The sequence below is a fragment of the Xenopus laevis genome, chromosome 1L, assembly GCF_017654675.1.
Source record: "Xenopus laevis strain J_2021 chromosome 1L, Xenopus_laevis_v10.1, whole genome shotgun sequence".
Lineage (NCBI taxonomy): Eukaryota > Metazoa > Chordata > Amphibia > Anura > Pipidae > Xenopus > Xenopus laevis.
Genome location: NC_054371.1, coordinates 106,472,065 through 106,544,153, shown reverse-complemented (window position 1 = coordinate 106,544,153; position 72,089 = coordinate 106,472,065). Strand labels below are relative to the sequence as shown.

At 40.7% G+C, this 72,089-nt stretch overlaps 2 protein-coding genes across 2 annotated transcripts in view; one reads left to right on the top strand and one right to left on the bottom strand.

The window, feature by feature from the left end:
• LOC121393326 overlaps nucleotides 1-17,696 on the bottom strand; it is a 77,083-nt gene extending 59,387 nt beyond the window's left edge. The window contains exon 1 of the mRNA XM_041561520.1: nucleotides 14,277-17,696. Within this exon, the coding sequence (XP_041417454.1) occupies nucleotides 15,807-17,687 (1,881 nt within the window). The 5' untranslated portion in view covers nucleotides 17,688-17,696 and the 3' untranslated portion in view covers nucleotides 14,277-15,806. The remainder of the gene's footprint in view (nucleotides 1-14,276) is intronic.
• Nucleotides 17,697-34,719: 17,023 nt separating this feature from the next.
• eri1.L (exoribonuclease 1 L homeolog) lies at nucleotides 34,720-43,385 on the top strand. Its single transcript, NM_001096085.1, has 7 exons — nucleotides 34,720-35,476; nucleotides 36,611-36,789; nucleotides 37,511-37,727; nucleotides 38,441-38,524; nucleotides 39,670-39,779; nucleotides 40,947-41,061; nucleotides 42,910-43,385. The coding sequence occupies exons 1-7, from the start codon at nucleotides 35,378-35,380 to the stop codon at nucleotides 43,150-43,152; spliced, it is 1,047 nt and encodes a 348-aa protein (NP_001089554.1). The 5' UTR covers nucleotides 34,720-35,377; the 3' UTR covers nucleotides 43,153-43,385.
• Nucleotides 43,386-72,089: the final 28,704 nt, after the last annotated feature.

Genomic DNA, 72,089 nt, shown 5'->3' with positions numbered 1-72,089 from the left:
GGAACCTTTCGCTAAAAAAGGAGATGCTCTGCTAGGCTTCAAACCTACAAGACTTTTACAATACTTTGCCCAGTACATCTCCATATTCATTAATAGACAAACAATAAGAACCATAACAAAAACAAACTCACCCCCAGCAGCCAAAACTATAATTTTGTATTAAATATTTCAACTTAATCATTGACAACCTTGGTTCCAATCACGTCCGTTCGCAGTGCACCTAAACCTACAAACTATGGCCATTTCTGTCTATGAATGCTGATAGCATCCTTAGATTGTAAGCCTCCCCGTGGGGCAGGGACTTGATGTGAAAATGATGTACCAGTATAATCTGTGCAATGCAATGAGTGTTTTAATAGAGTATGTACTTCGTGACTTCCATTTGGGAAGTGTAAAAACCCTTCCACACTTCACAAAGCCAGAGCCTAAGCTCTCTCGCTACTGTACCCGTCTGATAGTGCCTCGCTCGACTGTAATGTGGAGAGAACGGAAAAGAAGGCATACCTCATTACGGAAGACAGACAGTAGTGCTTTTTAGTTCCATGGAGCATGAGGATGAGGTGGTATTTACTGCTTATTGAGGGTTTTAAAGCCAGAGGCTTTTATCAATCAGGCGGTGTCCCTCCCCAATGCAAACGATGAGTTAGAACACCGGTAGCAGTCTGTGCTTCTTCACTAGTATGCAATTTCCTGCCCCAGTGTAAACATATCCAGCCAGAGACATTGGATCTCACTAAATCAATGCACACTTGGTCAATCACTTCGTGTACTCGCAAACTATGTTATAACTCATAACCAACTTTTTTTGGCGTCTCCGTTCATGTGAGTATGCTCTAGCTCCGTAGAGAATCTCTCTAGACTAGGTTCCTTGCGCCTTCAGCACTGGTTAATATGCTAATCCTAGACCCACGATGACTATCAGATAGAGAAGGTCGCCATTCTTGCCATGTCGCCATGATGGGAATAGAATCCTGTGTTTTGCCAATATGCCAGACGGATGTTGTTTTTGTTTTTTAACGATTATTGTACCTTGTAAGGTAAAAAAAAACCTTTCACACTCACAGCCAGAACTAAGCTCTTTCGCATGTCCGTCTGGTAGTGCAACCGCTCGACTTAATTGTGGGAAGAGAGGCATACCCATTACGGAGCAGACAGTAGATGCTGTTATCACTCGGAGCATGAAGAGAATGAGGAGGGGGTTGGTATCACTGCTCTATGAGGGTAAAAGCCAGGCTTTATCATCAGGGTTGTCCCTTCCCAACATGCAATCGAGTTTAAACACCTTAGCTTCTGTGCTTCATTCGACTAGCATGCAATTCAGTGTTCAAACACCAGATTCATTAAATCTGCACCTGGTTTCCAATCACTTCCGTTATGCAAGCCAATAAACTACGACTGGCCATTCTGTCTAGTATGAATGTGATGGTAGGGATCTTAGATTGTAAGACTCCCCCCGTTGGGGCAGGGACCTGATTGAATGATGTATAATCTGTGCAATTGCAATTGATTGTTTCTAATGATTATGGTACCTTGTAAGGTAAAACCCTTTCACACTCCACAAGCCAGAAGCTAAGGCTCTTCGCTACATACGTCCCGGTCTTGGTAGTGCACCGCTCGACTGTAATGTGGGGAAGAAGGCATAATCATTCGGTAAGAAGACAGTAGTGCCTGTTCACTCGGGCATGAAGGTAATGAGGTGGTTATCACTGCTCTAATTGAGGCCGGAGGGTGGGGTTTTCTTTTTTTTTATGCGAAGTGGGTTGGGTGGTTCTGGGGCTGCTGGGGGCGGAAGGTATGTTGGAATATTGGATGGTAATGTGTAGGTTGGAGTTGGATGGGGTGGTGGTTATAAATACGCCACGGTCGTTTTTTATCATATCCAGTCAGTGGGTGTCTTTGTGTCCACCTCCCACATGCATGTGAGTTAACTTAGCATTGTGCTCCTTCACTAGTATTGCATTCAGTAGCTTATAGTTTCTAAATACTCACATCACTAAATCATTCGCACCTTAATTGGGGTTTTGGTTTCTATCACTCGTATGCACCTAACCTACAACTGACCCTTCTGTACTATGAATGTGATAGGTCCTTAGATTGTAGCTCCCGATTATGGTGGGGGAGCAGAGGTGGGAGTGGATGTCTTCTGTTGATTGATGTATAATCTGTTCAATGCAATGAAGGTGTTTTTTAAATTGATTATTGTACCTTGTACTAGGATAAAACCCTTCCACACTCACCAGCCAGAAGCTAAGCTTTCGCTACTGTAACCGTCTGGTATGCACGCCGATGTAATGGGGAGAAGGTCATACCTCATTACGGAAGACAGACAGTAGTGCTTTCACTCGAGGATGAAGTATGAGGGGGTATCCTGCCATCTATTGAGGGGTTAAAGCCAGGTTTATCAATCAGGTGTCCCTCCCAACATTGCAATGAGTTAAACACCTTCAGCATTCGGTCGCTTTTTCCCACTAGTATTGCAATTCAGTTAGTTCAAACACGACTTCACTAATCATGCACACTTTGGTTCCATCACTCCGATTATGAACCTAAACCTAAACTGGCCCTTCTGTCTCATGAATTGATAGGATCCTTAGATTGTAAGCTGCCCTACGTGGGGGCAGGGACTGATGTGAATGATGTAGAATCTGTGCCATGCAATGGACGTTCGTTTTTTAACGATTATTGTACCTTGTAAGGTAAAATACCCTTTCACTACTCACAAGCAGAAAGCTACAGCTCTTCGCTACTGTCCCGTCATTGGTAGGCACGCTCGACTGTACATGTGGGGAAGAAGGCATACCTCATTAACGGAAGACAGACAGTGTGCCTGTTCACTCGGAGCATGAAGGATGAGGGGATATTCACTGCTCTATTGAGGGGTAAAGCCAGGCTTTATCAATCAGGGTGTCCCTCCAACATGCAATGAGTTAAACACCTTAGCATTCTGTGCTTCTTCACTAGCATGCATTCAGTAGTTCAACACCAGATTCACTAAATCATGCACCTTGGTTCCAATCACTCCGTTATGCAACCTAAACCTACAACTGGCCATTCTGTCTATGAATGTGATAGGATCCTAGATTGTAAGCTCCCCGTGGGCAGGGACTGATGTGAATGATGTATAATTCTGTGCAATGCAATGAGTTGTTTTAATGATTATGTACCTTGTAAGGTAAAAACCCTTTCCACACTCAACAAGCCAGAAGCTAAGCTCTTCGCTACTGTCCCCGTCTGGTAGTGCACGCTCGACTGTAATGTGGGGAAGAAGGCATAACTCATTACGGAAGACAGACAGTAGTGCCTGTTCACTCGGAGCATGAAGGATGAGGGGTATCACTGCTCTATTGAGGGGTAAAGCCAGGCTTTATCATCAGGGTGTCCTCCAACATGCAATGAGTTAAACACCTTAGCATTCTGTGCTTCTTTCACTAGTATGCAATTCAGTAGTTCAAACACCACATTCACTAAATCATGCACCTTGGTTCCAATCACTCCGTTATGCAACCTAAACCTACAACTGACCCTTCTGTCTATGAATGTGATAGGTATCCTTAGATTGTAGCTCCCCCGTGGGGCAGGGACTGATGTGAATGATGTATAAATCTGTGCAATGCAATGAGTTGTTTTAATGATTATGTACCTTTGTAAGGTAAAAACCCTTCCACACTCACAAGCCAGAAGCTAAGCTCTTCGCTACTTCCGTCGTCTGGTAGTGCACGCTCGACTGTAATGTGGGAAGAAGGCATACCTCATTACGGAAGACAGACAGTAGTGCCTGTTCACTCGGAGGATGAAGGATGAGGGTATCACTGCTCTATTGAGGGGTAAAGCCAGGCTTTATCAATCAGGGTGTCCCTCCCAACATGCAATGAGTTAAACACCTTAGCATTCTGTGCTTCTTCACTAGTATTGCAATTCAGTAGTTCAAACACCAGATTCACTAAATCATGCACCTTGGTTCAATCACTCCGTTATGCAACCTTAAACCTACAACTGACCCTTCTGGCTATGAATGTGATAGGATCCTTAGATTGTAAGCTCCTCCTGTGGGGCAGGGACAGACGTGAATGATGTAAACTTCTCAGGAAACCACTGCATGAAGTGTGTTGTGTGAGCGATATGATGACAAATAACTGACCTTACTGTGATATGAACGTAATAGAATCCTTAGATTGTAAGCTCTCCTAGTGGGGCAGGGACTGATGTGAATGATGATATAATCTGTAAAAAGCACTGCAGAAAATGTTACGGCGCTATAGAATAAGAGAGGAAGAATAAGAAGAGGAAGCCAGATGACAAGAACAAATGACGATGGGCACAGTTGAAGAACAGAAGGTAGGACTTTTTTAATGATTATATATCTTGTAAGGTAAAAACCCTTCCACACTCACAAGCCAGAAGCTAAGCTCTTCGCTACTGTCCCGTCTGGTAGTGCACGCTCGACTGTAATGTGGGGAAGAAGGCATACCTCATTACGGAAGACAGACAGTAGTGCCTGTTCACTCGGAGCATGAAGGATGAGGGGTATCACTGCTCTATTGAGGGGTAAAGTCAGGCTTATCAATCAGGGTGTCCCTCCCAACATGCAATGAGTTAAACACCTTAGCATTCTGTGCTTCTTCACTAGTATGCAATTCAGTAGTTCAAACACCAGATTCACGAAATCATGCACCTTGGTTCCAATCACTCCGTTATGCAACCTAAACCTACAACTGCCCCTTCTGTCTATGAATGTGATAGGATCCTTAGATTGTAAGCTCCCCCCGTGGGGCAAGGACTGATGTGAATGATGTATAATCTGTGCAATGCAATGAGTTGTTTTAATGATTATGTACCTTGTAAGGTAAAAACCCTTCCACACTCACAAGCCAGAATCTAAGCTCTTCGCTACTGTCCCGTCTGATAGCGCACGCTCGACTGTAATGTGGGGAAGAAGGCATACGCACATACGGGAAGACAGACAGTAGTGCCTGTTTCACTCGGAGGATGAAGGTATGAGGGGTATCACTGCTCTATTGAGGGGTAAAGCCAGGCTTTATCAATCAGGGTGTCCCTCCCAACATGCAATGAGTTAAACACCTTAGCATTCTGTGCTTCTTCACTAGTATGCAATTCAGTAGTTCAAACACCAGATTCACTAATTCATGCACCTTGGTTCCAATCACTCCTTTATACCATCCACACACTACAACTGACCCTTCTGTATATGAATGTGATAGGATCTTTAGATTGTAAGCTCCCCCTGTGGGGCAGGGACTGACATGAATGATGTAAACTCTCTGGAAACCACTGCATGAAGTGTGTGTGTGAGCCATATGATTGACAAATAACTGACCTTACTGTGAATGAACGTAATAGAATCCTTAGATTGTAAGCTCTCCTAGTGGGGCAGGGACTGATGTGAATGATGTATAATCTGTAAAAAGCACTGCATAAAATGTGACGGCGCTATAGAAATAAGAAGAGGAAGCCAGATGACATGGAACAAATGACGATGGCACATTTGAAGAACAGAAGGTAGGACTTTTTTAGTGATTATATATCTTGTAAGGTAAAAACCCTTTGACACTCACAAGCCAGAAGCTAAGCTCTTCGCTTCTGTCCCGTCTGATAGCGCACGCTCGACTGTAATGTGGGGAAGAAGGCATACCTCATTACGGAAGACAGACAGTAGTGCCCTGTTCACTCGGAGCATGAAGGATGAGGGTATCACTGCTCTATTGAGGGGTAAAGCCAGGCTTTATCAATCAGGGTGTCCCTCCCAACATGCAATGAGTTAAACACCTTAGCATTCTGTGGCATCTTCACTAGTTTTGCAATTCAGTAGTTCAAACACCAGATTCACAAAATCAATCAAAATTGATTGCACTCACTCAGTGTACACAACCTAAATGCTATAATTGGACCCTTCTGTCTATGAATGTGATAGGATCTTTAGATTGTAAACTCCCCCCGTGGGGCAGGGACTGATGTGAATGATGTATAATCTGTGAAATGCAATGAGTTGTTTTAATGATTATGTACCTTGTAAGGTAAAAAACCCTTCCACACTCACAAGCCAGAAGCTAAGCTCTTCGCTACTGTCCCGTCTGATAGCGCACGCTCGACTGTAATGTGGGGAAGAAGGAGTACCTCATTACGGAAGACAGACAGTAGTTCCTGTTCACTCGGAGCATGAAGGATGAGGGGTATCACTGCTCTATTGAGGGGTAAAGCCAGGCTTTATCAATCAGGGTGTCCCTCCCAACATGCAATGAGTTAACAACTAGCATTCTGTGCTTTTCACTAGTATGCAATTCAGTAGTTCAAACACCAGATTCACTAATTCATGCACCTTGGTTCCAATCACTCCTTTATACCATCCACACACTACAACTGACCCTTCTGTATATGAATGTGATAGGATCTTTAGATTGTAAGCTCCCCCTGTGGGGCAGGGACTGACATGAATGATGTAAACTCTCTGGAAACCACTGCATGAAGTGTGTGTGTGAGCCATATGATTGACAAATAACTGACCTTACTGTGAATGAACGTAATAGAATCCTTAGATTGTAAGCTCTCCTAGTGGGGCAGGGACTGATGTGAATGATGTATAATCTGTAAAATGCACTGCATAAAATGTGACGGCGCTATAGAAATAAGAAGAGGAAGCCAGATGACATGGAACAAATGACGATGGCACATTTGAAGAACAGAAGGTAGGATTTTTTAGTGATTATATATCTTGTAAGGTAAAAACCCTTTCACACTCACAAGCCAGAAGCTAAGCTCTTCGCTACTGTCCCGTCTGATAGCGCACGCTCGACTGTAATGTGGGGAAGAAGGCATACCTCATTACGGAAGACAGACAGTAGTGCCTGTTCACTCGGAGCATGAAGGATGAGGGGTATCACTGCTCTATTGAGGGGTAAAGCCAGGCTTTATCAATCAGGGTGTCCCTCCCAACATGCAATGAGTTAAACACCTTAGCATTCTGTGCTTCTTCACTAGTATGCAATTCAGTAGTTCAAACACCAGATTCACTAATTCATGCACCTTGGTTCCAATCACTCCTTTATACCATCCACACACTACAACTGACCCTTCTGTATATGAATGTGATAGGATCTTTAGATTGTAAGCTCCCCCTGTGGGGCAGGGACTGACATGAATGATGTAAACTCTCTGGAAACCACTGCATGAAGTGTGTGTGTGAGCCATATGATTGACAAATAACTGACCTTACTGTGAATGAACGTAATAGAATCCTTAGATTGTAAGCTCTCCTAGTGGGGCAGGGACTGATGTGAATGATGTATAATCTGTAAAAAGCACTGCATAAAATGTGACGGCGCTATAGAAATAAGAAGAGGAAGCCAGATGACATGGAACAAATGACGATGGCACATTTGAAGAACAGAAGGTAGGACTTTTTTAGTGATTATATATCTTGTAAGGTAAAAACCCTTTGACACTCACAAGCCAGAAGCTAAGCTCTTCGCTACTGTCCGTCTGATAGCGCAGCACGCTCGACTGTAATGTGGGGAAGAAGGCATACCTCATTACGGAAGACAGACAGTAGTGCCTGTTCACTCGGAGCATGAAGGATGAGGGGTATCACTGCTCTATTGAGGGGTAAGCCAGGCTTTATCAATCAGGGTGTCCCTCCCAACATGCAATGAGTTAAACACCTTAGCATTCTGTGCATCTTCACTAGTTGCAATTCAGTAGTTCAAACACCAGATTCACAAAATCATCAAAATTGATTGCACTCACTCAGTTACACAACCTAAATGCTATAATTGACCCTTCTGTCTATGAATGTGATAGGATCTTTAGATTGTAAACTCCCCCCGTGGGGCAGGGACTGATGTGAATGATGTATAATCTGTGAAATGCAATGAGTTGTTTTAATGATTATGTACCTTGTAAGGTAAAAACCCTTCCACACTCACAAGCCAGAAGCTAAGCTCTTCGCTACTGTCCCGTCTGATAGCGCACGCTCGACTGTAATGTGGGGAAGAAGGCATACCTCATTACGGAAGACAGACAGTAGTGCCTGTTCACTCGGAGCATGAAGGATGAGGGGTATCACTGCTCTATTGAGGGGTAAAGCCAGGCTTTATCAATCAGGGTGTCCCTCCCAACATGCAATGAGTTAAACACCTTAGAATTCTGTGCTTCTTCATTAGTTTGCAATTCAGTAGTTCAAACACCAGATTCACTAATTCATGCACCTTGGTTCCAATCACTCCTTTATACCATCCACACACTACAACTGACCCTTCTGTATATGAATGTGATAGGATCTTTAGATTGTAAGCTCCCCCTGTGGGGCAGGGACTGACATGAATGATGTAAACTCTCTGGAAACCACTGCATGAAGTGTGTGTGTGAGCCATATGATTGACAAATAACTGACCTTACTGTGAATGAACGTAATAGAATCCTTAGATTGTAAGCTCTCCTAGTGGGGCAGGGACTGATGTGAATGATGTATTATCTGTAATATGCACTGCATAAAATGTGACGGCGCTATGGAAATAAGAAGAGGAAGCCAGATGACATGGAACAAATGACGATGGCACATTTGAAGAACAGAAGGTAGGATTTTTTAGTGATTATATATCTTGTAAGGTAAAAACCCTTTCACAAATTTACAAGCCAGAAGCTAAGCTCTTCGCTACTGCCCCGTCTGATAGCGCACGCTCGACTGTAATGTGGGGAAGAAGGCATACCTCATTACGGAAGACAGACAGTAGTGCCTGTTCACTCGGAGCATGAAGGATGAGGGGTATCACTGCTCTATTGAGGGGTAAAGCCAGGCTTTATCAATCAGGGTGTCCCTCCCAACATGCAATGAGTTAAACACCTTAGCATTCTGTGCATCTTCACTAGTTTGCAATTCAGTAGTTCAAACACCAGATTCACAAAATCATCAAAATTGATTGCACTCACTCAGTTACACAACCTAAATGCTATAATTGACCCTTCTGTCTATGAATGTGATAGGATCTTTAGATTGTAAACTCCCCCCGTGGGGCAGGGACTGATGTGAATGATGTATAATCTGTGAAATGCAATGAGTTGTTTTAATGATTATGTACCTTGTAAGGTAAAAACCCTTCCACACTCACAAGCCAGAAGCTAAGCTCTTCGCTACTGTCCCGTCTGATAGCGCACGCTCGACTGTAATGTGGGGAAGAAGGCATACCTCATTACGGAAGACAGACAGTAGTGCCTGTTCACTCGGAGCATGAAGGATGAGGGGTATCACTGCTCTATTGAGGGGTAAAGCCAGGCTTTATCAATCAGGGTGTCCCTCCCAACATGCAATGAGTTAAACACCTTAGAATTCTGTGCTTCTTCATTAGTTTGCAATTCAGTAGTTCAAACACCAGATTCACTAATTCATGCACCTTGGTTCCAATCACTCCTTTATACCATCCACACACTACAACTGACCCTTCTGTATATGAATGTGATAGGATCTTTAGATTGTAAGCTCCCCCTGTGGGGCAGGGACTGACATGAATGATGTAAACTCTCTGGAAACCACTGCATGAAGTGTGTGTGTGAGCCATATGATTGACAAATAACTGACCTTACTGTGAATGAACGTAATAGAATCCTTAGATTGTAAGCTCTCCTAGTGGGGCAGGGACTGATGTGAATGATGTATTATCTGTAATATGCACTGCATAAAATGTGACGGCGCTATGGAAATAAGAAGAGGAAGCCAGATGACATGGAACAAATGACGATGGCACATTTGAAGAACAGAAGGTAGGATTTTTTAGTGATTATATATCTTGTAAGGTAAAAACCCTTCCACACTCACAAGCCAGAAGCTAAGCTCTTCGCTACTGTCCCGTCTGATAGCGCACGCTCGACTGTAATGTGGGGAAGAAGGCATACCTCATTACGGAAGACAGACAGTAGTGCCTGTTCACTCGGAGCATGAAGGATGAGGGGTATCACTGCTCTATTGAGGGGTAAAGCCAGGCTTTATCAATCAGGGTGTCCCTCCCAACATGCAATGAGTTAAACACCTAAGCATTCTGTGCTTCTTCACTAGTATGCAATTCAGTAGTTCAAACACCAGATTCACTACATCATGCACCTTGGTTCCAATCACTCCTTTATACAACCCACACACTACAACTGACCCATCTGTGTATGAATGTGATAGGATCTTTAGATTGTAAGCTCCCCCTGTGGGGCAGGGACTGACGTGAATGTTGTAAACTCTCTGGAAACCACTGCATGAAGTGTGTGTGTGTGTGAGCCATATGATTGACAAATAACTGACCTTACTGTGAATGAATGTAATAGAATCCTTAGATTGTAAACTCTCCTAGTGGGGCAGGGACTGATGTGAATGATGTAAACTCTCGGGAACATCTGCATGAAGTGTGTGTTTGTAAGCCATATGAATGACAAATAACTGGACTTACTGTGAATGAACGTAATAGGATACTTAGATTGTAAGCTCTCCTCGTGGGGCAGGGACATTAGTGAATGATGTATAATCTGTAAAATGCACTGCATAAAATATGACGGCGCTATAGAAATAAGAAGAAGATGCCAGATGACTTGAAACAAATGATGATGGCACATTTGAAGAACAGAAGGTAGGACCTTTTTAATGATTATATATCTTGTAAGGTAAAAAACCCTTTCACACTCACAAGCCAGAAGCTAAGCTCTTCGCTACTGTCCCGTCTGATAGCGCACGCTCGACTGTAATGTGGGGAAGAAGGCATACCTCATTACGGAAGACAGACAGTAGTGCCTGTTCACTCGGAGCATGACGGATGAGGGGTATCACTGCTCTATTGAGGGGTAAAAGCCAGGCTTTATCAATCAGGGTGTCCCTCCCAACATGCAATGAGTTAAACACCTTAGCATTCTGTGCTTCTTCACTAGTATGCAATTCAGTAGTTCAAACACCAGATTCACTAATTCATGCACCTTGGTTCCAATCACTCCTTTATACCATCCACACACTACAACTGACCCTTCTGTATATGAATGTGATAGGATCTTTAGATTGTAAGCTCCCCCTGTGGGGCAGGGACTGACATGAATGATGTAAACTCTCTGGAAACCACTGCATGAAGTGTGTGTGTGAGCCATATGATTGACAAATAACTGACCTTACTGTGAATGAACGTAATAGAATCCTTAGATTGTAAGCTCGCCTAGTGGGGCAGGGACTGATGTGAATGATGTATAATCTGTAAAATGCACTGCATAAAATGTGACGGCGCTATAGAAATAAGAAGAGGAAGCCAGATGACATGGAACAAATGACGATGGCACATTTGAAGAACAGAAGGTAGGATTTTTTAGTGATTATATATCTTGTAAGGTAAAAACCCTTTCACACTCACAAGCCAGAAGCTAAGCTCTTCGCTACTGTCCCGTCTGATGTGGGGAAGAAGGCATATCTCATTACGGAAGACAGACAGTAGTGCCTGTTCACTCGGAGCATGAAGGATGAGGGGTATCACTGCTCTATTGAGGGGTAAAGCCAGGCTTTATCAATCAGGGTGTCCCTCCCAACATGCAATGAGTTAAACACCTTAGCATTCTGTGCATCTTCACTAGTTTGCAATTCAGTAGTTCAAACACCAGATTCACAAAATCATCAAAATTGATTGCACTCACTCAGTTACACAACCTAAATGCTATAATTGACCCTTCTGTCTATGAATGTGATAGGATCTTTAGATTGTAAGCTCCCCCCGTGGGGCAGGGAGTGATGTGAATGATGTATAATCTGTGAAATGCAATGAGTTGTTTTAATGATTATGTACCTTGTAAGGTAAAAACCCTTCCACACTCACAAGCCAGAAGCTTAGCTCTTCGCTACTGTCCCGTCTTATAGCGCACGCTCGACTGTAATGTGGGGAAGAAGGCATACCTCATTACGGAAGACAGACAGTAGTGCCTGTTCACTCGGAGCATGAAGGATGAGGGGTATCACTGCTCTATTAAGGGGGAAAACCAGGCTTTATCAATCAGGGTGTCCCTCCCAACATGCAATGAGTTAAACACCTTAGCATTCTGTGCTTCTTCACTAGTATGCAATTCAGTAGTTCAAACACCAGATTCACTAATTCATGCACCTTGGTTCCAATCACTCCTTTATACCATCCACACACTACAACTGACCCTTCTGTATATGAATGTGATAGGATCTTTAGATTGTAAGATCCCCCTGTGGGGCAGGGACTGACATGAATGATGTAAACTCTCTGGAAACCACTGCATGAAGTGTGTGTGTGAGCCATATGATTGACAAATAACTGACCTTACTGTGAATGAACGTAATAGAATCCTTAGATTGTAAGCTCTCCTAGTGGGGCAGGGACTGATGTGAATGATGTATAATCTGTAAAATGCACTGCATAAAATGTGACGGCGCTATAGAAATAAGAAGAGGAAGCCAGATGACATGGAACAAATGACGATGGCACATTTGAAGAACCGAAGGTAGGACCTTTTTAATGATTATATATCTTGTAAGGTAAAAACCCTTTCACACTCACAAGCCAGAAGCTAAGCTCTTCGCTACTGTCCCGTCTGATAGCGCACGCTCGACTGTAATGTGGGGAAGAAGGCATACCTCATTACGGAAGACAGACAGTAGTGCCTGTTCACTCGGAGCATGAAGGATGAGGGGTATCACTGCTCTATTGAGGGGTAAAGCCAGGCTTTATCAATCAGGGTGTCCCTCCCAACATGCAATGAGTTAAACACCTTAGCATTCTGTGCTTCTTCATTAGTTTGCAATTCAGTAGTTCAAACACCAGATTCACAAAATCGATTGCACTCACTCAGTTACACAACCTAAATGCTATAATTGACCATTCTGTCTATGAATGTGATAGGATCCTTAGATTGTAAGCTCCCCCCGTGGGGCAGGGACTGATGTGAATGATGTATAATCTGTGAAATGCAATGAGTTGTTTTAATGATTATGTACCTTGTAAGGTAAAAACCCTTCCACACTCACAAGCCAGAAGCTACGCTCTTCGCTACTGTCCCGTCTGATAGCACATTTGAAGAACAGAAGGTAGGACTTTTTTAATGATTATATATCTTGTAAGCCAAAAACCCTTTCACGCTCACAAGCCAGAAGCTAAGCTCTTCGCTACTGTCCCGTCTGATAGCGCACGCTCGACTGTAATGTGGGGAAGAAGGCATACCTCATTACGGAAGACAGACAGTAGTGCCTGTTCACTCGGAGCATGAAGGATAATGGGTTTCACTTCTTTATTAAAGGGTAAAGCAAGGCTTTCTCAATCAAGGTGTGCCTCCCAACATGCAATGAGTTAAACACTTCAGCATTCTGTGCTTCTTCACAAGTATGCAATTCAGTAGTTCAAACACCAGATTCACTACATCATGCACCTTGATTACAATCACTCCTTTATACAACCCACACGCTACAACTGACCCTTCTGTGTATGAATGTGATAGGATCATAAGATTGGAAGCTCCCACCATGGGGCAGGGACTGATGTGAATGATGTATAATCTGTAAAATGCACTGCATAAAATGTGACGGCGCTATAGAAATAAGAAGAGGAAGCCAGATGACATGGAACAAATGACAATGGCACATTTGAAGAACAGAAGGTAGGACCTTTTTAATGATTATATATCTTGTAAGGTAAAAACCCTTTCACACTCACAAGCCAGAAGCTAAGCTGTTCGCTACTATCCCGTCTGATAAAGGGTTTCACTGCTCTATTGAGGGGTAAAGTCAGGCTTTATCGATCACGGTGTCCCAACATGCAATGAGTTAAACACTTTAGCATTCTGTGCTTCTTCACTAGTATGTAATTCAGTAGTTCAAACACCAGATTCACTAAACCCACATTGTTTCCAATCACTCCTTTATACAACCCACACGCTACAACTGACCCTACTATGTATGAAATGTTAGGATCTTTAGATTGTAAGCTCTGTGTATGTCTGTGTGTGTGTGTGTGATATGATTAACATATAACTGACTTAACTGTGAATGAACGTGATAGGAAGCTTATATTGTAAGTTCCTGTGGGGCAGGGACAGATGTGAATGGGGTATAATCTGTGTAAAGAACTGCATAAAATATGAAACACCAACAGACAACATGCAATTATAAGTCTCTCCCACATGTCATGTCATGCAAAAACAGTTGAATTATAGCTAGACAGCTGACATGACTATTGAGAATTATGTATAATAAGCAAGAGATAGGTTACAGAGTTATATAAATAATCAACTGCCCTACCTACCTCCAAAATGACTATTTTAGAGATGGAAGACAGCATTCCTTTCATAGAAGATAACTCTTCCTCCATAAAAAATAAATTGTTGTATCTAGGAAAAAAAGTTTAAACAGTTAGCAAGAAAAGATGGATTTTCGACTTACCGGAAAATCTTTTTCTAGACGGCCTGGACTGTCAGTGCAGCAACCATGGGGTTAAGTATCCACCTCCGGAGGCAGGACAGAAGAAAAAATTAGAATCTCGACTCCGCCCCCTTCATATAAGCTCGTGCTCCTCCCGAATCCCCTCAGTTTGGTCTGACAGCTCAGTTAGGAGAAAAGAAAGGATAGCAGAGAAGAGCGAGAAGAGATTCATATTAACAACAGTATTAACTCGCCAACTGGCAACAATATTGAACTATAACGAAAGGGTGGGGCTTACTGCACTGACAGTCCAGGCCGTCTAGAAAAAGATTTTCCGGTAAGTCGAAAATCCATCTTTCTCTAGAACGGCCCTTCCTGTCAGTGCAGCAACCATGGGGACGTCCGAAAGCTGTCCCATCTTTTTTAGGGCCGGGTTCAATTTACTGTTTCCTCACAACTGCTTGAAGTACTTTTCTACCAAAAGCAGCAGGAGTTGAATGAAACACATGAAGTCTATAAAATTTTGCGAATGTAGACAAAGAAGCCCAAGTGGCTGCCTTACAGATTTGTTCTGGAGTGGCCAGATTATACAAGGCCCAGGATGCACTTAGTGCTCTGGTAGAATGAGCTCGGACCTTGAAGGGCCTAGGTTTGTGACTAAGGTCATAAGCACAATTGATCGTCTCAACCAGCCATCTAGCAACTGTACGTTTAGAAGCAGGTGACCCTTTGTTCTGACCATGCGTAACCAAAAAGGAATCTGATTTCCTATAATCCTTGGACCTGTCTAGGTAATAGCGAACCGCTCTCACTACGTCTAGTTTATGAAGCGCCTTTTCCTTGGGATTAGCTGGCCTAGGGCAGAAGGAAGGAAGATTAATTTCCTCATTTATGTGGAAAGCAGAAACCACCTTGGGCTGGAAAACTGGAATAGTCCTGAAAACTGCCCTGTCCTGATGCAAAATAAGCCAGGGTTCCTTACAAGATAGGGCTGCCATGTCAAAGACTCGTTTTGCTGAGGTAATGGCTAAGAGAAATGTCATCTTCCAGGTAAGAAATTTAAGCGAGCAGGAAGCCAAAGGCTCAAACGGGGGACCCTGTAATACATTGAGGACAAGTGTAAGATCCCAGGGTGGTGTTGGGTCCCTGTATGGAGGCCTAACTTTACCCACTCCCTGCATGAACTGCAAGATATCCGGTTCCCCTGCCCACTGACGTCGTAGTAGAATAGAAAGGGCTGAGATCTGGCCTTTGAGGGTTGCTAAGGAGAGACCTAAATGGAACCCCTGAGTAAGGAATTCAACAATTGTTGGAACTGACGCTTACTGCCACTGAAACTGCCTGGGCTCATACCAGTCTATGAAAGCTTTCCAAGTTCTATGATAGACTCTAGATGTGGACCGTTTTCTGGCTTTCAACAGAATGTCAGTGGCTTCTTTGGAAAACCCTTTGGAACGCCACAACTCGGTTTCAACAGCCAAGCCATCAAATGCAACCGCTGCAGGTTGTCGTGCTTTATTGGTCCTTGAGTGAGCAATTCTGGTGTGAGAGGCAGCCACCATGGTGGAGCTGCTGACATGTTGATGAGTTCGGAGTACCAAGGTCTCCGCGGCCAATCCGGGGCAATGAGAATGGTTTCTGTCCGTTCCTGCCGTATCTTGCGTATCACTCTTGGAAGAAGTGCTAGTGGAGGGAAGGCATAGACTCTCTTGAAAATCCACGGTATCACTAATGCGTCTACGTAAGCCGCCTTCGGGTCCTGTGACCTGGCGCAGTAGGTAGGAACTTTGAAATTGTGTCTTGACGCAAACATGTCTATGTCTGGTCTTCCCCATCTGGTCACTAACTGCGTGAAGACGTCCAAGCGGAGAGACCACTCTCCTTGGTCTATCCGCTGGCGGCTGAGGTATCCGCCTCCCAGTTTAGTACGCCCGGAATGAAGACTGCGGAGATGGCTGGGACATGAAGTTCTGCCCAGGTGAGTATTTGTGCTACCTCCCTCATCGCTCTGTTGCTGCGGGTTCCTCCCTGCTTGTTGAGGTAGGCAACCGCGGTGGCATTGTCGGACTGAATGCGTAGTGGTATGTTTTGTAAGTCTCGAGACCAATGAGCTATGGCATTTCGTATTGCTCTGATTTCTAACACATTTATAGGGAGTTTTGATTCTGCCTGTGACCATGTCCCTTGGCAAGTCCGAGGTGGCCAAGTTGCCCCCCAGCCGGTGAGGCTGGCGTCCGTGGTCAGTACGGTCCACTGGGGTAAGGCCCATGTCTTGCCTTGAGAAAGATTTTGTGGTGTTGTCCACCAAGTCAGTGAACGTTTGACTTGCATGGTAAGTGGAATTTGTTGCGACAAGTTGGAGTGGTTCTTGTTCCAAAGGTGTAGAAAGTGATTCTGAAAGTCTCTCATGTGGAATCTGCCGAAAGGCAGTGCTTCCAACGCTGCTACCATGTAGCCTAATAACTGGAGGCAGCGTTCCGCTGAAATGGTGGTCTGAGTGCAGACTTGTTGAGCAGTGTGTACGATTGTTTGAATCTTCTCCAAGGGCAGAGACGTAGTCTGACGGGATGAGTCGAACAACATTCCTAGGAATTGAATTTGTTGTGTGGGCGTGAGGTGACTCTTTCTGTAATTTATTATCCAACCGTGTTGTTGGAGTATTGTGACACAAATTTGGGTGTCTTTGTGACTCTGGTCGTAGGACGGAGCTCTGATTAGGAGGTCGTCCAGATAAGGTGTGACTGAGATTCCTAGACTCCTGAGGTGTGCAATCAATGGGCTGAGTATTTTCGTGAACACTCGGGGTGCCGTGGAAAGGCCGAAAGGAAGTGCCTTGAATTGGTAATGTTCTCCGAGCACCGTAAACCGTAGATATTGTTGGGATGCCCTCCTGATGGGTACATGCAAGTAGGCATCCTGAAGGTCTACCTTGGTCATGAAACAATTGTGGGTCATTGACATTACCACCGACCGGATGGACTCCATGCGGAATCTCTGTTTGGACACCTGCTTGTTTAAGGTTTTTAGGTTTAATACTGGTCTGAAGGTACCCTCCTTCTTTAAGACCAAAAAGAGATTCGAGTAGAAACCTCTGTAACGTTCTTCGGCAGGTACTGGTACAATGACATCGTTTTGTTTCAGTTCGTTTACTATTGTCGTCAGGGCGAGTCTTTTGGATGAGTTTTTTGGTGTAGATGAGCGTTTGAAAGTGCGAGGAGGTAGGCTGTCGAATGGAATTCGGTACCCTTCTGCTATGATTGTGAGCACCCAATTGTCCTGTATGTGGTCTCGCCATACTGGAAAAAATTGCTGAAGACGACCTCCTACCCCCGCTTGCCCTAGCCTGGAGTCAGGCTGAATTGGGCTTTGATGGGACAGGTTTCCTGCTCTGTCTCTGTTGGTTGGGCCAGGTTTGTCTGCCTTTTCTCGTCTCGCCGCTCGATTGTGAAGGACGAAAGGTGGAATTACGAAAGGAACGAAATGGTCGGCCCTGGGAGCTCCAGGGTCTATTAAAAGATCTAGAGGGCTGTTCTGATCTGGGTTTCTTGCCTGAAGGCAAAAAGGTGCTCTTACCACCTGTAACTTCAGTGATGATCTGCTTGAGGTCTGGACCGAAGAGTGTGTCCCCAGTAAATCTCAGGTTCATTAACTTGGTCTTGGATGCTGTATCTCCAGACCAATGACGTAACCAAAGTGCTCGTCTAGCAACTACTGTATCGACACTGGTTTTGGCTGCCAACCTAACTGTGTCCATGGCTGCATCTGCCAAAAAGGCGAACGCTGAGCTAAGACGTTGTAGTTCTTCATGTAAGACCTCTAGTGAAGGAGGATTCTTTTGCAATTCCTGGCACCAAAATCTGGCAGTGCGAGCCAATCCCGCCGATGCAACAGCAGGTCTTAGAATCGAGGTGGCATGTGTATACCCTCTCCTCAAGGACCCTTCCATCTTTTTATCCATCGGCTCCTTGAAAGCCGCTTCCTCTGTTGGTAGAGTTGTGTTCTTGGATAAGCGAGCTACCGCTGAGTCAACTTTAGGGGCCTTGTCCCACAATTTATGTTGTTCCTCTGGAACGGGGTAAGTGTTTTGGAACCTTTGAGTTTGAGTGAGGCAGTGGTCTGGTTTTGACCACTCAGTTTCTATCACTTGAGATATTGAACGAAAAACCGGAAAGGTTCTACACTTTTTGGGTTGAATCCCTAATACCCTGTCAGCTTTTGATGTGGCTGTTGTCTCATCCTTAATCTCTAGTGTAGCTAGCATTTCGCGAAGTAAACGCTTTGCGGTTTCTGGGCCTGCAATGGAGCGGTAATGACGTTGTGTGTCTGAGTCATCTGAAGAATCTTCTGTATCAGAAACTTCGCCTGGCTCAACATCACTATCTAGATCACTAGTTGACTTAGAATCCGAAGAATCAGAATCTGGGATAGTATGTGCCCGTCGTTTTTTACTAGGCTTAGCTGGAGGAGCAATGGAAGATTGAATGGTTGATTTAATCCAATCAAACAATTCCTCTAGTTGAGGAGGTTTTGAGGTAGAAGGATCCTGAGCTTCTAATTGAGGTGAATTAGCCTCAGGTTGTTGCAATGGAATAGGTTGTGGTGATAAAGTTGGTGGAAGATCTGCGGGTTCTGCACAGTCTAGGCAGACACCTTGTTCCCCTTTACGTAATGAATGTTTACAGAATTTGCATTTCTTTGTGTTTTGTGATCTTTTATCTGCCCTTTTTGTCTTGGGCATAGCTGAGGACATCTCTTTCCTAAGCTCTTCCAGACCCAAATCAGCATCCATGGTGTATCGTCTGGAATAAAACATACAGATATGTCTTAGAACTAAAGGTCCCTTAAGGGAAAACCTAGCCGTGAATACATAGCTCTGACTGCCTATAGGCATGTAAGTGCTAATTCAGTGTGCATTAAAAGTATGCAGGGAAAATCATGTTGCGCAGTGTGCAGACAATATGCTGTGATCTACTTGGTATGCGTTGAAAACTGTCATAAGTAAGGTCGCTGGTTAATAAGCGCATGTAGCGGTTCATTGCTACTGAACTTGTACCTGTCTGGTGGCAAGGCTCAGCTTGTAGTGCTTCTGTGAGCTCCGGCGCGTGTGGATTGAAATCCAAGATGGCGCCCAGTAAGCACGTTCCCTGCGTGTACGCGTGTACGCGCATACGCGCGCGCCTCGTTGTGGCGCGAAAAAACTCACGCGCGCGTCCTTAACAGGAACTGCGCGTAATAGAGAATGCGGTGCCCTATAAGCCCGTGGCGCTGTTGCCACGGCTGTAGGGAAAACCTAAAAGTGCGCCAAGTAGCAGTACCTTCCCAGTACCTTCCCTGAAGGATGGTTGTGCTGTAGTAATCCCCTTTTTGTAACCATTCGCCAGTCCTGAGGAGTGGAGGTAGGTTAGGGATTAGTCACATAATGGTGAGATAAGAGCTAGGATGCCTCCTGCTCTGGTAAATTTCCATCTTCAGAATGGAAAGAAAAAAACCTGTAAAAAATAAATAATAAAATATAACACAGAGTGTGCTGTCCAAACCTCCTAGTAGGACAGAAGAAAAAAAAACTGAGGGGAATCGGGAGGAGCACGAGCTTATATGAAGGGGGTGGAGTCGAGATTCTAATTTTTTCTTCTGTCCTGCCTCCGGAGGTGGATACTTAACCCCATGGTTGCTGCACTGACAGGAAGGGCCGTTCTAGAGAAAGCTAAGTATTGGGAAAACAGGTCCAGAAGATAAAATGTATGTTTCAATGGCATTCTTGAACTTTATAAAGACTTGCTTGCTTTACTACTATCAGACTCTCTCTCTGGTAACTGATGACTCCCTACCAAAGCTAAAAGATGATTATGCGATATTCAGGGAGCAGAGTTCTCAGCCCTATCAAATAAAAGGACAATGAAAAATATCTATAGCCAATTATCCAGATCCTCTCTAACTAAGAGCATATCCCTTTCACATCAATTAGCAATGGACACTTGAACGATTGACACTACGGGGAATATTTACTGTTGTGTAAAAATACAGCAAACAAACAACATTCAAATTCACCACACATCAAAAGGAAAAAAAGGTGCACTTATCATGCATTCTACTTTTCTAATGCCGCCAAATGTGGAATTTGGAAGGCGCACAAATGTTGAGGAATTTGCTGCTTACTTTACACAACGTTTAGGGTGAAAACACACAGGGCCACTAGTAGCAGCTACAAAAAGCCAAAATTATCCTGCCATAGACAATACTAAGACTTGCCTCTGCTAAAACACATGTAGTGTCTTAGCTAAGCCAATAATCACTATTGTCTATTTTGTAGATGTGACAAGTAGCTGCTACTAGTAGCTCTGTGTGTCTTCGCCCTTATCACCTTTTTGACAAGACTCCATTTACACAGCATAAAAGATAGGCCCCTTAATGTGACATCAGAGCTCACCACAAAAAAACTCATCCCCTTTCTAGTCATTCCTATAAGTGTATTTATCAAATGGTGAACTGTAACTTTCATCCATTGATAAATATGCTTCTTAAAAATCACAGGAATGAATACAAAGTGTTTTTTTTTGTGGTGAGCTCTGATCTCACATTTTGATAAATCTACCCCTAAATCTTCTGCCACACTGGTTCATTAGAGAATGCAGAACATGTTTCTTAATGTTTATTTTTGGTTTCTTTTGTGCTGACATTTATATATATAATTTTTTCTATGGATAGATTAACTGAATATGATCTCTTTTGTGGCATAGTACATTTCAATTGTTTATAATGTTAAAATCAAAGTCATATTCTGGAACATAAATTAAATTAATTCTCTTATGTAAAATCTTGCCAGCCAGTTGGGTCGAAGACATGCAAATGAAGCAGGAGAGGAAAGGAATGTGCAGTAGCTCTTCAGTCCAGAACTTCCTCCTTGGGCTTTCATCACATCACACAGGCAAAGATGTGAGAGATCCCCTCCCTAAGTGGAGAACAGAAAGAAACAAAGTGATACTGACACTAAAAACTACTTTTTAAAATATAAATATATATTAAAAGTTACCTATAGGTCATGTTGATCGTTTTTTGTGGAGAGGATTGTTTTTGTAAGTAAGTTGAAGTTTCTAAACCTGACTGTTTTGCCAACCTGACTGTCCCATCTCAGCCTGTCAGTTAAAGTTTCTAATGCTAATGGGCTACTGCTGCACAAATATGGAAGCCCCCACATATAGGAACATGGGGCATCAGACAGGTACTGTAAAAGCATTGTGCAAATACTTTATGGTAAAGTTATAAGTAGCTTTCAAAGGCAATATTATGACAGATGTAAAAAATAGTTTAAATTCTGGTGTCAGTATCTCTTTAAGAGCTTCTGACCTGCAGCTAAAGTGATCTGTAATTTAAAAAAAAAAGTTTTTTAAATAATAAAGATGATTAAGTAAAATGCTTTAATGACCCAGACTGTTTATGTTTGGACAGGTGTTAAAAGGTGAACAACCCCTTTAACAAATAGTTAATCAATTGAATTTCTCTTTTTTTGACACATTTGCTTAATACCGTTGTTTCTCAAAACAACCTTTGACATCAAGCCTAATTTCTCTTACTAAGGTGATAACAGATCCCAAAATGGTTTATTAAAACTCATCTGAAGCATATCACCCCTGGAAAGAAGAGCCTTGAAAAAGGAAGATCTGGGAAGAAGTACTAGAATAAAGATTATCTACATTGCAAAACATGTTCAAAAAAATGCACTGGTTGTAATTGGCACTTAAAATAGGATTTATGTACCTACCGTAGTGATGTGCGGGTCGGGTTTTACCTGCACCCGACCCTAACCCGCCCAACTCCCTGCTTCCATTTTAAGGCCCTGCGCCGACCCGCCCTGCTGATGACGTCACAAAAGGGAAGGCACAGGAGGCGCACATCTTTAAAAAATCAAGCAGGAAGTCAGAAGCTGCCACCCACAAATGGAGGAGCGGGGCCGAACCCGCCAGACCCATGTGTAAACTCGCAGGTATTGGGCCTACCCGCACATCACTAACCTACTAGTAAATCCGTTTCTCTGTAGTCGACAGGGGGACACATGAGACCAGTGGGGTTTTAAGCTCCATCCTCCTGGAGGCAGGACACTTGATTGGATAAGAAAAAGAGGGCATGCCTGTTCCAGCTTTACCCCTTTACCCCTAGTACTTTCCTATTCAACTCAGTTGGTAGAGAGAGAGAGGCAGAGAGAACAGTAACACTATTTCAACAATCACAATTTACAGAGGGTGGGAAATCCTGTGTCCCCCTTAGACGACAGAGAAAGGGATTTACCGGTAGGTTCATAAATCCTATTTTCCGGTCTGAATGTGTTGTCCTTCTTTGGAACTATGAAGAGATTGGAGTAGTAGTCGTAAAATCTCGTTTGTGATGGGACTGGTTCGATAACACCTAGGTCCCAAAGACATCTGACACATTCCTGGAAGGCCTGAGCTCTGCTTGGAGTGGACAGGACTTTTGACATCAAGAATCTCCTGTGGGCACTCTGCTTGTTCATTGTGTAATTTGCTTATGATGGTACTCGATGCCTGTGTCATATGCGTTATTGACCTGTCTATACTTTCTCAGTATGTACATTTTGACTCTTGCTGTTTCACAATAAACTTGCAAGTTACAAAAAGAATCTCCTGTGGGGAAGAGAAGTGAAGTCCAGGTGATAGCCGTCTGTGACTATTTCCTTCACCCAGGAATCTGAAGAGTGGCGTAGCCACGCCTCCCAGAAATGGAGAAGCTGTCCCCCTATGTGCTTGTGTGACCCCGGAGGGGGTGCCCAGTCATGCCGATGAGGGCTTGTCATGGGTGACCTTGCCTTGGGGCTTGTTCGGTTTCCATCCTGAACGAGGTTTGTCTGATGGTTTGGAGCGAAAGGATGACCTGAATGGAGAGTTTGATTTTTTTGTCGACCTGCTGCTTTGGCCACGAAAAAAATCATCCCCTACAGGGGGCTGAGGCAGAACGTTATTTGGACTGTGGTAGAAAAGTGATCTTACCCCCTGTCGCCTGATAATTTTTTCCCCAAATAGTCGAAGACCCTTCAAGGGTAAAATTGTAAAGAATTTCTTGGAACTGATGTCGGATGACCAGTTCTTTAGCCATAAGGTCCGCGGTGCTGCTCCGAGGTACGTTCTATGAGCTGTGGGTTTCTGCTATGCAACGAGCAGTGTGAATGAGTTCTACCTGGGGTGTGCCCAGTATGAGCGAGGTTGCCCATGCTTCTATGGCCCTGTTCACCCATGCTGAGGCTAGGGATGGCCGAAGAGCTGATCCTGCAACTGAGAAGATCGCTTTTAGGGATCCTTCCAACCTCTTCTCTGTAGTATCCTTGAAGGTGGCTGTGTCCATGACTGGTAGAGTAGTTGTTTTGGAAAGGTGTGAGGCTGGCGCATCTACTAGTGGTGGAACGGACCACTTCTTCACAAACTCCTTTGAAAGGGGTAGGACTTGGAGAACCTGCGTGATGCCTGAAAAGCCCTTTTTGGCAAATTCCACTCATCCTGGATTACCACTGTCAGATGTTCATGCGAGGGAAAGCAGGTTGCAGATTTTTTTTCTTTCTTTTTCTTTCTTTTAAAAAGACCTTTATGATATGAGTAATTTGCGTTGGAGTCGAGCTTTAGCACCTCAATGACGCCATGATAATGCAGGCAATGTCGTTAGGGGTATCCTTCTCTCTGGGATTTTCTTCCTCGTCGTTGTCGTCATCTTCTGATTGGGCAGGGGACGAAAATACCTCCCTGTTGGATCCCTAGCTTTCAGATACATCCGGAGAGTGAGAAGTGCGAGAGGGTATATTGTCACGCTCAGATAGTGTGCGCTTGTGTTTTTCCACTGGAATCTCCTGAACCTTTGACATGGCTTTCGCAATAGAAGTAACAATAGTGCCCGCTATGGCATCTGCTAGTGATGGAATATTTTTCAGCTGCTATACACTTCTTTGAAGACACATAAAATCGCAGCTGATGAAATGTGAGGAGTAATCCACCTAAAAAGAGGGACTGGACAGGGTTGGCCTATCTCACTCCTACTGTTCAACATAACATTGGAATCCCTCATCAGATATCTCAAGATGTCCTCCTGATTACCTGCTCTGAAGAAGAAGTGGAAAAAGAGAATCACTCTGTGGTGATCTCTGGAAGAACCCTGGGCCGGTGCAGTTTTCTGTTGACAGGAGCAGCAGCCTGGGTTATCAGTTAAAGGACCAGTAACATCAAATTTTTTTTCTTCAAAATTCGTTAGTATAGAACGAAAAATAAACACCAAAGCAAATAAAACTTTTAAATTGCAAAGCCTTTATTAGAGATAACTTACCAAAACTCCTCTTCTAAAATGGCGAAAGGGCGACCATCCATGCAGCGGTATTTGATTTCTTCCCCCTGGCTATTCTAGTGAAAGTATGTCAAGGAGGCTGAGGTCCGCTCTGCAGCACTTCCCCTATTCGGAGAGCCGAACCACAGGCATCCAAGGGGTGGATACGGCTGTCTAATGCTGATCAATGCGCCCAGTTCGCTACACAGAATGAAATGGAACTTTAATTATTATTTAGCAAGTCGGCCCGATCATTGTGCGAGACCTGCGTGTTCTGGGGCACAGACTCGGGAGTTGCACTTGGGGGCTGCCTGATAGGCCATGTTACCTCCGGCATTAGAAAGCTGCTTTTCAATGAGTAAAGGCAGGAGGTGAGCAACGGGTGGGCTGTAGACTGACTAAAATTAACCCCTTGTGTTGGGGCCTGTAATGCACGCATGTCTGGAGATCTGATATACAGGTTGCAGAGACTGTGCCCTGACGTAAGGCATGGACAGGCTGACAGCCGCGATCTGAGCTAATACGGTGATAACTCGTAGTAAATGCTCGTAAAAAAGTCAGTGCCAGGTTTCCGCCCCAAGCACACGTGATGAGCAGATCGAACTGCAGGCAGCTTCCACATCTTCTGCAGTCTCTCCGCTCTCTCTCAGGCCAGCTTCACTCGACTCCCTCCCTCTGCTCTCCTCCTCTCTCACAGCTTTCCTCACTATCGAGCGCGTCACTCCTTTATCTCCCAGCCTCAATACGCTCTCCCTGACGGCCTTCCCCCAACTGTCACTAGAATAGCCAGGGGGAAGAAATCAAATACCGCTGCATGGATGGTCGCCCTTTCGCCGTTTTAGAAGAGGAGCGGTTTTGGTAAGTTATCTCTTAATAAAGGCTTTGCAATTTAAAAGTTTTATTTGCTTTGGTGTTTATTTTTCGTTCTATACTAACGAATTTTGAAGAAAAAAAATTTGATGTTACTGGTCCTTTAAGTAAATAAAATCACTTGGGATGCCTAAATTGTGGCACCCCCAAGTTAAAAAGACTTTCCTTCCCCTTTAACAAGGAGCGTGAGTCTCCTCTGCTCGGCTTAGCCTCCAGTCTCCTAAATGGAAAAGAAAAAATATTAATTGGTTACAACATCTCAATTCCCCTACAAATATTCTTTGTTGGGGTGATTGTATAAGCAAATGTCATATCTCTGACAAAGAGAAATTGTTTTATTTTCAACTACCCCTCTGGTTTAACAAGCCTAGTTTAAAGGATTCTCTCATTTACACTTTCCCCATTTCATTCTTTAACAAATATATCTCCAAATTAGGCTTTAGGCACAAACAGTGATTTGTAACATTCTATCAGAGGAAATCGATAACCCAAACGATTGCTTATTTTGATTTGTCACAATACAACCTTTCATATTCCTTAATTCCAAAATGTTTAAACCTTCACTATTGGATAAGGATTTTGAGAGGGGCATAGAGAATTTCCAGACCTTATATGAAAAAAAAAATCCTTACAATTTAAATACATATCAGTTTTTAATTTAAAAGTAATTTTCATGTTACATTTCTGAATGTATTGCACATTTTTGTCCCAAGTTATGGAAACAAGTGGAATGATCTGAAACTGATGCCTGCCCAAAGTGCCAGGCTCCAAAGGCAGATATTTACCACTGTCTATGGTCTTGTCCATCGATCAAACAATTCTGGGAGACCTCCTATTGTAAATTCACGCTACATTTTCAGATACATCTCACATCTTTGTGGGCAATCTTGGGAGACACAGTATTCCTGGATATCAACCCTCCCCCCATCACTTGATATGACGATTACTAAGCTTGATTTTGCCTATCACATGGATTGGCTGGAAGCCACCTTGAACATAGAGCACTAAGTAACTACCTTCTTTGCTACCTGGACAAAATATGTACAGACATTACCCCACAATCGACAACAGGAAACTTCCTATGTATTTTGGTTTACTACCTGGTATACAGTATGTCCGAGGACTTGGTAGGGAGAAATCCCTTATCAATAACAACTCAAACACAAAATAATACTTATAAATGTCCTGAGTGAAAATAGGTATAGCCCCTAAGGTTGCCACACAGCTGATAGTTGACTGGGCTAGCCAGAAAAACACCAGCTAGAACCGGGGCTGGTATTACTAATTTACCGGCAATAAAATGGGTTGTTCATCTGCCAAATCATTTCTTCAATTCAGTTGTTTTTAGATTGTTCCCCAGAAATAAGGAGAATCTTCTCCTTCCCTCCCTAAAGTGGTTCGCTAAAAAAACTCCTTTTTAAACATTCCCTCTCATCTCCCACAGCTTACAATTGCCCAATACACCTATTTCTGCACCCCGATGTCCCATACCTGCCCAATCCCGGCTCCGTGACATCACCAGTTTGCCCATTTCCCTTGATTTTACCAAGCAGGGACTTCTCATTCAGGCCAGAAAAATCTATACGAAAGGAGGCAACTCTAACAGCCCAAGGGAAAAGAAACTGTAACTATTTTACTGTTTAGGACAATCAGATGTGTAGTGTATGTTTCTGGTTATTGGGTGTAGGACGAGTAATGTGTGTAGGCCTACTCCAATTTAAATCAGATAACATTTGGTTGAGAGAAAAATTTAACTAAGGGTAAGTGCACTGTTGGTCTTACTACCCAGTCACACTGTTTACTGGGAGACTTGATTTTAAATGCACTACATACTCAGAATGCTAAGGGATAGTGTAGGAATGAGGGGCCTTGACGTAGCACATGAGCTTACATATGTTGGCCAAAGTGTGGTACTAACACCTCATTTTTGGTAATAATTGTTTTTAAAGGCAAACCGTGTGCCGGCAGTTTTTCTCTTTCTCATTGTGTACAATTATTGGCTTCAAATCGTTTATAGCAGCTGGTCAACTCCAGATTGTGGGTTAGACCGAGCACTGGCACAAAGGTGCTTCTAGTAGCTGGTCAACGCCACAGCATGGGTTAGACCGAGCGCTGGTGATTTTTTCCTGTGTTTTGTGCACAAATTACAGCCATAAATTGCCTATAGCTGACATTGAGCCATTGAAACAAGGTATGATTTACAGGTGTATGTTAATGGGCTGGGGCTTAAGGGCTCTTACAGACGAGCGTTTTTACCTGCGCTCCCCTGCGTTCTGGTTTCATGTGTTCAGCCGCAGGGGAGCGCAAGGAGTAGATGCAATGAATTCTTTTCAATTGGGCTGTACTCACACAGATGCATGTAAGCACCGATTGCAGGTAAAATGCAACATGCTGCATCCCAAACTGTGTTCGGCGCTTACATGCGTCTGTGTGAGTACAGCCCCATTGAAAAGAAATCAGTGCGTCTACTCCTGCGCTCCCCTGCGGCTGAACAAATGAAACCGGAAAGTAACTCTAACTCGTCTGTAAGAGCCCTAAAAGCTCCTTGCTTTCTCACTAGAGCTTCTGCGTAAAGGGTAAGTGCACTGTTGGTCTTACTTCTCAGTCACACTGTTTGCTGGGGCACTTGATTTTAAATGGCTAGTGTAGAACTTGCGTACAATGAGGGGCCTTGACGTGGCACATGAGCTTACATATTTTGGAACAAAAGCTGGCTCTCGCACACCCAATGTAAGATGCAAAGTCTGGTGCTCAGTGGTAGAGGTTCGGCCACCTCACAATTGAATCAATAAAGAAGAAATCCACGGCACACAGGCTGCTGCAAGCAAGGAACCCCTTGCACGTTTAATGCGGAAGTGAGCAACGTTTCAGGGTCACGCCCCTTTGTCAAGCCTACGGTAATTAGTGCATACAAGCATAAATAGCCATACAAAAGCAATGATTGGTGCAACAATAAAATCATGTGATAGCAAAGCTGAGTGCATTTTGACAAAAATGTTCCAATAAAGATACAAACATTCTCATACATAGTAGAAAAACATTTTTTAAAATTTTTTTAAAAAACTTTTTTTGCAAAAATTGAAAAAATTGAAAAAATAAAAGTCCTTTAGTGATACCAACCTAACTAAAGTCCATAAAGTTTCTAAAAATATAGAATAGGCAAAATTAGCGCAAAAAATACAAAAAGTGTACAAAGATATAAAATACGTTTATTTTCAATCAGAAAATCTTACCCTACCAGATGATGCGCAACGGGGTACAGTACCTGTCCCTGTCATATATTATGGGATATTATCTGTAAAAAAAGAACAACAGTTTACTTATAAAAACATGCCAAGTTGTACTCCTCATTTAAACCCTTAGGTTGCTTAGATTGTAGGTGCCTTTAGTTAGGTTGGTATCACTAAAGGACTTTGATTTTTTCAATTTTTGCAAAAAAAGTTTTTTAAAAAAATGTTTTAAAAAAATGTTTTTCTACTATGTATGAGAATGTTTGTATCTTTATTGGAATATTTTTGTCAAAATCCACTCAGCACTGCTATCACATGATTTTATTGTTGCACCAATCATTGCTTTTGTATGGCTATTTATGCTTGTATGCACTAATTACCGTAGGCTTGACAAAGGGGCGTGACCCCGAAACGTTGCTCACTTCCGCATTAAATGTGCAAGGGGTTCCTTGCTTGCAGCAGCCTGTGTGCCGTGGATTTCTTACATATTTTGGCCAATGTGTGGTACTAACTCCTCATTTTTTTGTAATACACACAATTAATATTAAAGGCAAACTGTGTTCTGGTAATTTTTCTCTCTGTACAAATATTGGCTTTTTATTGTTTATTGCAGCTGGTCAATTCCTGAGTGTGAGTTAGACTGAGCGCTGGCACAAGGGTGCTTCTAGCAGCTGCTCAACTCCATAGTGTGGGTTAGACCAAGCTCCGGCGATTTCTTTCTGTGTTTCGTATCAAAATTAGGTTCATTCAATCCCATCTATGGAAAAATATTCTCATCCCACAGAATCCACAGCAAAAAATGCATCATGACGTCTCTGCAGAATCCTTAGTAAATTCTACTTTTAAAAAACTACTTTCTGGAGTACTGAGAGAACAAAATTACAAATTGATCCCTTTGACATACAAAGGATTTAACTTTCATTCAAATAATGGCAAATACCTTAACAGCTCTTCCAAATGTGTTTTTTCTTTACCTCATTATTTACATCTACCGTGGGAATGTCCTCTAATTCAACATTTTGGAAAGATATTAAAGATCATGTTCTCAGTTTTCATTATCCTCTCGATTTAATCTCATGGGTATTGATAATAAAAACTGGTTTATTCTCTGTAATGCGTCATTCTTGACAACATACTAAAATACCTCAAATTAACTCTAGCTGCAGCAAGAGTGGTTGTTCACCTTTAAGGTAACTTTTTTGTATGTTACAGAATGGCTAATTCTAAGCAACTTTTCAATTGGTCTTCATTATTTATTTTTTATAGTTTTTGAATTATTTGCCTTCTTTTTCTGACTCTTTCGAATTTTCAAATTGTGGTCACTGACTCCCATCTACAAAACAAATGCTCTGTAAGGCTATAAATGTATTGTTATTGCTACTTTTTATTACTTATCTTTATGTTCAGGCTCTATACTATTCATATTCCAGTCTATTATTCAAATTAGTGCATGGTTGCTAGGGTTATTTGCATCCTAGCAACCAGATTGGTAAAATTGCAAACTGGGGAGCTGCTGAATAAAAAGCAAAATAACTCAAAAACCACAGATAATACAAAATGAAAATCAATGAGGGTTCAAACGACAAAATAAGTTGAATTAGGGAACATCTGAGAAATATAGAGAAAGGCTTAGAAACCCATAGTGTATCTAAACATTTTAAGGCGGTACATAGATGTAACCCCAAGGGTCTAACATATTGGGGGGTGGAGGCATTAACCAGAAAGTGGAGGGGGGGAAACATTGTAGAAGATACTCTAAGATGCGAAAGCAGAAGGATATATAAAATGGGAACACTGGAACCTAAGGGCCTCAACAAAGACTTCAATCTAAGGTCCTTTTTAGGAGAAGTCTTTATCTAAACTTATGTACAATATATCTTCTTGATATATACAAATTGCATAAAAAAACCCTCCCTATATATATTTAACAAATATGCAAATTTTAACTAATAATGTGGAGAATTGATGGATTGAGTATACGGTAATAGATTAGGTAATTTTTAAAGGCTAATTAATCAAGTAACCCTATAAGCTAAAAAAAAGTTAATATAAATAATCATAATTAGTGAAAAGCCAGGTTAAAGAAATTTAAAAATCTCCTGAATTTCTAATTGTAAATTAATTGGATAATACCATGAAAGAAATATTGAAGCAAGAGACGGAAGTGTATATAAAATATTTTGGTTCATACTCTTTCCATCATTTTAAACCACTTGATGCTGTGGGATCCAATGCTGGAGACATTCAAAATATGTTTGTGCTAGTGGGAAAGTATTAATAATTTGCAATGTGGTAAGTGGAGCGGACATTAGGGTTTAGTTGCCATGGTAACGCACCGCGACTATGGAAAGGAAGTGCAGGGACGCGTGACCTAGGCAACCAGGATCCGTAAAAGGAGAGAACCGCATACTTTAGAATTTGAGCCTCTGAGGAAGTCGCATATCGATAAAACGCGTCAGGTGAAGGCTGTAGACATCATCTCCAAGTGCCAGAGAATCCATACACAGACGTGGCAACACCGCTGGTCAGGGTTAAACCGAGAACACTGGGGTCCTTGATATACTATGGCGAGGAAATTTTGATGACTCGATATGCCTGTATTAACTACAAATTTGTGAGTGCACAATTTTAAGTATTTTTATCAGTAATAAAACATTTTTACACTATTACTGCTCCACATCTTTTTACAGCAAGGAATTCTATTTGGAAGCTACACCTTGTGATTTTGAGTTATATGCTGATTATATTTTTAAACATTCGTGAGTACCCACCTATTACTGAACACGTGGTGTGTAAAGACTAAAATAGGCACACATTTAAGATTAGTGTCTTTGAGGTAGAGGTTTTGAACTAACTACAACACTCACAACGAAATACTACACTATAAGATCTCTCTATGCCATATTCTCTTCTCTCCTAGCTATTTTTAGCGCTGACCCACAGCAACTTACTATGTCAATAAAACCTGGGTCCTTCTCAGGGATGCTTGCGCTTGCCCCGCCCACTCGCCCAGCTTCGGGCAGGCACCCCTGCACACAGACTCAGTGCACCTTCAGACTGAACAATGGAGCTCAGGAGCTGGTCGGACACCAGCGACTCATCTCCCCTCCCTCTCTTCCCCCTCGACAATGTGTTTTCCACACTACACAATAGTGATGTGCGGGCCGACCCGATACCCGCGGGATGGGCGGGTTTGGGTCGACCTCGCACTGCTCCTCGCGGGTGGCGGGCGGGTGCGGGTTGAGCTCTTCTCCTGCCCGCCACTTTCAAATGCCAGCATCCAACTTCCGGTTTTATAGTCTCGCGTCTGCTCGCCCCGCCCCTTTTGTGACATCATTGTGATGTCTTCTGCTGGGCGGGTCTATAAAAGGACCCCGGAAGCGCGGGTGGGGGCGGGCTGCAGCAGGGCGGGTTAGGGTCGGGTGCGGGTCACACAAGCACAGGGCATCGAACAATTAGGTTGAGGGGAGCAGAATGGAGCACTGACAGGCAGGCAAGTGAGGAGCTAGGAGAAGAAGTGATCCACTGATTTAAAGTGATACTGAAACCTAAAAACTACTTTTTAAACTATTAATATACACAAAATATTACCTATGGGTCATGTTAATCGTTTTTGCTGAGAGGTTTGTTTTTGTAAGTAATTGTTGCTTGAATTTTCTAAACCTGACTGTTTTGCCAACCTGACTGTCCCATCTCAGCCTGTCAGTTGAAGTTTCTAATGCTAACAGACTCCTGCTGCACAAATATGGCAGCCCCCTCATACAGGAATATGGGGCATCAGGCAGGTAATATAAAAGCATTGTGCAAATACTTTATGGCAAATTTATAAGTAGCTTTCAAAGGCAATATTATGATAGATGTAAAAATAGTTTAATTTCTGGTGTTAGTGTCTCTTTAAAGCAGCTGTATCCCAGCAGTGACACATTTAGCCTGCTTAATGCTGAAACTGTTTAGATATAACTCCACTCGTCACCCACCCCGCTCCTTCCCCCTCCCCCAATGAATTTTCCTGCACTACGCAACGAGGAGGGGGTGGGTCGAGCTTGCTTTACAAACGGCTTCAGCATAAATCTGTGCACGTAAGGGGAGGGTAGCTGGAAGACTTCCAAGCTGCATATAACTAGCATAAAGCGGCCTTGGACTTAGTAAAATGGGAAAAATCCATCTATTATGTTTCTAGAAAGTGGTAGAAAGGGGTTAACCCCCCCCCCACATACCAGGTGTCCAAAATGTGCAACCTTAAGTTCCTAATCTACAGCTCCCAGGTGGCAGGGATATGGCAGAGAGATGGACATAGGACAGTTATGTGCAGACTAGGAACAGACACACAGGCAGGGAGATGGGAGGAGTTTTCCAATCTACAGTAGAGCTCAGCCTGTCAGTCAGTGCTGTGACCATTTCCTGTGAGAGAATGAACAGACACTCCCACCTCTCATTGCAGCTCTGATATAATGACACATTTAGCAAGTAAAATGCTTTTTTTTTCCTGCATCACTACATTGTTTGAGGAAACATTAATCATATATCTGAATATGAAGGTTATGCAAAATGTCCCCTTTAATCTTATTAGAATCTAGCCAGTTAATATGTAATATATCCTGCACAAGAAATTTTTATTTGGATGTTTAAATTCAGTCATATTCCAGTTATATTCTTCTATACCATGGCACATATACTGTTTATTTAAAGGGGTGGTTCAACTTTAAATGAACTTGTAGTATATTATAGAATGACTAATTCTAAGCAACTTTTGACATGGTCTTCATTATTTATAATCTTTGAATTATTTGCCTTCTTCTCCTGATGCTTTCCAGCTTTTAAATGGGGGTCACTGACCCCCCATTCAAAAACCACAAAAAATGAAAACCGATTGCAAATTGTCTCAGAATATCACCCTTACATCATACTATGGGGCAAATTTACTAAAGGGCGAAGTGACTAATGTGGGCAAAAATTCGCTAGCGTGACGTCATTTTGGTACTTCGCCAATTTACTAACTTCGTAACTGGCGGAACTTCGCTAGCGAAGCAGATAGACTCTAGCGGTACTTTGCTCCCTAATGCCTGGCGAATTTGCGCTCTGGCAAATGGACGTAACTACGCAAATTCACTAATATGTGGATTTAACTGAAAGTTCTCTCTTGCGCCAGACTTGCCTTCGCCACCTCAGACCAGGCGAAGTGCAATAGAGTAGAGTTCTTCAAAAAATAGTTGAACATTTTTTCATTTAATTTAAGTCCCAAAAAACGCTGGCGACTTTTACTTTTTCAGGGTGATAGGCTGAAAAAGAGCATAAATTTTTTTGGGGGTAACCAGCTTCCCCCCTACATTTCCTAGCATATGGCACATAAACTATACAGTGGGCTCATGTGTAGGACAATATAAAAACTCTATTTTATTAAGGTTTTCCGGGATTGTGTAGTGTAATTATTTGCTGCAACATATACGTCCATTCAACTTTAACTTCCTGTCGTATGCAAATTAGGCAACGCTAGCGCAACTTCGCTTCACTTGGCGCAATTGCACTAGCGCAACTTCCCCGGCATCCTGAATGCAACTTTGGATTTTAGCAAATTAGCATTGTCCTGGCAAATCTACGCCTGGCAAAGTGTGAGCGAAGCCGTCGCTGGCGAATTTTCGGAGGTTTGTGAATTTAAAGGTGAACAACCCCTTTAAGTGCCACTACACTTTACATTGGGATATTTATGTCTTCACTTCTTGATCATTGTACAGTTAATTCACATGTAGGTATGTATTAGGGTATAGGTTGCTATAAAGCGCAATACCCAGGTTTATTCTCGTCCAACAAGTCTAATAAAACTCTTTTGTCATTAGGAGCACGTGTTACCTGATACAGCAGGGCCAATGGCCGCTATAAATCAGACTAATGGAACTGCGTGACGTGTGGGTGGCTTCTGCTTAGTCTTGGGCCCTCCGAGTTACCACACAACAGTATTATGTGTAAACAGCCTCCAATAACCCCCTAATATTAAGGACACACACCTTACAGAGACCAGCAAGTATGTAACAGGTTCGCAGCCGCAAGGGAAGACTGAATAAAATCCTGCCCCAAAGAGAAATCCTAAGGCTAGTCAGCGTAAACAACTACTAAGTTGAGCACTGTAGTAGCGTACGACTCCAGCCAATCCCCGCGTGACCACCATTTGACGAAGGCGCCGAATACGCGCCGAAGGTCACGTGACGGAGACGTTCGTGACGTCACCCACGGCGTCTTATCTACTGGGAAGTAGCAGCTACCAGCGGGACTGCTGTTGAGAATTAGCGAAGAATGCGCGTTTTGGAATAGTGTTTGGATCCGGGTTTGCGAGTGCATAGTGTCCGGTGTCGCAAATTGCATCAGTCTAGAAGTATAGCCCACGTTATTAGAAGTGTATCGTGTATGGTATAGTTACTGGGAAGGGAACTGAGCGTTCCGTATTTGCAGGTGCAATGGTTGTGTAATGACAAGTGTAGTGTTGTGCGCTAAACCGAGCAAAGCTCATCAGGTCCATAAGAAGTGGAATAGCGGAGTCTCACTGGGAAAAGAACCGGAGGAGATATTCTTACAGGAGATGGAGGAGCAGAAAGAAAATCGGCCGCTCGATACAGAGGATTCGGTGGTTGAGGAGGATTTGTGCAAAAAGCTTTCAAGAAACTTGGATCTCGTTGGTGTAAGTGTATATGTGCGCCTGCAATCCCTTCTCTACACTTACTGGCCAAGGATGCAGGAATTCAGATGTTTGCAAATCCCAAAATTACAAGCACTGAATTGAACTAAATCGTATCAACATAGAAGCACAATTGTCACACTCTCTGAATTCTATGGGCATGTTAAAGGGGTGCTTCACTTTGTGTGTTCTAGAATGGCCAATTTCAATTGAGCTTAATTATTTATTTTCTATAGATTATAAATTATTTGCCTTCTGCCCTGTCCAGCTTCCATGTGGGGGACAATCTAAAAAAAAAAAAAAAAAAAGCAATGTAAGGCTAAAAATGTATCATTGCTACTTTTTGTTACTATTTTTTTTAAAATTCAGTCCCTCGCTATTCGCTATTCATATTAGAATCTTATTCAAATAGATGCATGGTTGCTAGAGTAATTTGGACCCTAGCAACCAGATTGTTGAAATTGCAACTTTTAACTAGAACACTTACTTTAAAGGTGTAGTTCACATTTAAAGGGTCAGTAACACCAAAAACGAAAGTGTTTTAAAGTAATGAAAATGTCATGTACCGTTGTCCTGCACTGGTAAAATGTATGTGTTTGCTTCAAAAACACTACTATAGTTCATATAGACAAGCTGCTGTGTAGCAATGTTGGAAATTGAAAAAGGGCTATATGACACAGGATAAATAGTGGATAACAGATAATACCATGTTCTACAGAACTTATTTGCTATCTGCTGTGTAACCTGAGACTTTCTCCTTTGAATAGCTGCCCCCATTGCTACACAGCAGCTTATTTATACAAACAATAGTAGTGTTTTTGAAGCAAACACTGCAGTTTTACTAGTGCAGGGCAACACTGCATTATATTTGTATTACTTTAAAACTATTTAATGTTTTGATGTTACCGTTCCTTTATGTATGTCTGTCATGCCCTGTAACAAATATTGATTTAAAGGTGAATTACCCTTTAAATTACAAGAATATTTAGCATGTCACCATAGAATTAATTTTAAAAAAAAACTAAACACAAAAAATAATTTAGTTCCTAAATAACGGATATAATAATTTTCATCTTAGTTTTAAATGTATTTATCAAGCATGTCATCACTTCTTGTTATATTACATTTTGTTTTCAGGTCAAGCAGAGGTGTCGATTTGATGGTCAGGAGGACAATGGAACTTCTACAGTATCCTCAAATACTAGTGATTTCAGTGATCCAGTTTATAAAGAAATTGCCATTGCTAATGGTTGTGTCAATAGAATGACAAAGGATGAGCTGAAGGCGAAGCTTGTAGAGCACAAACTTGACACTAGGTATAAGTAGTTTTCTTTTCCATATATTTGACAATGCATATATAGGTGTGGTGAATAGCATCTGTAAGGCTAATGTCACACACAGTGATTTCTTTGCTGCCAGAGCAATTGCTAATTCAGCCCCCTACAGCCTACCTTCATATAATGCTTTTCTTATTCTTTATTTACATAATTCTTACCAGTTTGCATTTGAAGTTTTTTTCCCCCATAGTCTTAAAATTAAAAAAAGAATCTTTAATATGCTGGTGATAACAACTTCCTTCCTCTTCTATGCATGCCTTTTTCTCATCTGCACTATCCTACAAAAATGAAACCGATTGTAATCATATTGGCCTGTATATAAATAGTACAAACCGGGTTTAGTAAAATATAAGTGTATCAGTCATTTATCCATAGCTCATAGATGTACAGTAAATTGTCACCCAAAATGTCACTTTAATAAACCTTCAAGCTGGGTTTTCAGGTGTATCTCGCACATGGTTTGGCAATCACCGCTTTAAGGGCGATTGCACATGGAACAATTTTGAGCAGTTCAGTGCACATGATATTTAGTTGCGTGGGAGGTGGCTCAATTCAACCAACCACCTATCATATCAGATATGATCCCAAAACTTACATTTCAATACCACAAAAATGTAATCACTTTTTTTTTTGTAAGCAGTATATAAATATTAATATGGACACCCCATTTGTTTTTGTTTTCTTTTTCCCTCGAAATAAGAGGTGTTAAAGATGTGCTGAGAAAGAGACTGAAGAACTACTACAAGAAGCAGAAATTGACACATGCATTGCATAAGGACTCAAACACAGACTGCTATTATGACTACATCTGTGTCATTGACTTTGAAGCAACCTGTGAAGCGGGTAACTCTCTAGACTACCCCCATGAAATAATAGAGTTCCCTATCGTCTTACTCAATACACATACACTGGAAATAGTAAGTGACTGTTTTGCAACTCAAACTACTTTAAGTAACAGATCCAAAGTCAGCGAAGTTTAGCCCTTCAATGTATCTCCTAGAATCAATAATTCACATTAAGAACCTCCCAAAAAACACTTGCCAGCTGTGAATTTATTTCTTTATACACCCCTATGTACATTAAAGCATCTGTATGTATTTATCTATAGTCACACACACAAATATAAGATCCAAAAGAACATATTTACATTTTAAGTTTGAGCTAGCTAAGGACAAATGTCATTCAGCATATTCACAAACCCATGGGCTTCTTGTTACTTGGTTACCCCATTTAGTGTCTGAAACATTGTAAGACTGGAGTATCTGGGCCCACTGGAAACCTCCCCACAAGTGGCCCCCGCTCTGCATTTCTATCCCCACTGCAGTGAACCACCGGCTTAGACAGTCTGGTGCAGACATTCACATGCCAACAAACTGTTGTCCCTGCAATGGCCAGTCCCTTTTTCCCTGTTCCTCCTAAGAGTTGTTATCCATCAAAATTACAATTCCAGTGTCTTTCATATTGTTGAGTCTCATTACAATATATATAATTCTCTGTATGTGTAATAGGAGATAACTCACACATTTTACCTGCTAAGCTGCACATATTTGCAAGCAGAAGGTGACTATAAAAAAAATATTACGTATTCTGCATATTGTAATAAAACATTTTATGATGTTATGTTTTACAGGAGGATGTTTTTCAGTGCTATGTGAGACCAGAAATCAATCCTCAACTTTCTGAATTTTGTGTCAACCTTACAGGTATAACTCAGGTAAATATTTAGGTGTTTGGAATCTGAAGGCTATGAGATGGAAGTTTTTTTTTTTATGTGCCACAGCAAGTTTATTGAGCAGACAATTTTATAATAGAAATAACTAGGTGAACTTGATAGACACCTGTCACTTGCAACATACATTTTTATGAAATAATAACTTTTGGCTATATAAAATATATTGATCCCTAACTGATTGCATCCCACATAGATACACAAATATCGAATAATTTCACTTTTTTTTTTATTCTCTGAAAGTGAAGAAAGGAATAATTGTCTTCTTTTATATTCTGGAGAAAAAAGACTGCACTTTTAGGAAATGCAGCTTCAAAATCCGTACTAGAGCTAATGTAAAAGATTTTCTTGCAGAAAAACAGAATGGCCTGCAGCATTTCAAGATATAAACATTTCCAAAATGACTAATATACTGTGAACAGTTTAGGGTCAGATGCTAAAAAATAATTAAAAGAATCCAGGTCTTTTAATAATGCTATTTTCAGAAAAATGTGTAGCCAGTGTAAATATACCATAATTAGACTTGGTAGTTTGTGATAAGTCATGCATCTCATGTTGTCTGCACTAATCTAGAAAGAGGTATTGCTTTGTATATTTAACCTTTTCATTGCCAGTCCATTTTTGCACTTCATTTGCAGATTTTTTAACATATTCTGCGCTAAAGGCCAAAAGACCAAAAACATTACATTTGGAGTAAGCTGGCTGCAGGAATTCATATTTTTGAACACATGCTGACTATTTAAAAATAGGAAGTATTTAGCTTTGCTAAAGTTAGCAGTTTTAATACATTGCTGAAAATTGCAGAGGTTTTCTGAATAAGGAATCTTTCTGTAATTTGGATCTCCATGCCTTAAGTCTACTAATAAAAAAATTTAAACATTAAATAAACCCAGTAGATTTTTTTGCCTCCAATAAGGATGAATTATATCTTGGTTTGGATCAAGTACAAGGTACTTTTTTATTATTGCAGAGAAAAGAAAAATCATTTTTACAAATTTTAATTATTTGATTAATAACCACATTGCATTAAAATGAAAAAATAGGACATACAGATTGTCTTGGTTGACAACTTGGAGAAAACTTAGCTGTACTCAGATTTACCTGATTTTCAATACTCCTCTTTCCTACAGGATACTGTTGACAAATCAGACACATTTCCAAATGTTCTTCGTAGTGTTGTGGAATGGATGCGTGAAAAGGAGCTTGGTTCAAAGTACAAATATGCAATACTGACTGATGGGTAAGATTTTTCATAGATCATTGAGGAACTATAAAGTAATAATAGACATACTGGCAGATACAAAGTGATACTTTTGACGTCAATACATTTTAAGGGAACAAGGAAGTTAAACCCAAAGCAAATTTTTAGCATGGGTAGACCGTACCAATGGAAAGGGAAATGAAAAGGAACACAGGCGAGCAAAGTGGATAAATGTATGAAGAAAAGTGATTGGTATGAGAAGGATCCAGAACTGGAAGACTGGAGAGAAGTTGATGGCAAAATGAAAGTGGACAAATGCTACAGAAAATGAAAAGGCCACAGACCGAGAAATAGAAAATATGAAACATGTAAGGGAAGAGAAATAAAATTTAAGGCCCCCCTCCAAGCTCCCTCCTCGCATCTATTATTTTCAGAAGTCTCCCTGTCTGCTGATCTGCAATAAATCTGCAGAGTTCTACTGCGGAATTCAAAGGGGCCATGCTCCCCTGCTTTCTGATGCTCTTCAGCGACCGGGATCTTGAAGGAGCTTGTGCAGTTAAATCTCCTGAATCGGCTTACACATGCCTCCGCAAGATCCGAATTGGCAACTGACAGAAGAGGGTCAGAAGACATTTAAGATGTCGCCTTTGAACTCCACAGAATAGCTCTGTGTGGTGAAGGAAAGGCTAAGGATGGGTAGGGTTTAGTTCTCGTTTAAAACCATAGTAACATTCTCCAAATAGTGTTAAAAATATAAAAACATCTGATAGTTTAAAATACCCATGCACACCCATAAACAATAACAAGCCAAATAGAATGTTTCAAAAAAATAGTGCTGAATAGGATTCAGAGGCCAGAATTAGATCAGTTTACACTTGTGTTGCCGTGTAGTAGCATATATAAAACCCAGTTTCAGTTCTAAATGTCTGTGGGTACAGAGCCTATTGTTCATTTTCTTAGTGATTAAAGGAACAGTAACACCAAAAACAAAGTGCATTAAACACAGTTTTACCAGTGCAGGGCAACAGTTCATTATATTGTTATTCTTTTGAAACATTTTCATTTTTTTGTGTTACAGTTCCTTTAGAGTTCCCAGGCCTCTCCAGTTTTAGGTCACATTTAATACAGAATACAGCTGTTTTATTAAAGGTTGAAACTTTGTCAACACATTTGTAGCTAAATGATAAATTGACTTGTTGATTTTAGGTCCTGGGATATGAGCAAATTTTTAAACATGCAGTGCCGCATTAGTCGCCTTAAATACCCTCGATTTGCAAAGAAGTGGATCAACATTCGCAAGTCTTATGGGAATTTCTACAAGGTTTGTACAAAATTTGTGTGAAATGTTTTCTGAGATTTTTTTTTTCTTTTTCCCTTTAAACAATGTACAGATGCCACAAATTATTCTCCTATTATAATTTTGTTTGTACTAAAGTAAATGTTTAATGAAAAGCAGATAGAAATTTAATTTCAGCTTGTACGACTGCGTTCATATAGGCATAATGCGACTAAAGGGACTAAGGGGAATTTCTTTAAAGGGACACAATGTTTGTCATAATCGATACCAAGTAAAGATGTGACCGGATCCATTTTAATTCTAGCCTGTACACAAAGATGACATAATGCCACGTCTAGCTGATGTATTTAAGAACATTTTAGAATGCAGTGTCTCTACAGTGAAAAACAATAACTGCAGAAATACTAGTGTTTAGATAATATATCGGTGCGTCGATCCTCAAGGGTTACCGCAACCCTGTGTGAATTCATAAATCAGTTGTTAGAGGAGAGCACTCAAAAGCAGTTTCTGCTGTGAAGACCCTAAACATGTGTGTGATATGTAGTCTTTTGAATAAATCTTCACAGCAGAAACTGCTTCTGAGTGCACTGATTTATACATAGTAAGTAAGGTTGAAAAAAGACACGTCCATCGAGTTCAACCTTTTTTATTTATTTATTTTTATTAACTACCTATCTGCCAGTTGATCCAGAGGAAGGCAAAAAACCCATCTGAAGCCTCTCCAATTTGCATCAGAGGGGGAAAAATTCCTTCCTGACTCCAAAATGGCAATCGGACTAGTCCCTGGATCAACTTGTACTATGAGCTATTTCCCATAACCCTGTATTCCCTCACTTGCTAAAAAGCAATCCAACCCCTTCTTAAAATCTAATGTATCAGCCTGTACAACTGATTCAGGGAGAGAATTCCACATCTTCACAGCTCTCACTGTAAAACACCCCTTCCGAATATTTAGGCGGAACCTCTTTTCTTCTAATCGGAATGGGTGACCTCGTGTCAGCTGGAAAGACCTACTGGTAAATAAAGCATTAGAGAGATTATTATATGATCCCCTTATATATTTATACATAGTTATCATATCACCCCTTAAGCGCCTCTTCTCCAACGTGAAAATCCCCAATTTGGCCAGTCTTTCCTCATAGCAAGATTTTCAATACCTTTTACCAGCTTAGTTGCCCTTCTCTGTACCCTCTCTAATACAATAATGTCCTGTTTGAGTGATGGAGACCAAAACTGTATGGCATATTCTAGATGGGGCCTTACAAGTGCTCTATACAGTGGAAGAATGACCCCCCTCCTCCCTTGACTCTATGCCCTTTTAATACAGCTCAAGACCTTATTTGCCCTTGATGCTGCTGACTGGCATTGCTTGCTACAGCCAAGTTTATTATCTACAAGGACTCCAAGGTCCTTTTCCATAATGGATTTGCCTAGTGCAGTCCCATTAAGGGTATAAGTGGCTTGGAAATTTTTACATCCCAGGTGCATGACTTTACATTTATCAACATTGAATCTCATTTGCCACTTAGCTGCCCAGATTGCCAGTTTGTCAAGATCATGTTGCAAGGATGCCACATCCTGGATGGAATTAATTGGGCTGGATAATTTTGTGTCATCTGCAAACACTGATACATTACTTACAACACCCTCCCCTAAGTCATTAATGAACAAGTTAAATAAAAGTGGACCCAATACTGAGCCCTGGGGGACCCCACTTAGAACCTTACTCCAAGTAGAGAATGTCCCATTAACAACCACCCTCTGTACCCGATCCTGTAGCCAGTTTCCTATCCACTTGCAAACGACTTCATGAACTGCAGAAATACTTTGTTGCTTGTACTCTTTCTAAAAAAGGATTTTACTTTTGTCTAGGTACCACGGACTCAGACAAAGCTAACCACCATGCTGGAAAAATTGGGCATGACCTATAATGGACGTCTGCACAGTGGCCTTGATGATTCTAAGAACATTGCTCGCATAGCTGCTCACATGCTTCAAGATGGTTGCGAGCTTCGTGTGAATGAGAGGATGCATGCAGGGCAGTTAATGACTGTGTCCAGCTCTTTGCCATTCGAAGGGGCTCCAGTTCCCCAAAATCCACATTTGAAAAATTAGTATTTTAAATCACTGTAAATACATTGTTTTGAAGAGTTTTAGGAGCACCTTAAAATATCTTTTTAGATCTGTTATTGTATCTGGAGCAAAATAATAAAACTTTATCTTCAGCAGAATGGTTTAAAATGTTTGCTGTAGCACTTTAACATTTGACAAAGCAAAGTTATTGCTTTTTTTAAAAAAAGTGAACTTTTTTTTATTGGTTTAATCAATAAATAAACTGAAAATACCAATCCTTGCTTAACTTCACCTTTAAGAAATGTGTACTTTGACAGAAATATGACCAAAGGGCAGAAGGCTCAAATGTGTAAAAAAAAATATATAAAAAAAAAGTGGGATGATTTAACTGATCGAATTCAAATTTTTGCTAAAAAATTTTTTGTGGTAAAACTCATGAATTCAGATATTTATTAAAGGAGAAGGAAAGTCTTTGTGCACTTGGGGGTGCCAAATGTTAGGCACCCCCAAGTGACTGTATTTACTGGGCCGGTGCTCCTATCAGCAGAAACTGCACTGGCCCGGGGGTTATTCCAGCGAGCACCATGGAGCGATCCTCGGCTTCTTCAAATTTCCCGGGGCAAGCGCAGTCGAGCGAAATAGCTGACTAAAGTTCAGCTTTTCGTTCTACTGTGCATGTGCAGCCGCAGGTAGAAAGAGGAAGACGGAAGAGGATCACTCCGTTGTGCTCACTGGTATAACCCCGGCCGGTGCTGTTTTCTGCTGATAGGAGCACCAACCTGGGGTTTCAGGTAAGTAAATACAATCACTTGGGGGTGCCTAACATTTGGCAGCCCAAGTACACGAAGACTGTCCTTCTCCTTTACGTGCAACAAAAACTTGAATGTAAAATTTTGGCATCTAAAAGTTAATTTTTCCGGTTTGTAGACCCATTGAAAATGATGAGTACAATATGAATTCAGTGCATTTAAGTTTTATATTTACACATGACTTAAATAAATAAGTAAACATTGAATTGTAAGGAAAAAAAACTACAATTCACATTCAAATTTTGATATAGGGTCTAAAGTGTCAGAAGGCCAGTGGTTGCATGCACACTGATAGGCGGATAATCCAGTGCGCACACAAATGGAGTAGATGCTAAATCGGATAACTCCTTCTGAGAAAACCGCATGTGTGCACTAACCTTAATAATTTGAAAAAGTTTTTTACAGCAGAAGTGAAGTGGTTGCAAAAGCAATGGTAAAACTACATGTGCTGTCTGTTAATGCTTACAGCTAAATGCTTAATACAGTAGCTAAAATATCTAGTTCTTTATAGAGAAATTTAGATTTACTCATCACTTCCCTAAGAGTAAGTCCTCTCTCCTAAGCAATACACCACAAGCCTACATGCCCAAAAAGTAAAGACTGTCCATAGCAAATGTCAGATGTACGTGAGGGCTACTATTTAGCAATTAGAACTTCATTTGCAGGTACTCTCTTAAATATCTAGCCAAACTAAAATCAAATTAGCTTTGATTTTTGGAGTACACCCAACAGCTGCTATTCCCTATACATTAATAGGCAAGGACCGTTAATTTAGTCTTTACTCAAGAAAGAGACCGAACCTGTCCTTTTACAGACCATCCCTGTTCAGCTGATTAGACTCCATATTATGGCACATTAACCACAATTGAGATAAACAATTTACCTTCCTTTCCAAACAAAAATAAAACAAAGGTAACAGGGGGCAGTAAGGTTCAGGCCCCTAACTAATTAGCCTAAGTTAACTGCCACCTCCCTCGCCCATTCGTAAAAATGGGGTGTAGGGGCCACATACACCAGTGCCGCCTGAGGCCCTCTGGGCAGGTCGGGAGGGCACACGAATGGGGGGACAAGCACCTGCCACCCAATGCTCTTGATAGCAATACAGGAAGGCAACTGAAATACAGGCAGACAAGGAGTAGCAAACATTGCACCTCAGTGCCTTACCTGATTCAAAAGCTGAAGTTCAGAAGACTCCAGGTCTGAGGTAGTGTGCTGGGGGGAAAAAAGGTCCCATGGACCAAAACCCCTGTCCCTAGGACGCCTTCCGGGCAGGCCTAATGCTTTCCTAGGGGTAAAAGAGAAAAACAAAAATTTGCTTCTAATGATTGAGGCCTTTGTTCAGAGAACAAAGCCAAGAGCATAAGAGAAGGAAAAAAAAAGACGCCGGTAGGTGGGTGTGGTTGGCCTTTTAAAGGCTTGGGGAGGTTCCTTCTAATTGGAGCAGGGAGGAGGGGCTATCCCGTAACGTACTGACATGGAGTACGTCTAGGGAAAAACAATTTACCTTCCTTTCCACTCCACATTTGGGGTACACCAGACTAGACTTTATTTATTTTATTTTTTTGGTTATAACCCAAATGTCTGTGACCTTATTTCTCTACCAGACCTTACCAGTTTTTTGGATCACAATCCTACTGAACAGACACAAATAAGGCCAACCCTTCAGAAACAAACATATCTGAATGAATGAAAGAAACCAATACTAAATAACAAATTAACAGTCTCTTCTATATCCACAGTCTGGGAAGCGCTAATACTACAATAATCATTTCTATTACTTGAGCCATGAAAAAAGCAAACAATTATTTGTGACAGGTCTGTGCTCCTGCATGTGAAAAAAACAACACAACCATCTTCCCCACAGTCCTCCAGGAGCTGGTACAAGCTAGACAGGATTTAGGGTAAAGTCACAAGTGGAGAAAAGCTGCTGTATGTAAATCTGTGCAATATATTTCCTGAAATTGTATTACCATCGTCTAACCTTTGTATAGCAGCAATTAAAACATATTATTCCAGGTGATCCAGCTTAATCACTGGAGAAAGTGTTAATTACATGGATTAACACAGACAAAAATAACGCAAAATTATCCAAATATTCATGCACCAGTTGGTTAAGCTTTTTAACAGCTTGTGGAAGGGAGAATCTATTTTATTGTCCAACTACACTTCATACGAGAATTGTAAAAGGTCCTAGCATATGTAACAGCTATAGGCCAATATCACTTCTTACTTAAATCTTTTTTTTTTTTGTTCAGGTAAGTTTTATTTGAACAGTAGCAGGTACAACAATAGCATCACAAAAGCACAGTTCAGCAGTTTACAATCGTTGTAAATAAAAAAAAAGCATAAAATGGTCCTGTACATTAATAAATCATATCATGGCATACCCATACTTGAGTTTAGACATTTTCCAGAATCCATAGCTACCAGACAGAAAGATGTTGTTTGACTGTACCATTTTTCCTAGCAATCATATGTTCTACTGCCTGAGTTTCCTGAATAGATTTTTCCCATTCAGGGTAGGTAGGTGGGCTCCTATATTTCCAGTGTTGTGCAATAAGCCTACGGGCCTGGAACAACAGTTTAAGCATGATTTTTTTGGCTGGGCGAGTTAGCTGGTTGGGAGGATCATCCCCATAAGGTACCATTTTGGATCCAGCGGGATCTCAAACCCCAACAGTTTAGTAATTCTCTCTTGTATTGCTAGCCAGTATGGTTTTATTTCATGACATGGCCAGAAGGTATGTAATAACGTTCCCTCTTCCTGATTACATCTCAAACACATGGGGGAAATCTCCGGGTTAAGTTTGTGTAGTAAGCCCTATGTATAAAATATAATTGCAATAGTCTGTATTTATATATAGGAGAGATCAATAGAGGGTTTACCTTTCCTGAACATGTTCTGAGCATAGATATAAACATTTTCAAAAACAAACCGTAAGTATTCCCCTAACCCTCCCTTTCTACCCATTTCCCCAACCGTAGGTAGAATATTTCCCATAACCTTAAGTGAGGGGTCTCTCTGGGGTGGCCAAAACAGTAAACTTAAACTGAGCTAAAAGAGAAGCAACTTGAACAGCTCCAAATGGTGCCCTCCCTCCATTGCTTACTTAAATCTTTGAACAAAAATATTGGCAAATAGATTGGCCATTATTGCCCCAACACTAGTCCTTGCTAGAGATCTATAATAGAAGGGACAAACTTTAATGTTGTAGTGCATCTTGGATTTGAGGGACCTTTCCTTACAGCCAATTATATAAGACTTCCGGGTGGAACAGGAAATCTTATGTAAAACAGTAGCATTAATACAATGGGATATTGTAGTGCTGGGTGAGATTCTCCTGAATGGGATTCCTCTTAAAAGTCCTGAACAGGATCTCACCCAGGATTTTTGAGAGAAAAACTATGTCTGGGTGTGTGTGTGTATTGAAGGTTCAAGCAATCATAATAAAAGAAATGTGATCTTTTGAAACAGTAAAAAGTGTGTGTATTATGTATATCTGTATATATTTGTATGTGTATTACGGTTTAGGTAGGTGCCAGAGGTCTCCCAAAGGCACAACAACAAAAGCTGAGGAGTGGGGTATTTTTTTGGTTTAATATATTAACCATTGTACATGATTTAAATGGTAGCATATTTGCTTTCTGTACAGGAGACTGGTATAAATTCAGTCCTGGAAAAACACTAAGTAAAAGCTCTTTGAAAATAGTTGGGTAATTGCTACTTCCATTCAGCAGATGGCCCTGCTGTTTTATTTTTCTATGCTGTTACCGTGGCTGAGAACAATTACAAACAATGTTGAGACTTTTATTATATAGAAAAAATAATGCAAAATGCTGCAAAGAACATTTTTATGGGGTCATTTGAAAACATTCTTTTGATCTTGCTTCCAACTATAAATTCTTAACAGGCAATGGCACATGGGGGTGACTTCTGGTGTTTTGTAGCCTGAGAATTTTAGTAGCTCAGGAAGCTGTGCCCATTTGGTCAAAATTATAAAGTACAATGGCAGTTGCCTGAAATTCACAGAGCTTGGAAATATATCCATCTGTGTTTCCTTTTGAATAGCTGCCTATCCAGCTGCCTAAGCTACTTAAAATGTGTTGGAACCATTGCTCAAATATTGCTTTGGTTACCATGCATACACACATTACTTCAGATTGACCCTGAACATTTTGTCAGAATAAAAATAATACTGTTACCAGAAAATATTGTTTAAATTAGTGTTGTTTTTAGATTATTGGATTTACCAATAGATTGTAACTTAAAGAGGTGGATCTGCTAAACATTTAGGCAGGCAGGAGATTAAAGGGGTGATACACCTTTAAGTTAATTTTCAGTATGTTAGAGAATGGCTAATTCTAAGCAACTTTTCAATTGTTATAGTTTTTTTTAATTATTTGCCTTCTTCTTCTGACACTTTCCAGCTTTCAAGAGGGGGTCATTGATCCCATCTAAAAAACAAATGCTCCATAAGGTTACAAATGTATTATTATTATTATTGCTACTTTTTAGTACTTATCTTTTCTTTTCAAGTCCTCTCCTATATAAAGTCTGGTCTCTTATTCAAATCAATAAGGGTGATTTGGGCCCTAGCAAACAGATTGCTGAACTTGCAAACTGGAGAGCAGCTAAATAAAAAGATAAAAAAATCAAAAATCACAAATAATAACAAATGAAAACCAATAGTAAATTGTTTCAGTCTATACATCATACTAAACAGCCCCTTTAAGGGGAAAGACTGGGAATTCTAAAAAGTAATTACTGACAAGTATATTACCAATAAATTCCTGTACTGTCCCCATCCTTGGCTGGTTTATTACAAGCTAGGCTGATGAAATACTGGCAGGTGTCAAACCAAGCCACAATACATTGGCCAGGAAATAGACATGCTGCTTATAGACTGAGCTCTCCTGAAGTGAAAAAGGAACATCTGTCTGTGTATGACCCTTCTTTTTGTACCATTTAGGAGGCATGTGGAAGGAGGTCTTTGGGACATTAAAAGCCCTGTACTTAACACCTTATTCAGGTAGAGGGCTCCCTTGATCCTGTGAGGTCAAGGTAAAGAGCATAGGTTGCACTTCATGTGGGCACCAGAAAAGGTCCTTAAAGTGCTTATGAGCCCTAAAGACTTGCTTGCCTATTGCCTACCAAACACAATATCATACCCAGTCACAGCATCTCACAGCTTTCGCTTCCCCTCCATCTCCCCACTATGTACACAAATGAGCAGGGCTGTTTCCACAAAAAATAGTGCAGCACTTCCATTTTAAGGCCCTTTGCAACTCCCTTTAGCCATAATTACCCAGATGTGCCAGTAAGATCTCTGCAGAAAAGGGATAATGAACATATTAACCTGAGCTATGCAAGTAAGATCACTGCAGAAAATGGGTAATGAACATATTAAGCCCAGACATGCTAGTAAGATCAATGCAGAAATATACTATGACCACATTAACCTTATACACGCCAGCAAGATCACTGCAGAAATGGATAATGGACAAAATTGTATGCTACAACTCTGTATATCTCCTTGCTCAATTAAAAGAACTTTGACTCACTGTAGGTTAATGTGCTATACGATTATAGGCAGTAGGGAATGCCCTTAATAACTAGCATCTTTTAAACAAATCTTCCTTTAGGACACAATCTCCATACGACGATAATAGGGAGGGTTGGTACTTTTCTACAAAAAAGTATCTTCCTATCTCGTTTATATTTATATAGGTGGAAAACATAAAGGGATTATGTCATGGGAAAGCATTTTGTTTTCAGAATGCATCACAGTGCTGATGTCTATGCACACATATAATAACAATAATAATAATTTCTGTGCATACATATAAGAAGATGCTCAAAAGCTGAAAGTTTTTTTTTGCAAGAGTTCAAGCCAAATAAAGAGAGTTATGGATATGGTCTTTTTCCCTCGTATAATATATTTGTGTCACTTAGCACTGAGCAAGGACACGACCTTGATGGGAAGTATTATTATTATTTTATTATTAACATGTATTTATATAGCGCCAACATATTGCGTAGCACTGTAAAGTAAATGTGATTATACAACTACATCACATGAATTACATATATAGAATATATGGAGTAACAAACATCACAATCAATACAACTACAAAGAGGTGAGGAAGGCCCTATGCATAGGCATACAGTCTAAAGGGAAGGGAGTAATACACAAGGTGTGGGAGTGGGCAAGATCGAAGTAAGTGGGTGAGAAATGTTGTGTTGCGTTTGGTAGTTAAGCAGAGTGAGGGTAGGCTTCTCGAAAGAAGTGCGTTTTCAGAGATTTTTTGAAAGCAGAAAGGTTGGGAGAAAGTCGGACAGACCGTGGGAGAGTGTTCCAGAGGAGGGGTGCAGCCCTTCCAAAGTCTTGAATGCGAGCATGTGAGGAGGTAATGAGAGAAGAGTTGAGTAGCAGGTCAGTAGAGGAGCGTAGTAAGCGAGTGGGTGAGTATATAGAGATGAGTTCAGAGATGTAGGGTGGAGCAGAGTTGTGAATTGCTTTGAAAGTCAGTGTCATTAATTTGAATTTGATTCTGAAAGGTAACGGAAGCCGGTGCAGGGATTCACAGAATGGCGAGGCAGAGGAGGAGCGGTTGCTGAGGTGTATGAGCCTCGCAGCAGTGTTCATTATGGACTGGAGAGGTGACAGTCTCTGGAGGGGGAGGCCAATTAAAAGAGAGTTACAGTAGTCTAGACGCGATATGATAAGAGAGTGAATAAGAATTTTGGCAGCGTCTTGGGTGATAAATGATCGTATTTTGGATGTTCCTTAGGTGGAAGTATCAGCTTAAGTGAACAATACAGACTTTTTATATATAACACAAAAAATCGCTTTATTATAAAATATACAGATTTGCCATGTGCTCGTTACATTGTAATAAGGTACCTCTTTGCTTTCACTGAAATTGGGGTGCTTTGTTTATGGTGGATAACAATTCTTATATAACGTATCCATTTAACTGACTTGACTATGTGGCTGGTGTATCATAAATAGTAACAAAGCAAAGAGAAAGAGGTGCATATATGATGACCAGTCCTAACATATCAATTGTACACAATTATAATAGGGTTAACAGAGAGCCATTGCAATATCCATTATAGGCAGATATGAGGCATAAGCAATGCAGCAGAGCAAGGCTGCATAGTATGATGTTGTCATCAGTGTTAGACTGGGACACCAAGGGCCCACCAGAGAACTTGATAATATGGGCCCACCAGCCAGAGCCCTAAATTGTTTTCTTCTTCATGTTTGAAGATCCATTCAAACGTATAATAATCTTCCTTTTCTGGTTAAACATAAAACCTAGATTATTTTTATTACTAAAACATCCATATATCTACAGTATTTAAAAATCTAGGCTGTGAATCATAAACTGCCTTCCCTGCCTCAATACCTCAGGCACAGCAATTACAGTACTTCTATTCTGCATTTCCTGAATCTCACTTGACTCCACACATTCTGCTCACTCTCTATAATTGTGTAGCCTGTGCATGGGCATGTGCATCAGGTTTTCCTTTTTGGCACATGCACAAGATTTTTGCCTTAATAACAGTGTTCACAAACTTGTGTTTGCCTGCTTGCTGTGATTGTGAATTTCAAGTCTAAAGGGAACAAGATTTAAATAACACTTACATAGTGTGAGTAATGTTTATTTGGCTTGACTAACCCGATTGCCAAGTAGGCACTGTTTTTCAAAACAATTTGCGCTAGGTGCCAGTTCACTGAGAAAATATTTAATTAGGGATGCACCAAATACAGGATTCAGTTCGGGATTCGGCCAGGATTCTGCCTTTTTCAGCAGGAATCCTTCTTGCCGGCCGAACCGAATCCTAATTTGCTTATTCAAATTAGGGACAGAGAGGGAAATCGTGTGACTTTTTGTCACAAAACAAGGAAGTAAGAAATGTTTTCCCCTTTCCACCCCTAATTTGCATATGCAAATTAGATCTGGATTCGGTTCGGTATTCGGCTGAATCCTTCGCAAAGGATTCGGGGGTTCGGGCCGAATCCAAAATTGTGGATTCGGTGCATCCCTATATTTAATGCTTAATGATATCGCAGCATCCAGTGTAGCAGTTTACAAAAAGACACATTTCTCTGTGGGTAGCTGTGCACTGTGTGTTCTGTTTGTTGCATTCTTGCTACTAAAAGTTATGTAAGAGCACAGAGCAATACAGTGGATACAGACAGACTGCAGAGTATAGCACAGACAGTGCAGAACCTCTCTATATAAATTGCTATTGCTCTCCCAATTAAACTGTTCAATATCTCACCCTGGCATAATGAACAGCCTCTCTGGATTATCCTGCTGCTTGTCCGTGGCAATAAATGTGGATTCTATCTTTTCCCCTATCCCATCACAGAATCCCTACCTATCATTCTCTCACTGCCTGTAATAAATAAAAACATAAGCAGAACCAGTAAAAGGTAGAAAAGTTCCCGCTGGGAAAAATTCCAGTATCTCTGCAGGCCAGTCTGACACTAAAAAAGTATGTCTTTATTCAACGGTAAATGTCATTGTGTTCAAGACAAAAATCTGACAACATGAAATGGATGTTTGATAAATTTGTCTCTGTTATTATTATTACATTTTTTAGATACTTGGCTTTCTTAGTCTACCATTAGTGTCCTTCTGCAAACACATTTTACAAATAAACATAACAGGTTGTAGCATAAATTATTAGATATAGGAGTATGCCCAGTTTTGGAATTCCATACTGTGAAACAGCTAACTAAGTTGTTTGCATCAGTGTAATTCTTTAAAAAAATATAATAAAAGGCAATAAGTTTGCCCAGGAGTAGCAATCCATAGCAACCAATCAGCAGGTAATATTTACTGGTCACCTGTAAGCAAACATCTTATTGGTTGTTATAGGTTATTTTTCCTGGGCATATGGGGGTTATTATCTTACAACCATAAGGAAAAATAAAACCTACTTCTGATACAGGTTTGTAAAACAATCTACATTTTTGTGACTTCTATACTTGTAAAAGTTCTGCTTTAATAATTTTAGGGGTTTTCTATTTAGTTAATACAACTGAAGAAGGCTACTGAATTCTTACCTTCTAAAATCATTGGTGCACTCATAGGGCCGCAGTGGCTTGACCATTGAAATCTACTTAAATAAGAAAAACTGGAAAATTCACCAATTGAATGGGACCATCAGCCAACTAGGAGATTCATGACCACATGGTGGTCTGATCAATCATAGATCACTTAAGACACAATTGTTTGTAGCACTACCCTGTCTAAGGGTTTTTGGTGTGGGGACATTTGTTACTAGCAATGGTAAGTAGGAGTTTCTGTAATTCAGCAATAACAGTGCTACAGATCACCTTAACAGTATTCCTACACCTACCCCACCCCAATCTCTCCTTCCCAACCCCCATCTCTCCTTCCCCACATTGATTTGGGGAGCTACAGATCACTGAGAATGTACCATAACAGTATTCCCACATCTACCCTCATTTCTACCCTATCATTTTAATTAGGCACAAAATGAATTGTACATCTGTCCAAGTTCATGTTTTCAAATAGTAGGTCTTTAAGCAGCAATGACCTGATGTTAGCTTATTATAGGATCCAGCAAATTAGGAGACAAGCCAACAAGGGAATTAGCTGCCTCCCATTGATGTCAGTTGCAGTTCCCATGCAAACCACCACATTGACACTGGGTCACGCTAGTTCAGGATTCTATAGCACACAGTGCTTGGGAATGAAGCTATATTTAATTACACCAGCAATGAAGGGTACATGCTGTCCAGGTTCATATGAAGCCAGCCGCAAGGTCAGTGTTGCTCTCCAAGTCAGTCCTTTTGATCATAAAGTCACTCCATAACCTAAATTAGCTTTAGCAAATAGTGCTGCAGTGGCCGACTGACACAGTCATGTGGGCCATAAAATCTCCATTGTGTTTATACAGTATATGTTACAGAGTGACAGGAATATCAGTAATCAGGACTATACTAACAGCTTAAGCAAGTTAGTTTGTTTAAAGGGATTCTGTCATGGGGAAAATAATGCAGTAATAATGCTACTCCAGCAAAACACTGAAATCCATTTTTCAAAAGAGCATATAGATATTTAAATTTGAAATCTGACATGGGGTTTAACATGTTGTTAAATTCCCAGCTGCTCCCAGTCATGTGTCATAAACTTCAGTCACACTTTACTGCTACACTGAAAGTTGGAGTGATATCACCCCCTCCCCCCCAGAAGCTCATCAATAGAAAAATGGGAAGGTAATCATATAACAGCTCCCTGACACCTGCATTGCTAAAATGCTGCCATGTCCCTAACTAGTGGTACATATTATTGGCAGAGGTGGTATTTATGATTATCACACAGGGAACACTCAGCACAGCAAACTGGGAGAAGATTTACTTGTAAATCACTCAGAGATACACAGAGCACAACAGTGTGGAAGACCAAGAACAAAATGGTGGAAACAACAGAGTGCAGTAATACCACAGCATAGATTATTGCAAACATACATTAAAGGAACAGTAACACCTATACTGTATATGCCAATGTTTAAGAAGGATATCTAAATCGCTGGCGGGATGTCACTTGGATCGCTTTGTTTTCCGAAGTTGCCTGAAGTTGTCTCACGAGGAAACTTTGGGCGACTTTGTAATACGAAGCTCTTCAAGTGCCATCTTGCCGGCGATTTAGATTCTAGCCAGTGGGAAATCAATTTGGGGAGATTAGTCCGAAGAAGAGGAGATTTGTCACTGAGCGACTAAATTTCCTCGAATCTCCACATATGTCTCTGCCCAAAGCCTACTTCCACCAGCTTCAGTGCTACACTTTCTCCATATGTTGCTTTTCCCCAGGAACGGTCACAGGCTCCTTGGCACTTTATCAATCTCAGGCACCACAGCCCCCTTGGTCCACTGTCTCTCAATCTCAGACACACTCTATGTCTCAGCTCCACAAGCCCTTTTATTTCTCTCACACACTGGGAACAACCAGAACCCCCAGATATGTTTAGGAAGTATAAACTTCCCTCCCTTCCTGCGTTTGACAACTAAAGCTGCAATCCTCAAACCAGTGCTGTCAGTGGGTGTGCTTTCTTCAGACAAATACAAGAGGTCCGCTGCACTCAACCCATTATCAATATATTTAGGACATTGAGACATTTTGTGCCTTAAGCTACATGTTGTAGCTCCTATTCTTTCCAGCTATAGTAAGGTGACCCCAGTGGTGGCCAATAAAAGGGAAACTATGTTTGGAGTTTTAACCTTGAAAGCAGCAAGTAAGTTGCAGGTAAAAGTCCCTGTGTAAAATGTAAAATGAGGCAATAGAATTCTTAATTAATCAGATGCAAGTTGAGTGCAGGAACTGGCCATACCAGAGACACAGTTGGCCAGCTTAAATATATTGCAATATATGGACAAACAATCCCTGTTTTGTGTAAAGGGAAGGCATTTTTAGTAGCTTAAGGCACAAAATGACTCAATGTCCTAAATATATTGATAATGGATTGAGTACAGAGGACCTCTTGTATTTGTCTATATGTATTTTGTGGTCACAGCCTCATTGCACCCCCCACTTAATGGTTTTAAAGATTAGTGGTGAGCACAACTTTCCCTTGTTTGTGCTTTCTTCAGACCATAGGGAGAGATACATACTGACATAAATACACATGACATATAAGAGGGACGTAATGTACATCTCCTAAATAGTACTTAAAATAATTTATATATGTACTGTGTATGTGTGTATGTATATAAATATATCAGTGATCCCCAACCAGTAGCTAGTGAGCAAAATGTTGCTCTCCAACCCTTGGATGTTGCTCTCAGTGACCTCAAAGCAGGTGCTTATTTTTGAATTCCAGGCTTAGATGCAAGTTTTGGTTGCATAAAAACCTGGTGTTCTGCCAAACAGAGCCTTAATGTAGGTTGACAATCCACATAGGGGCTATCAAATGGCCAATCACAGCACTTATTTAGCACCCCAAGAACATTTTTCATGCTTGCATTGCTCCCCAATGTCTTTTACTTCTGAATGTTGCTCACGGGTTCAAAAGGTTGGGGATCCCTGATATATATATATATATATATATATATATATATATATATATATATATATATATATATATATATATATATATATATATATATATATATATATATATATATATGAGAAAACTAGTTACTGGTGCACACAGCGAAAGGCATTTGTGCCTGTGTGCAAGTTCGAAAAAATACATATATAAAGTTCAACTCAAAGAACCACACCATCCAGGACTTTCAATGTTCATTAAAGAGAAAAATGCATTATCAACGTTTCGGCTCTGTTTCTTGAGCTGTCTTCAGGATAAATTGTGTATACAAACATACAGTGTTTAAATACCTTAAACACCCGCCAAATAATCTGTGACGTGTAACAACTTGTGTGACCCCCTCTGCTGACGTCATTCCACTTCCTTTATCACATAATTAGTGTATATACAACTTCAGACAAATAAAAATAGCATATTAGACCTTTAATGTGACCTCCAGCGGCAACCCCCACCGGAATGTGGTGCAAACAGTGATGTGCAAATCTGTTTAAAAACATCCGTATGCGCTACTCACACCTATCACGGGTGAGTGTAGCCGTCACGGACTTTGCTCTGCAAACCAGTTAAAAAACATCCGTATGTGCCACTCACACCTATCGCGGGTGAGAGTAGCTGTCACGGTCTTAGCTCTACACAACGAGGGAATCGCTCTCACATTTACCTGTTCCGATGTCGCCCCGCCAGCAGGTACAGTAAGATGTATATTAGCGAGCCAACCTGTCAGTGATTGCTGATCCTTCGGTCATCCGGTGCGTCTCGTGCATCCCTGCATCCTCGCTTTTCCAGATGCGCTAATTGAGAGCCACCTCGTCATTCCCATGGATAGCAGCCTCCATCATTGGCCTTTGCTGGGTCATATGCTTACATAATCAGCCACAGTGCAGACCCTTCCTCGGCAGGTGATTCCTACGTGCCTGTAGTGCTGCTGCATCTCTATCTCTTGCATAGAGGTCGGGGCTATCCTTCCATACGGCATTCAAATTCGTCACTCCTGGGGTAAGGTACATACTGCCCCTTCTCTGGAGTCTCCGTCTGGAGATATACAGTAAGCTGCAGGTATCCTGCTGCTTCGACTGTGTGCTTGTGGCCCAAATATTGGCTCAAGATCGGAGTATCCACTAATTACTTTCCAAACTTTGTTTTCATATATTCTGACAGGTCCTATCGCACATCATCCGAACCCTACCAGGGGCCTAGATCCCACTGTGAGCGGGATTCCCATAGTTTCCTAGAGCAAAGAAAGGAAGACAACTGAAGAATAGTTCAAGACAAAAGGTTTTTTTGGGAGAAACATGTTACTGTATATATCTACTCCGCTGCACATCCCTGTATAAAGTCAAAAAAGGGTTAATGATTCAAATCACATTTCCAGGCTTTAAAAGGACTTATTGTATCCTTTTGATTCTTATTTGATACATCAACATTATCCACAGTATAGTTTGTACAATCAGCACTCCTGGGGAATACAACTAAACAGCAAATAGACAAATTGTTTCATTGTAGTTACTGTCTCTCAGTCTGTAATATCTTGCATCTGAAATAGAAAAACTCCTTAAATGAAAGGAGACATAGGGAGAGTCTCATTCAGCCCGTTAGGGGCTAGGACCTCAAGCTTGTAAATCCACATAGATTCCTTTTGGGTCAGTACAAGGTCCCTATCACCCCCTCTTCTCTGGATGGGCACATGGTCAATAATCATGTGCCTGAATTGAGGCAGCGAGTGTCCGTGTTTAAGCCAATGTTGGTTGGCCGGTTGGTCGGCTCTTCCTGTGGCTAATGCTGCCCTAATGGCACACCTGTGATTATTCATCATTTCTCTATATGTAGTGGATGTCTTTCCCACATAAGCCAAGCCACATGGGCACCACGCTAAATAGACCACATGGTCCGATGTGCATGTTACCCTATGTCTGATGATGAACTTCTGCCCCGTCCTGGGGTGTGAAAAGAAGGTTCCCTGTGCCATCCCACTACAGGTGAGACAGCCTGTACACTTATAACATCCATCTTTTAACGGTCGTTCCAACCAGGTACGTCCCTTCCTTTTCGTCTCAGGCACCACATCCTTGACTACAAGTAAAATTCCCAGATTGCGCCCCCTTCTGTAGGCTAGCAATGGCCTTCTTTTGTTCAGAAAAGGAAGATGGGGGTCCAAATTGATGATCTCCCATCTAGTATTCAGCGCCTTTTTCATAGACAGACTGGTGGTACTCCATTCAGTTGTAAAAATTAGTTCTGGTTCCAGTCTTTTGGTGTTCTAAGATTGTAGTAGTTCATCCTGTGTGCTCTGTTTGGCCCTCTGCAGTTGTTCCTCTATAGTACTCATAGAGTACCCCCTAGATTCAAATTGAACGGCCAACTCCTTTAATTGTAGTTCCGCCTTCTCTCTATCAGTGTTATTCCTTATCACCCATAGAAATTGCGAGTAGAGAACCCCTCGGGACATATGGGGGGGATGGTGGGAGCTAGAATGTATAAGACTATTCCTGTCGGTAGACTTTTTGTATAGAATCGTACCCACCCCCTCCCCCTGTCTTACATCCAGATAATTCACAGTCTGTCTGTCGTAAGTCATTGTCAACTTAATGGGTGAATCTAGGGAATTTAGTGCTTCCGCAAACAATAGAAGTTCACTCTCTGATCCCTCCCAAAACAGTAGCAGGTCGTCTATATAGCGTTTATAGAGCAATATGTGTCTTCCGCCCATAGGTAACAGCAACTGTTTCTCATATTGTTCCATGAAAATATTGGCAAAAGAGGGAGCTACATTTGATCCCATTGCGGTCCCCGAGATGGAGGCTGCTATCCATGGGAATGACGAGTGGGCTCTAAATTAGCGCATCTGGAAAAGCGAGGATGCAGGGATGCACGAGACGCACCGGATGACTGAAGGATCAGCGATCACTGACAGGTTGGCTCGCTAATATACATCTTACCGTACCTGCTGGCAGGGCGACATTGGAACAGGTAAATGTGAGAGCGATTCCCTCGTTGTGTAGAGCTAAGACCGTGACAGCTACTCTCACCCGCGATAGGTGTGAGTGACACATACGGATGTTTTTTAACTGGTTTGCAGAGCAAAGTCCGTGACGGCTACACTCACCCGTGATAGGTGTGAGTAGCGCATTCGGATGTTTTTAAACAGATTTGCACGTCGCTGTTTGCACCACATTCCAGTGGGGGTAGCCGCTGGAGGTCACATTAAAGGTCTAATATGCTATTTTTATTTTTCTGAAGTTGTATATACACTAATTATGCGATAAAGGAAGTGGAATGACGTCAGCAGAGGGGGTCACGCAAGTTGTTATACGTCACAGATTATTTGGCTAGTGTTTAGGGTATTTAAACACTGTATGTTTGTATGCACAATTTATCCTGAAGACGGCTCAAGAAACAGGAGAAAAGATTCTTTTATAATTCCTACATTTTGGGGACATATATTTACATTTAATATCTCTGTGAATCAATTACACAAAATGAGAAATTAAGATATAGTTGCCCTTTAAGAGTATTCAGCAGCCTGGGGCCCTTTTTAGGTGATATATCAAAATTCCTTGTATCCAAAGATAGCTGTCCCAAAGGCTTACTTTTCCATAAAAAGTTTCTTTATTTAAATTATCATTAAAAATTCAGTTACATACAATCCCCCCAGGCCCACCTTACGCGTTTCGCACCCTCCGGCGCTTAGTCATAGGTGTATCTGTAAACCACACAGTCTCTACGGGATTTATACCCTGTCAGTCCCTCCCACTTTATTTAAAACCAATCAAAATCTTTGAGGGATTAACCCTATTGTGTTAATTGCTCTTCAAACATGCCTATATGGGGTTTTTGCATTACTTTTCATATGTTACTGTTTACAAATTCAATTATTAAGTATGTATAATAGTCACTATTTATAAATTCAATTATTAAATATGTATAATAATATGTATCACAAAAATAGTATAATAACCAAAAATCAGTAGCACTCACTTCTTTTGCATTTGTTGTTCATAAACCGTCAATAGCTCCCTTTTTAGTTTCGATAGCCCCATCTTCGGCCCCTAAACAATGTTAGCCCTTTCACGTATAACAGGTAACATCAAATTCATGATTAAGTCCTAAGGGCAAACGCGTGCCCAGATGGAATATCCAAAATACTTCTCTCCTCTCCAAGAGGCTCAACTGATCTCCTCCTCTTTCTCCCAAACTAACCCTCTCTATCCCCTGAATACTGAAAAATTCTAGGGAATTTCCATTGCATGTACTAAAGTGTCTAGTGATATTGCTCTTTTCAGTCATTCGCGGGTTTTTTATCTGACTCAAATGTTCCCTAGCTCTTTCCTTCAGTTTCCTGGTCGTACAGCCTACATATTGTATTTGACAGTTAAGGCACGTGATCAAATATATTACATAAGTGGTATTGCAATTGATATAGCCCTTAATGTCAAATTCCCTCCCTGTTACCGTTGATTTGAATTTTTTTGATACTTTCATATGCCTACACGTTATGCATCTCTGACTCCCACACCTGTAGTTCCCAATTGATGTAAGTGGCCCCAAATCACGTCTCTGGTCTCTCTTTTTATAATGACTAGGTGATAGCATGTCTTTCAGAGTGTGGGCCCGCTTAGGAATCACATTAATCCCTGGATTCAACACTCTGAAAAAGTGCTCATCACCATAGAGAATAGGTAAATATTTCTTAACAATCCTCGATATTTCAAAAAATTGTTTACTGTACCTAGTAGTAAGTACTACTTTGTCTGACCAGTTGGAGCTCTTGTTCTGTTTTGTTTTCGTCCTTAGCAAGTCCTCTCTAACACTTCCTTTTGCCCTCGATAGAGCTTTCTGTATAGTTTTATGTTTGTAACCTCTCTCCGCAAATCTCTGCTGCATGTCCCACACCTGGTTCCCAAAGTCCTTGCCTGTGGAGCAGTTTCTTCGAAGCCTCAGAAACTGCCCCACCGGTATTCCTTCTATTAATTTTTTTGGGTGACAGGAAGAGGCATGCAAAAGAGTGTTGCCACTACACGGTTTGCGATAAATACTCGTGTTTATTGCTTGATCCTCTACTGTTAACCTTACATCCAAAAATTCTATTTGATTTGGGCTAAATTGACTAGTAAAACCAAGGTTTAAGTCATTCTCATTGATATCCTTCACAAAATTACCGAATTCTTCCTCAGTCCCTTGCCATATATACAGAAGATCGTCTATATAGCGCATATACAACTTTAGATGTTCCTTCTGTTTCGCATTAATATGGGTTTCCTCCCACCACCCCATATATAAATTAGCAAAAGAGGGAGCGAATTTCGCTCCCATCGCTGTCCCTCTCTTTTGTAAGTAGAAACTCGCATCAAAGGTGAAATAATTATGTTTCAGAAGGAACCCAACAGCTTCTAACAGAAACTGTATGAGTTCATCTGAATAATCACTGTATTTATTTAAGTGATACCGGATTGCTTGAATACCCTTATCATGTGGTATCGAGGAGTATAAGGAAACCACATCTAGTGTTCCCCATGCATTGTTCTCTGCCCAACCGGTATCTCTTAAACGTTGCAATACATGTGTAGTGTCCCTAGTATAACTCTCAAGCCGAACTACCAATGGCTGGAGATACGCATCCACCCACTCTGAGAGATGTTCGTTTAGGGAGCCAATACCGGAGATTATTGGTCTCCCCAAAGGTGGTCTTTCCTTCTTATGTACCTTGGGGAGGTGATAGAAGGTAGGAATTTGTAAACAGTAACATATGAAAAGTAATGCAAAAACCCCATATAGGCATGTTTGAAGAGCAATTAACACAATAGGGTTAATCCCTCAAAGATTTTGATTGGTTTTAAATAAAGTGGGAGGGACTGACAGGGTATAAATCCCGTAGAGACTGTGTGGTTTACAGATACACCTATGACTAAGCGCCGGAGGGTGCGAAACGCGTAAGGTGGGCCTGGGGGGATTGTATGTAACTGAATTTTTAATGATAATTTAAATAAAGAAACTTTTTATGGAAATGTAAGCCTTTGGGACAGCTATCTTTGGATACAAGGAATTTTGATATATATATATCGCCTGTGAACTGGGGCGAGTTCCTTGGGCTTAACCAAGTTTAAATCAGAGGTGGACTCCCAATCTTTATATAGAACCTTTTTAGGTGATAGGCAGTTCTGTTTTGCACATTATCTGATCGTCATTGAATGAACACATACTGAATGAATTATGTAAAAGGAAGTACTCTGGTAGTTCCCACTGATTAATAAATATGCATAGTATGCAGATACATACTGTAAGATTTATTGTGCAAAATAACCAAATATACCTTTTGCTGAACAGTATAGGAAAGCAAGGATAAGACTAACCATATCTGAAAATGAATATCTTCAGTTTAAAATAAATAAGAGGGCATTAGTTACAGAACATTCCTTTTCTCCATACTTGCATTTCTACACAAAAGCTAGGGCTGTCATGCTTACTTCCCCATTGGCACTCCCTAGAGAGCTCAGCTGTGCAATAAAATCCACAATTGCACTGTAAAGAGATTATCTTAAAAAACTTTTGCTGAGGTAGGCAGAGCAAAACAGGGGCTCTGCAAATATGCAGAGGAAAGATGTACTGTAATTATTATGATTTTTCCTGTAAACTGTAATATATCCCTTTATATGAAGTCAGTTCAAGGAAAATACTAATTTTATCAAGTTCCTTTTAAGGACATCAGAACTACCTCATGCATAAAGTAACGAAGAAAGAAGAAGTGGTTACATTGCAATTCCTGTTTCAGTTATGTGGCCTGACAATATAAATGGTCTGGTAACTAATTGATATCTGTAAAATATTTAAATGTCCTATCACTGTAAACAGCCATCATTGAAACATGCTAAAAAGTTTATCTTTTAAAACCACAGTTACTAGTGGGTGCCAATTTGTGAGATTCGCTCCCACCCCCACCCCCAGTGAATACAATAGCTTAGTTTTTACACTGGGTTACTAACCCTCTTGTATTAAAAACACACCGGCCAATTCCTCCTTTACTGCTCTCCCAGGGATCCCTTGCAGCTTTCCAGGACTGGGGCATGAGCATTATAGTAAAAGCCAAAAAAGATTCCTATAATGCATGCACCTCTTCTGAGCACATGCAATGGATCCCTCGGAAAGTAGTAAAGATGGTGGTTCATAAATAATTCAATTAGTTTATTTTAAGTTGAATTAGCCCTTTAAAGACCAAACATCCTGCCTATATATTCACCCTACCCACATTATTTTAAAAATATGCTGGTTTGTAGGATGGATTCCATAGATGAAGGAACATATGCAATCTTTTCCCTTGATGCCTAGTTTGGGGAATTGTGGGTAGAGCTTTAGCATAATTAGGGAATGCCCAGGCATGCAAGGGTACATTTTTCTCAATGGGACATCATTTTACATGGGACATCCTGGGTGAAGGGTTCTTCTAATTTAGTAGTATAGGGCCCCATGATTACTGATGGTAGCCCTCCGCACTGGTGTACAGGGTCCACTAACCGACTAAACTTATATGTTTTTGAAACAGTTTATGAGAATGTGTGTTCAGCTTCACATTTTATATACATTTACAGTAGGATAATGTAACCACTACTATTAAATGTAAGGATATTATAAGTTCATAGTTCAAGCTAGACCTGCTTGATGACTGAAGTGTGAGTAATCATATAGTTGCTTATGTCCCACACAGCGTCGGACTGGGGGGGTCTGGGCCCACCAGAGCTGCCACATCTGCTCCCCGACCCCCCCCTGCCACCCCATGGGCCCTGTGTACAATTCCCTCTCTGTCCGATGGTCAGGATGGAGCGAAAGCTCTGTCAGTCACGGGGAGCGGGTAAGCAATGAGTTATCTGCTATTGTCCCTAGTGTTGGCACAGGGCAGTACAGAGTATAGCAGTTGTTGAAGGACAATACTTTGCACAGTACATCTTGGACTTTGTACTTGCTATCCTGTCAGTTGAATAGTAACTATACGTAAAAATGGGCTCTGCTTTATTAATGACATGGGAACTAATCAATTTGTCCCCTCTTGCAGTGATCAACTTGTTCTTAGTTAAGCAGTTAGTTCTGTACTATTCAGTGAGCTGCATTGCAAATATTCTAGCACAAACAACTGGACATCTCAATGCTCATCCTCCATTTTCTAGCCAGGATATAGTAGTTAACATGGGCAAGTGTTATAAAAATACAGTGACATACTTGTGAATTTGCTATTATATATAATCTTTTGGAAATTCTAGTATTTATTATTTGTTGCAAAGCAATAAAGTATGTTGGGCAATTCATTGAGATTGTCAAAATTATCAGAGAACTAAATATTCTTGCCTTTTGGGCAACAATAGTGAATAATATGCCTTTGTGACTATTACGTAAAAGGTAGTCAAGTCACCTGTTTTCAGCGCTAAGCATAGGAATATATGACCCAAGTACTACCTAATATTGCTTCATCCACAAAAGGTACACGCTGAGAACCTTTGAAAATAAAAAGTTCTTACACTTTATTCAATACATTAAAAAACAGGTCCTGTTCCTGTAAAGGTCTGCCGGTGTTGGACTGGGGTTCTGAGGCCCACTATGGCTCCAAACTCAAGGCCCCGTTGCTACATGAAGGGCCGTCCCCTCCTGATGGACACCTACTCTCTGTCCTCCGCCTCCGTGCACTGAAAACCTTTTACATTAACTTGCAGGTGAGAGGGGGCAGGGTGCCCACTGGGGTTTGTATTGGTGTCCGACCGGCCCAGTCCGACCCTGGGTCCTGTATATCTGCTTTTTGATATTTATTGAATAAAATGTAAGATTTTTTTTCTTTTCAAAGGTTCCCAGTGTGCACCTTGATTTTTTTACTTTTATTATGTAAAGGGTAATTTTGTGAGTGGTTGTACCTCTTTTTTGTAATGCATTATTAGAATAGTGTCTGATCACAAAAAAGACTAGATGTTACTAGGTCCCACAGCAAATTTAATTTAGGGCCCTTGTAAGTAGTAGTAGTAAGTAGGTATGCCCCAGAGACATTCTAGTGGAAATTAAAGTGGTTATTTTTAAGACTCGAGTTCTATTTTCTACTGAAATTTAGGGTTTTCTAATTGATTTTTTGGTCAAAACTAACATTTTTGGGTTTAAAAAAAAAAAACCATTATACCCTGACCCTGGAAATAATCTGAAAATACACCATATAAAATCTCATGTAGAAGTCAATGGCAGAGGTCCCATGAACCATTTGAAGATGTTAATAGCCTGAATGACCAGTAAAGTAACTAAAGAGGGCCCCCCCCTGGATGGAGTTTTCTGTGTGCCTCCGCATCAGTGCCATCGTCAGAGGGCCCAGGTAGTTATGCTCCTGTGCATGATTTTCAAGTCTTTCTCAGGGTTTTGCCTGAAAACTTCAATAATTCGATCGATTCAAGTTTTTTACCTCGAAAAACTCGATTCATTCGCAGAATCAAGTTTTTTTCCATTCAATCTTTTTCTTAAATAAGATACCTTTCGTCTTTATTCAAGTTCATTGATATTGATAAATAACCCCCTATCATGTTACTAGTGTGAACAGTAGATAAAAAAATGTTTGCTGTAAAGTAATAAAGTAATAAAAGTCACAATGACACTGCACTCCCTGGGAATTTTGGGCCCTGGTCAGCCACCTGGAATGGCCCAATTGGGAGATACTACTCAAGCAACCTATTACAGCCAATCAGCAAGTACAATTTACTTGTCATCTACTTGAAAGCAAACATCTGATTAGTTGCTTTTCAAGATATACAAATTGTGCAACTTATTATAGTATGCTCAATGGTTCCAAGACACACTTTTATTAAAATTCTGAGTGGAACTTGTATGGTGTATTATAAACAACTATTTTTTAGTGACTGGTAGCTTTTTCTGCTTTGGTTTTATTGTAGGGAATCATCCATTGGTGAATGTGGTGTGATTTGCTTTCTACAAAGCAGAGATAAATGGGCATGTTAGCATTTTCTGTGTTTCTCAAAGCAAAACGGGGTATCTGTTTAATTTGCACATTATGTGAAACCATAAAACTTTTGAACCATAATGTAAGTGGTTCAATCATTATTATTTTGTTTCCGAGAAGGGCTATTTTTAGAACCTAAAATCCAGTTACCATTGTAAAGTGTCTTTATTGCCTACCCCCTTCCCCCACTTGGTATTTACTGCCTATTACCGAAGGACTGTTTGAAAGCTTTATTGATAAATCTTCCCCTTTCTATTTTCCATCCTTGCATTTGATAGTTAAACACACCTCATAGACAGTCTGTTTGTTGTAGAAAAGCTATAGCATATCTGTTCCAGAAAACAGAATACTGGTGTGCTTGTAAATTAAATCCTGTACTTTTGCAAGCAGTGCACTGCATTAGCTTAGTCTGAAACCTTGAGAAGGAGAAGGTTCACACCTTCACATGCTCTATAATTTCCAAGGGTTCTTTCAGACATTTTTTTGCAGGAAGCAGATGAAAGTTGTATAATACAAGGATTTATGCTCACCCACTGCTTAATTTTGTAGTTTTCTCTGCACTGACAATGTTATGTTTAAGCAAGTAAAAAGAATCCAGATAGCAATACAATAGCAATGCTTGTATTGATGTACTGTAGCCTTGAAACAAAGTGCATATTTAAAAACTGTCAGTGTTATTTTGCTGAATAGTGCTTAACATTGAATTGGAACACCACATCAGCAATACATGATTTATATATATTCTTTGTCACTACAGCCTTGTCCTGGTTCATGAATCTGTCATTTGCCAAATTCCCAACAGAAAATCAGCCTTTGTGTTTTTGTTAAAATAAACAGAAGTGGGTGTCTGTGAGTGGAAATGTTAACTATTACAGCCCATAAAGTTACACACATACCAGGCTTTGTGAACTAATAGATTTGTACTGTGTTTACATGGTATCTTGGAGGAGACGAATGGCTGGTAACAAAAGTAGTTCGTTTTTAATTGAAGATGTACAAAATATTGGATTTTTTACTAGAAACATTAAACTGACAGGCTTGTGTTAGATAGAGAGGTTTATACATAAAAATGCACCTCCTTGTCTATGTGGGTTTCCAGTTTGAAATTAATTAGCATAATAAGTAAATAAAGGGAATAAGGTTGCATAACTTTAGAACGGTGTACCAGCTAGTGGCGCTCTACTAGCATTTCAGAAATGGCCACATATCTGATTTATGGTTCTTACGTAGTGCCATTTTGTGTTTGTAACCAAGCCAATATGCTGCTGACTCATCTCGGTGAAACAAGCTAAAAACAAGTACTGTAATCTAACATCTCCCTATATGGAAAAAAATTGTGCTGGATTGGTTTTATTGCGAAGAATGGATTTAGTTACCCTCTTGAAGTCCTTCAGTTAACGGATGTGAGCTTGCTATTCAAAAATACATCTGCACTGTTCTGCTTCCCTTTAACATTTAAAAACGTCCCTTTTCTCTGTAGTAATAAAACAATAGCCTGTACTTGATGATAACTAAGCTGCATGGATCCATATTGGTGGCAAAACAATCCTATTGGGTTAAATTAATGTATAAAAGATTTTTAGCATTCTGAAGGTATGGAGATCAAAATTACAGAAAGATCTGTTATCCGGGAACCCCAGGTCCTAAGCATTCTGGATGATAGGCCCTATACCGGCATTTTGGTTTTTGCAAAGGAAGAAGACAGATTCAGTAGACGAGCTCTGTTGGTTTAAACAGCTAAAAGTGGATTGACTTGGCTAGAACAGCATTGTCGTGCCTATATCTATATATATATATATCTATATATATATATATCTATATATATATATATCTATATATATATATATATATATATATATATATATATATATATATATAGATATATATACTGTCACTTCTAGTTATTCCCAGCAAATGCTGCCATGTGATCACTTTTAGTTACTTACTGAATTGTTTTGCTTTTTTCTAGTTTACAGGTGGTATACAAATATATATATGCCTGAATGAAGCTACATTCAAAAAGAGTCTCTCACTAACATCCATTTGTAGAAGCTTGAAGTCTGGCTATGCCTAAAGCTGTAAACTCTATTATCAATAGACTCTTCATCCAGCACTGGCCTGATTTAGGAACTGAGAGAGAAAACTAATCCAGGAGATTTTCTAATCACGGCTCTAATTCAATGGGATGTTAAAATTAGAATCTGACTGAGGTCAATATGGTTCATCTTTTTTGAACTGCCTCTAAGCAGGGAAGAACAGATGTAGGAGGCATCAGTAAATTCCAATGTCTGTGTAATGGTGTAAAATTAGAATCCCGCTGCAGTAGTTTTTGCTGAGTAAGGGTAAGGCCACACTAAGCGATAGCGCGGCGATTTGACTCGCCGCGACTATTCGCCGCGACTTTTAATCCTCAATCGCTGGCGAAACTTTGGCGCTGGCGTCTATGGGAAATCGCGCAAAATCGCCAGCGTAAAAACACACGCGGCGATCTTTTTTCTATTGTCGCTCGAAATCGCCTCGCTAGGCGATTTCGAGCGACAATAGAAAAAAGATCGCCGCGTGTGTTTTTACGCTGGCGATTTTGCGCCTCGCTAGGCGATTTCGAGCGACAATAGAAAAAAGATCGCCGCGTGTGTTTTTACGCTGGCGATTTTGCGCGATTTCCCATAGACGCCAGCGCCAAAGTTTCGCCAGCGATTGAGGATTAAAAGTCGCGGCGAATAGTCGCGGCGAGTCAAATCGCCGCGCTATCGCTTAGTGTGGCCTTACCCTAACACTGGGCAGCTCCTCACCACACAATACTGTATGGCTGACCACAAAGAAAATACTATAGCAGAAAGTTTGTCAGGCAAGATGAACGGTTGTTACTAATTTCTCTAAATAAAGAAACATACAGACTTTATGAAGTTATCTGGTTTCAACTCTGACTTAATTGAGTTGAATATCTATTCTACATCAATAGTCCAAAGGTCCCTTTGTGAGGGAGGCACACTATGTCTTAGTAATAAGGCCCTAGATAGCACTTACAGTGATAATACACAGGATACCAGAAATAAGAACATTTTTATTAGCTTTTTTTCATTTTGCTATTTTTATTGTTTTTCTAAAGATGTTAGAATTAAAATTATTAAAAATGTAACTAGATAACCAGACCTTAGAGACTATTCTGTCTCTGTTTCGGTTGTACCGGCCACAAGCTCCATGTAGACCCAGTCTGTAAGGATATGTGCAGCAGATTGAATGATCACCTTGACAGATAGCTTACTCAATGAATAAAGACTCCAGAAATGTTCTCCAATGCTTCTTTATGCTTCAAGGTAGCAAATGTTAAACATAGAGGCCTTTTTCATAGGTACATTTCTAATGGAGTTACACAGCTTACACACACTGCAGTCTCTTCATAACACACTAAACCAAGGGGGAGGTTACAGAAGAAAATGGAGGGTGGGAGCAACTATCTAGCAAGAAACAGTGGGGGTGAAAGGATGATACCAAATACCATTATAACATAACATATTATATCAACTGCTAGGCAGCAAAACTGCGTGGCAGCACAGAGACCTTTCACTCAATATGGCCACACTCCCCAGAGTAATGCCATGGGCTGAATTCATAAAGCTTTCCTTCCTTTCCCCCAAATTTGCTGCTCTACTTGTGCGAATACCCCACTATCGCACCTCCTGGGGTAACAAATGGACCCAAAGGAAACCCCTTTGTGAAGAATGTCCCAGCTCACTGGGCAGTGAAGGTGTAGGCACACTATGTCCTAGTAATAAGCCCCTAGATAGCACTAACAGTTTGCTATTGTTTTTCTAAAGATTTTCGTGTTAGAGGGATTGTTCACCTTCAAACAACTAGTGGTTGTCAGATAGATCACAAGAAACAACGACTTTTCCAAATAACTTTCTATTTGCTATGTGTCACCGTTTTTCTAATATTGAAGTGTAAAGTGTCATTTTTCACCTTCTAAAGCAGCTCTGGAAAGGGGGGGGGTCGCCAACCCTATAAACTGTTCTAAATTGATACATTTAGTTGATACATTGCTTATCTTTGTCCCTGCTGAGCAGAATCTCAGGATTTTATTACAGGCATTTGTTAGAATTGATACAAATAGTAGCTAATACTCCAGAGATATTGCTGAGAAATGTATGCACCTGAGTTACTGAGCTGTCAGACTGAAAAACCAGAGACAGGAACATTAAACTTTAAACTTGGATTCTGGAAAAAAAGAAAAAGTAAAAAATACATTTCTTTTCAAAAGTAATTGAAAAAAGTCTTTATTTCTGGGAAACAATCTGAAAACAACTGAACTGAAAAAAGTGTTTGGAAGGTAAACAACCCCTTAAAAATTATTAAAAATTATACTAGATAAGGTGTATAACTTGTTGTTTGTGTTTATTATCAAAACTCAAAAAAATGCAACTAGATAACCGGACCTTACAGACCTTACACTCAATATGGCCAGTCTCCCCAGAATAATGCCAAGTTCACCAGAAAACCTTGATCTGCTCTTTATATGCAAACCTGTGCATTTACCTTTTTATCCTGAACCAATAATGTAAATGCATGTTTTGTAATTTTTTTGAAAAAATTATTAAAAATGAATTTATTTCCTTTATCCCCCCCCCTTCTCGTGTCTCCTAGTAGTAGCTCAATAAACCAAATCACTAGCTAAACTCTTACAACGTGCTACATTATTGAATACACAAGGATGAATAGGTGCAGGGAAGCAAGGGGGAGGCATACAGCTGGTTCTAAATGTGGTGGGAATTGTCAGGGTAAGGTGACCAGATTCGCCCAAAAACAGGCCACACCCACTTGTTGACCACACACCCGCAAGCCACACCCCTGTACACACACCCTAGCTTCTTACATGCTAATAGTTTAAAAATGCCTTACCTGACACCTGTGAGTGTTCTGCAAGTTTCAGAATGGTAAGGAAGGAACAGCAACTGAATATTGGAAAAATAAAGTTAGCTAGCTGGGCTACATCAATATATAAGAAACATTCAAGTAATGTAATTCCTTTTTCAATTTTTATTAACTTCTGTCATCAATAGCTGCAGTACAATAAGCACAGAAAACAGGCTCTGTTACAATTTACATTTCAAATGCTTAAAGAAGCTGAACCTGAAGATACTTTGAATTAGAAAGTAGTTACATACACCAGTGTTTCTGCTGTCTGGCCATGACCATGGAGCCTGGATAAATATTCACATTTCAAATACTTAAAGAAGTTTAAAGAAGCTGAACTTGAAGATACTTAGAATAAGAAAACAGTTACATACACCAGTGTTTCTGTTGTCTGGTTATGGCCCTGGAGCCTGGATAAATATTCACAGTTCAAATACGTAAAGAAGCTGAACTTGAGGATACTTAGAATTAGAAAACAGTTACATATACCAGTGTTTCTGCTGCCTGGCTATAGAGCCTGAATACATATTCACTTATCAAATGCTTGAGAATGTGAAGATACTTAGATACTTTGAGGTAGACCAAGATGCTTACAACCAGAATAAAATGTGCATATACCATTTAGACATAGCCCTGTATACATATGACATTATGCTTGCTTAGTAAAAAGATTCCTCTGAACAAAGTCATTATACCTAACACTTATATTTCTCAGAACAGTATATCTTTTCAAGAATGTGTTTCTACTTGATAATTCAACACCTGGCAAATTCCTGGCATGTCATTGGAAAGTTTACCAATACTGTAAGCATCAAATTAACAGACTTTACACTTAAACGTGATCGATTGGAGGTCCACATCATGTTCATAGCAGAAAAAACTCTCCACAGGTGCATTACTTCCAGGCAAACAAAGTGTTATCTCTACCAATTTTTGTAACTCAAGAAAAGGAACCATCTTTTGTTTAAAATGGGAAAAAAGCAGACTCCACCTTTCACAAATTGACAGATTATCAGAGTTTCATTCCTTCAATTTTGTATCTGTTGTAAAACATTTTAAACAGCTAATATCATCAAACAAGTCATCCTCCTTTATATCTAACAGATCTGACTTGCTCTTAAGGGCAGATTCAGGGAGATTTGGTCGCCTTGCGACTAATCGCCTCTTCTTCAGGGCGACAATCTCCCTGAACTGC

What these genes read in the sequence shown, in the direction of transcription:
- eri1.L (NM_001096085.1), top strand. Translation starts at nt 35,378, where the DNA reads ATGGAGGAGCAGAAAGAAAATCGGCCGCTCGATACAGAGGATTCGGTG. An exon ending in ACCTTACAGGTATAACTCAG is followed by an intron (nt 38,525 to 39,669) that starts GTAAATATTTAG and finishes TCTTTCCTACAG; the next exon opens with GATACTGTTGACAAATCAGA. An exon ending in CTTATGGGAATTTCTACAAG is followed by an intron (nt 41,062 to 42,909) that starts GTTTGTACAAAA and finishes ACTTTTGTCTAG; the next exon opens with GTACCACGGACTCAGACAAA.